Below are 71777 nucleotides of genomic sequence, written 5' to 3'. Positions count from 1 at the left end.
TGTGGGATCTTCTCAGAGCAGGGCTTGAACCCGTGTCCCCTGCATTAGCAGGCAGATTCTCAACCACTGTGCCACCAGGAAAGCCCATGACACTTTTTTTTTTTTGGCTGAAGAAAATTAGCATGTATCAGAATACAATGCTTAGGTAAAATTCATGAGGACCGGACGTGTCATCTTTGGACTCAATGAACTATGGCAAATTGGGAGCTAATTTAGTTTGAAAATCATTTTTATCAAGATCCAACAAAACTAGAAAAATCTTACCCAGTGTTATGTTAAAAGTTAATACAAACATCTGCTTTACATTTGTGAATAGTGGCTTGCTGGGCGCTATTGTCATTAGTGGATTGAGTGTCATTATTTTACTAGTCCTATGATGTTGCTGAGACTAAAAGACACAAGCCCCCTTCTTTCATTTTCTCGTGGGAAATGCCAAGTACAAGAACTGGCCATATCTTAAGAGAATTGCGCCCAACTAGTCCCATTGCAAGGGAAATAGTGAAGGTAGTATATGCCCGGGGAACCCACGGAAAAGTCCTTTTAGGGGCTCCTAAGCAATTTGCCCTCTGTGACTCTCTCCTTCATCAGGGAAAACCTTGGCTTGATACAGTGTTGCTAAAGTTCCAAGAATATGATGTTGCCAGGCCTGGGCTGTACCACTCCCCAAAGATGATTAACAGAATTTTTTTTTTTTTTTTTTTTTTTTTTTTTTTTGCGGTACGCAGGCCTCTCTCTGTTGTGGCCTCTCCCGTTGCAGAGCACAGGCTCCGGATGCACAGGCTCAGCGGCCATGGCTCACGGGCCCAGCAGCTCCATGGCATGTGGGATCTTCCTGGACCGGGGCATGAACCCATGTCCCCTGCATCGGCAGGCGGACTCTCAACCACTGCGCCACCAGGGAAGCCCCAATTAACAGAATTTTTAACAAAGGAAGGTGTCCAAAGTATTCGAGGTTCTGCAAAACTTTTTTTTTTTAAATTCTAAAGAACTTAGATTTATTTCTTGAAGTATAGTTGATTTACAATGTTGTGTTAATTTCTACTGTACAGCAAAGTGATTCCGTTATTTATATATATGTATATATATACATACACACACATTCATTTTTTATGCATATATTCCTTTCCATTATGGTATACCTCTATAAACCTTTTCCACCTAGTCATGCCCGTGTACTACTTTGTAAGTGTAAGTAAGCATGTCTTACTTACTACCTCTATTAGAAAATAGAGTGGGCGCTCCTCCCAATGTTCCAGATGAGAGGGAAAGTTCTAAGTGGATGTCCTCACTGTCATTAACCCCAGCTATTTATTTATTTTTAATTTTTTTTGCAGTACGCGGGCCTCTCGCTGTTGTGGCCTCTCCCGTTGCGGAGCACAGGCTCCGGACGCACAGGCTCAGCGGCCATGGCTCACGGGCCCAGCCGCTCCGCGGCATGTGGGATCCTCCCAGACCGGGGCATGAACCCGTGTCCCCTGCATCGGCAGACAGACTCTCAACCACTGTGCCACCAGGGAAGCCCCCACAGCTATTTATTTTTAAGGGTCAGGGACTCACCCAGAAAGGCAGGGACCAATTCATAGCCTCTAAGCTTGACCACGGATGACATCTTTTTGCTGGTTCTACTCCTGAGACGGAAGGAGCCTTCAGTATTTAGACTTTTAAGACAGAAAGAACCTAGCAGAGGGCTGAGAACTTGGTGTGTGTGGCAGAATATTGCATAGCAAATGAAAGGGATCTATGAAGAAAAATGAAATTGGGTTCTAACCTTAGACCATATACTAAGGTAGACTCCATATGGAAAGAAGTCCTAGGTGTAAATGATAAAAGCTATAGAGTTAGCAGAAAACAATATAGGGGAATATCTTTGTGACTTCGAGATGAGAAAGAATTTCTTAAACAAATCCCCAAGAGCTTAAGCCATAAGGCAAAAAAATTGATGGAATTGGGGACCTCAAAATGAAAGGTTTCGGTTCAACAAAGAACACCAGAAATAAAACTCACAGATCACGAATTAGAAGAAAATGTTTACAATATTAACATTAATATCTTAACTATTTTAGAAAGTCCTGCAAATCAACAAGGAGGCTGGGGACCTCTGTCACACTATCCGTCGCTGGTGTGAAGCATCATCTCAAACCAGGAGAATTTTCTCCTTTCTGATCTTGCTAAACACAAGCCTTTTGCTTAAAAACCCATCCCAACCTTCAGCAAGCTCACTGGTGAGTTCATAACTGCAGCGGGCTCGGAGGGACGTCACATAAAGAGTAAAATAAACCCTGCTGTGTTGCGGAAGCACAGGCTGGTCCCACATTCTGATGAGGTGGGACGTGGAGGAGGACAGCCTGGGGAATTCCCTGGGAACGGCAGTCACTGGGGAAGACTGCGTGGGGAGAAAGGATTTCAGTCGAAAGCCTGTGCAATGTCCTGGAAGGGAAAAAATGTAGGACATGGAGAGAAGGCAAGGGATGGGATTCTAAATTATGAGAGGGTAAAGATCAGAGCCAGACTGGCTTTCAAACCCGTGTCAAGGAATTTGGACTTTATCCTGAGAGCAGTGTGGTGCCGCTGAAGGATTTTAAGCAGGGAGAGATTTATTTGTATCTCAGAATGTTGACTCTGGCGAACGTGAAACGCAATGATCTTTAAAGTGCAGCAGAAGCAGCCTATGAGGTGTGTAAAACAGTCTGCTGAAGAGTGGGAAGAAAATATGAGATCTCCTTTTTCTAAAAAAGGAAACTGTTAAGCTTCCCTAAATACATACAGGTTTAATACATACAGGTTTCAGCATATAATTGTATGCATAATTTAGAAATAAATACAGTTAATCCTTGAACAACTCAGGGTTAGAAGTGCCCACCCTCTGCTCAGTCAGAAATCTCTGGATAACTTCACAGTCGCTATTCTGCATCCAGGGGTTCCACCATAGATCAGGTAGGTAGTACGTATTTGTTGAAAAGATTCCGCATATAACTGGACCCTTACAGTTCAAACCTATTTGTTCCAGGGTCAACTGTATACATCAGGGATACATGCTCAAAACATTTTCACTGGGCTTCCCTGGTGGCGCAGTGGTTGAGAGTCCGCCTGCCGATGCAGGGGACGTGGGTTCAGGCCCCGGTCCGGGAAGATCCCACATGCCGCGGAGCAGCTGGGCCCGTGAGCCATGGCCGCTGAGCCTGTGCGTCCGGAGCCTGTGCTCTGCAACGGGAGAGGCCACGACAGTTGAGAGGCCCACGTACTGCATAAAAAAAAAAAAAATTTTTTTTTCACTGATAGGGATGTACCATCAAATACATTTAGAGGCCACGGATACAGAAGATGACCTGGAAGGATCCACAGGATGCTGCTCCTTTTCAGTTCCTAGTAGACTTGATCTACCTTTGGGAAGAGGGGCTGTAACCAGGGCCTTGTTCACAGCTGAGGCCCGCACCAGGAGCCACCAGGCCCCAGGAGTGAGGGACGAAGTGAAAGGGTTTCACCGCTGCCATCCCAGCAGTGGTCCCAGCAGAGAACTTTCCAGGGAATGGAGGAACCCCGCTGATCCAAGATAGAAAGGACAGACACAGGCAGTCCTCATGGGACCCATGGAAGGAAGCTAGCAGGGCCATTTGGCTGACACCCCCAAGGTTGAGGGAGGCTCAAATTTTGGTTGCTGTTCAATGACAACTTTGTGAGAGGAACAGGATAAGGCTTCTTCACAAACGTAGAGTTTGACCTTGAAGTATATTTTTTTCTAAGAGGCACACTGCTAACCTTTACAGAGGCTGTTGTCATGGTTACTCATGGGTGGCCATTCAGTGCAATAGTGAAGAGCTTTTGGTCGCCAGGCTGTACTGCAGGGAGAGAGAGGGTTTTTTCATGTTAAAAACACTCCCTCACATTTGATAGCCTATCTCCAAGAGAGCACTTTGAGATATGAAAAGACTGATTTACTTGTCTCTGCTACTGTAGATTGTGATAGCATTGCTTGATGAGGTCCCTTTGAAAACACATATTTTTCTCATTTGAGCCTGCTTTGTATTAGGTTTTCACTTACTATTTACTTTTCTCTTAGCTTTAAATTGAGGGTTTGGAAAATAGGATATTGCACTCAAGTTCTGTTTATTGGTGGCTTCCCTTTTTAAAAAATCTGCTCTGTGTACGATTTTCAGCCTATTTAAGCTTTATAATCCTTATCACTTGCCACCTAATAATTAATTGTGGTCAATCACACACTAGTTTTTTCAAATGTCAGCCTTATTCAGAGTATAATTTAAGTATAATTTAAGTAAGTATAATTTAAGTAAAATGTAACCAATGAATGCAAGGATTTAGTTATTGCAGGTTTATAATTTTTCAATTTGTTCATAATATAAAGTCATTATGCAATGACTTTATTGTTATCCCAGGGTTCATTATTAGATCCTATGGAAACCCATGACCATTAGTACTAGCTAAATGTGAAGGTAGAAGGATAGTTTTGAGAGAGGGGGACCTCAAAAAAACCTGTATGCTACCTGGTTTCATTGAGGTTCCTTAGAAGTTGTTTAGACTAGCATGTGACAGTCATGCTAGAGGAAAAACAGAGGGAAAATCCACTATTTAGGAGGTTAAATCAGCAGAATTCTGTTGTATTACATTTGGAAGATAAAGATAAGTGACAGGTTGGGCGTGACACCTAGGTTCTTGCTTGTATACCTGCCTGGTGGTTCCAATCACAAAGCTAAGAAACTGTGGAAAAGAACAAGCTTTCAGTGGGAAGATAAACTCAGTCTTGAACATGTTGAACTTGAGAAACTTTCGAGATATTCAAGTGGAGAAGTAAAGTAGGCAAGATCTAGAGTTGAGAAGAGAAGCTTGAAGACGTCAATTTGGGAGTCATTAGCATAGATAGTGATTGAAGATTTGGCAGAGCTGAGATTTACCCAGAAGAGTAGAGAAGGAGAACAGCGCTTAGGACAAAGCCTTAGGGAGTCCTGATATTTAATGACCAAAAGATGAAAGTGTTAAAAGAAATAGCTGTTATTTTAAATGCTGTTCAAAATGAGGTAAAATGAGCATGGAATGATATCAAGGGCACTGCAGACCCTGACATAAGCTACTTGGATGTGATGGCAGCAGGTCTATACACATCTGTCTAGACATCTAGCTATAAAGGCAAGAAGAGAAACACGGTGGTTGTTGGAAAGGGTGCAAATCAATTGGAAAGAGAGCAAATCAAAGCAGAGATTTTTGGTTTGGTTTTGCTTTAAGATGGCAGAGCATGTCATGGAAAGACTCCAGTTGACAGCAAGAGGCTGAACCAACAGAAGCGCAAAGGGATCCTTGCAAAAGTGATAGGGATGGAGGTCTCCAGGTCAGGAAGAAAGAACACCTCCTAACGGAGAGCAGGAGAGGCTAGATATGGGGACAGGTAATTAATTCACAGCATGTCAAGAGAGTTCTTGGCTGATGACTTCAATTGACTCTAAGAAGCTGAAGAAGGAAGGTGAAAAGATTAGAGGCTGGAGGAAAGTGGGAAAGTTTCAAAACAGTCACTGAATAGACAGGGAAGATGAGTAAAGCAGAGAAACGTATTAGGACGTCCAGGCAGCACTGAGAGTCCATTTGAATTCAGTGATGATTAATTTATAAACGCCCCTTTTCACAGCCCTTGTGAAAAGACTGCCAGAAACTCATTAAATAAGTTAATATCAGGAATTCCCTGGCAGTCCAGTGGTTAGGACTCCGCGCTTCCATTGCAGGGGGCACGGGTTCAATCCTTGGTCGGGGAACTAAGATCCTGCATGCCACTTGGTATGGCCAAAAAAAAAAAAAACGAAGTTAGTATCTTTCTTGATGAGTACTCTTAATAAGGGCACCATACTGTTTTCTTCCACACATATTCTATTGTCTATATTTGTCTTTTGTCTTTTTTTTTTTTTTTTTTTTTTGCGGTACGCGGGCCTCTCACTGTTGTGGCCTCTCCCGTTGCGGAGCCTGTGCTCCAGATGCGCAGGCCCAGCGGCCATGGCTCACAGGCCCAGCTGCTCCGCGGCATGTGGGATCCTCCCGGACCGGGGCATGAACCCACGTTCCCTGCATCGGCAGGCGGACCCTCAACCACTGCGCCACCAGGGAAGCCCAGAATTCATTTTTAGCAGGTGGATGAGGCTTCACAGATAAAACCATAGCAGAAAAACAGCAAGATGGGCCGCGAGAGGAATTAGCTAAAAGTGTGCAGAATTCAATAATTCATGAGGGATAACAAAAGTCATTAAGATGCAATTAAGGATATAGTATGGAAAACCAAACCCAGAAAATTAAATAAACCTAAGAATTTGACTGTTTGAAAGCAAAGAAGCTATGTGGCCTTGAAAAGGACCTTATGAGACATGCAGTAAGGGGCAGCATGAGAGTGACCGAAGGCTGCTAGGGCGAGAAAGGCAATGAAATCCACAAGAAGGGGAGATGGTGAACAATGAAGGCAAACATTCTGGGAGGGGTATGAATACAAAAAGAAACAAGGCAGGACGTACAGAGAATATCTGAAGTGTACCAACACTTATTGTATCACTTGGTCTCTCACTATTAGGAAGTTCCTGGGGTCCTGGGCAGAGAAACAGTGAGGGATCTTCTACCCAGGGTTTCCATTCTAACCTTCACTGTTGAAGTCTAGGCAACATCCCAACACAAGCTGGCCATTTTCATGTTGAGCACTGCTCCCACCTCTGTGTCCTCTGCTGGGAGATGACCCTTCCCTTCTCATGTGCACATCTTCCTCCTTTTGGGTATGTTCAAGAAAAGTCTAAGTAAGAGATCAGCGTCTAGGTCAGGAGGTTCCCCGGCCACCCACTTGGTTGCCCCTGACAGCAGCCTGCTGTTCTCAGCTCTACTATCTCCCCACCGCTTGCCCAGATTTCATCCATCGACAGGCCCTCTCTCATCTCAGCCACAAGTTCTACCTCTGAAATGTCTTTCCAATCCCTACGCCTCTCCCTCAAACCCACTGTTTCTGCCTTGGACCGCCATCGCTTCTCACACAAATTACAACCGCCCTCTCCAGATAGGCTTCCCTGCCCAGGTTTTGTCCATTTTCACCCTCTCTCTTTTCTAGTTCAGTTTCTTCGTGGCCAGAGAATTTCCCCAAATGCAAATCCAATCATGCTAGTTTACTGCTAAGTCATGCAGTGTCTCCCTATTGCCCGAAGGATAAAGCCCCACATCCCAAAGCCTTGGTCACTCGGCCCTCCGCAAACATCTGCTGAGCCTCCCACAAGCATCTAAAATTCCAGCCCAGGTAAGTTCATTTGAATCATATTTTAGATTCCACATATAACTGCTATCATATGGTATTTGTTTTTCTCTTCCTGACTTACTTCGCTTACTATGATGATCTCTAGATCCATTCATGGAGCTGCAAATGACATTATTTCACTCACTTTGCTGTGCACCAGAAATTAACACTTTTTTTTTTTTTTTTTTGCGGTATGCGGGCCTCTCACTGTTGTGGCCTCTCCCGTTGCGGAGCACAGGCTCCAGACGCGCAAGCTCAGCGGCCATGGCTCACGGGCCCAGCCGCTCCGCGGCATGTGGGATCTTCCCGGACCGGGGCACGAACCCGTGTCCCCTGCATCGGCAGGCGGACTCTCAACCACTGCGCCACCAGGGAAGCCCAACACATTTTAAATCAACTATACTTCAATAAGAAAAGTTAAAATTAAAAATTTAAAAATTTAAAAAATCAAAAAAATCAAAGGCCATCCTAACTGAACTTCTCTCCGTTGACTTCATCCTGCTTCTCCTTCCCCTGATTTCCTCTGCTGTCTTCTCCCCTTCCTGCCCCATTCACTGCACTAACTCCTAATTCCAGTCTCTATTCAGGTACTGTTTACCCCAGAAAGACTTCCTGAACCTAATCATTTCTTCTAGACTCAAAATTTTTCTTTTTTTAAAACACTGATGCCAAGAAACCCTTGTCATATGTTATTATAACTATTGTCTTGAAAGCTCTCTGTCCGGATCACATCTATTTTGCTCAATGCTATATTCCTAAGCAAAGTAGTTGGGCTTTAAGACGCTTCCAAAATATTCAACTGAATGAAGAAATGATCAAATGAATTCCCAAGGCAGTCCACAACTTTTTGGAACTTAGAAACTAGATTGAGTCAATGTTCCAGGTTTGATCAGATTTGGGGAAAAGTCTGACAAGTCATTGAATGATATTAATCAAAATTCCAATGTATTCATTTCAATAAGAAATATTACTCACAAGTAGGTCCAGAGTTCATGTAGTTCTTATTTTCTCTGTGGATTTGAGAAACCAAATCACAGAAGAGTTTTTGATTAACATAGATTCAGAGAAAGGGAAGTTATGATTCAAATGTTTATAACATAAGGCTTTAATTGCCTGAATCCCTCACTTTTATAACTGAAAGGTACACCTGCCAGGTAAAGACTCTGCAACTTTTTTTTTTCTGAATTTTATTTTATTTATTTTTTATACAGCAGGTTCTTATTAGTTATCTATTTTATACATATTAGTATATATATGTCAGTCCCAATCTCCCAATTCATCCCACCACCACCACCCCCCGCCACTTTCCCCACTTGGTGTCCATATGTTTGTTCTCTACATCTGTGTCTCTATTTCTGCCCTGCAAACCAGTTCATCTGTACCATTTTTCTAGGTTCCACATACATGCGTTAATATACGATATTTGTTTTTGTGTTTCTGACTTACTTCACTCTGTATGACAGTCTCTAGATGCATCCACGTCTCTACAAATGACCCAGTTTTGTTCCTTTTTATTGCTAAGTAATATTCCATTGTATATATGTACCACATCTTCTTTATCCATTCATCTGTCGATGGGCATTTAGGTTGCTTCCATGACCTGGCTATTGTAATTAGTGCTGCAATGAACATTGGGGTGCATGTGTCTTTTTGAATTATGGTTTTCTTTGGGTATATGCCCAGGAGTGGGATTGCTGGGTCATACAGTAGTTCTATTTTTAGTTTTTTTAAGGAATCTCCATACTGTTCTCCATAGTGGCTGTATCAATTTACATTCCCACCAACAGTTCAAGAGGGTTCTCTTTTCTCCACACCCTCTCCAGCATTTGTTGTTTGCAGATTTTCTGATGATGCCCAATCTAACTGGTGTGAGGTGATACCTCATTGTAGTTTTGATTTGCATTTCTCTAATAATTAGTGATGTTGAGCACTTTTTCATGTGCTTCTTGGCCATCGGTTATGTCTTCTTTGGAGAAATGTCTATTTAGGTCTTCTGCCCATTTTTGGATTGGGTTGTTTGTTTCTTTAATACTGAGCTGCATGAGCTGTTTATATACTTTGGAGATTAATCCTTTGTCTGTTGATTCGTTTGCAAATATTTTCTCCCATTCTGAGGGTTGTCTTTTCATCTTGTTTGTAGTTTCCTTTGCTTTGCAAAAGGTTTTAAGTTTCATTAGGTCCCATTTGTTTATTTTTGTTTTTATTTCCATTACTCTAGGAGGTGGATCAAAAAGATCTTGCTGTGATTTATATCAAAGAGTGTTCTTCCTATGTTTTCCTCTAATAGTTTTATAGCATCCAGTCTTACATTTAGGTCTCTAATCCATTTTGAGTTTATTTTTGTGTATGGTGTTAGGGAGTGTTCTAATTTCATTCTTTTACATGTAGCTGTCCAGTTTTCCCAGCACCACTTATTGAAGAGACTGTCTTTTCTCCATTGTATATCCTTGCCTCCTTTGTCATAGATTAGTTGACCATAGGTGTGTGGGTTTATCTCTGGGCTTTCTATCCTGTTCCATTTATCTATATTTATGTTTTTGTGCCATACCATATTGTCTTGATGACTGTAGCTTTGTAGTATAGTCTGAAGTCAGGGAGTCTGATTCCTCCAATTCTGTTTTTTTCCCTCAAGACTGCTTTGGCTATTCGGGGTCTTTTTTGTCTCCATACAAATTTTAAGATATTTTGTTCTAGTTCTGTAAAACATGCCACTGGTAATTTGATAGGGATTGCATTGAATCTGTAGATTGTTTTGGGTAGTATAGTCATTTTCAATATTGATTCTTCCAATCCAAGAACATGGTATATCTCTCCATCTGTTGGTGTCATCTTTGATTTCTTTCATCAGTGTCTTAACAGTTTTCTGCATACAGGTCTTTTACCTCCTTAGATAGGTTTATTCCTAGGTATTCTGTTCTTTTTGTTGCAATGGTGAATGGGATTGTTTCCTTAATTTCTTTTTCTGATCTTTCATTGTTAATGTATAGGAATGCAAGAGATTTCTGGGCATTAATTTTGTATCCTGCAACTTTACCAAATTCATTGATTAGATCTAGTAGTTTTCTGGTGGCATCTTTAGGATTCTCTATGTATAGTATCTTGTCATCTGTAGAGAGTAACAGTTTTACTTCTTCTTTTCCAATTTGTATTCCTTCTATTTCTTTTTCTTCTCTGATTGCCGTGGCTAGGACTTTCAAAACTATGTTGAATAAGAGTGGTGAGAGTGGACATCCTTGTCTTGTTCCTGATCTTAGAGGAAATGCTTTCAGTTTTTCACTATTGAGAATGATGTTTGCTGTGGGTTTGTCATATATGGCTGTTATTATGTTGAGGTAGGTTCCCTCTATGCCCACTTTCTGGAGAGTTTTTTTAATCATAAATGGGTGTTGAATTTTGTCAAATCTTTTTCTGCATCTATTGAGATGATCATATGGTTTTTATTCTTCAATTTGTTAATATGGTTTATCACATTGATTGGTTTGCCTATATTGAAGAATCCTTGCATCCCTGGGATAAATCCCACTTGATCATGGTGTATGATCCTTTGAATGTGTTGTTGGATTCTGTTTGCTAGTATTTTGTTGAGGATTTTTGCATCTATATTCATCAGTGATATTGGTCTGTAATTTCCTTTTTTTTGTAGTATCTTTGTCTGGTTTTGGTATCAGGGTGATGGTGGCCTCATAGAATGAGTTTGGGAGTGTTCCTTCCTCTGCAATTTTTTGGAAGAGTTTGAGAAGGATGGGTGTTAGCTCTTCTCTAAATGTTTGATAGAATTCACCTGTGAAGCCATCTGGTCCTGGACTTTTCTTTGTTGGAAGATTTTTAATCAGTTTCAAGTTCATTACTTGTGATTGGTCTGTTCATATTTTCTATTGCTTCCTGGTTCAGTCTTGGAAGGTTATACCTTTCTAAGAATTTGTCCATTTCTTCCAGGTTGTCCATTTTATTGGCATAGAGTTGCTTGTAGTAGTCTCTTAGGATGCTTTGTATTTCTGCGGTGTCCATTGTAACTTCTCCTTTTTCATTTCTAATTTTATTGATTTGAGTCCTCTCCCTCTTTTCCTTGATGAGTCTGGCTAAAGGTTTATCAATTTTGCTTATCTTCTCAAAGAACCAGCTTTTAGTTTTATTGATCTTTGTTATTGTTTTCTTTGCTTCTATTTCATTTATTTCTGCTCTGATCTTTATGATTTCTTTCCTTCTACTAACTTTGGGTTTTGTTTGTTCTTCTTTCTCTAGTTCCTTTAAGTGTAAGGTTAGATTATTTATTTGAGATTTTTCTTGTTTCTTGAAGTAGTCTTGTATTGCTATAAAATTCCCTCTTAGAATGGCTTTTGCTGCATCTCATAGGTTTTGGATCATCGTGTTTTTGTTGTAATTTGTCTCTACGTATTTTTCAATTTCCTCTTTGATTCCTTCAGTGATCTCTTAGTCACTTAGTAATGTATGGTTTAGCCTCCATGTGTTTGTGTTTTTTACGTTTTTTTCCCTGTAATTGATTTCTAATCTCATAGCGTTGTGGTTGGAAAAGATGCTTGATATGATTTCAATTTTCTTAAATTTACCAAGGTTTGATTTGTGACCTAAGATGTGATGTATCCTGGAGAACGTTCCGTGTGCACTTGAGAAGAAAGTGTAATCTGCTGTTTTTGAATGGAATGTCCTATAAATATCAATTAAATCTATCTGGTCTATTGTGTCATTTAAAGCTTTTGTTTCCTTATTAATTTTCTGTTCGGATGATCTGTCCATTGGTGGAAGTGAGGTGTTAAAGTCCCCCCACTATTATTGTGTTACTGTCGATTTCCTCTTTTATAGTTGTTAGCAGTTGCCTTATGTATTGAAGTGCTCCTATGTTGGGTGCATATATATTTATAATGGTTATATCTTCTTGGATTGATTCCTTAATCATTATGTAGTGTCCATCCTTGTCTGTTGTAACATTCTTTATTTTAAATTCTATTTTACCTGATATGAGTATTGCTACTCCAGTTTTCTTTTGATTTCCATTTGCATGGAATATCTTTTTCTATCCCCTCACTTTCAGTCCATATGTGTCCCTAGGTCTGAAGTGGGTCTCTTGTAGACAGCATATATATGGATCTTGTTTTTGTGTCCATTCTGCAAGCCGTCTTTTGGTTGGAGAATTTAATCCATTCACGTTTAAACCCCCATATTACAATGACATGTTGTTCAGATAAGCAAACATCTTCTATGTATTACTAGGGTCTTTAACGAGCCTGAGAGTAATCAAAGAGATTTGCCTATCTCTCTTCGGATCCCTTGGAAATTTTGATATTTCCCTCATTTCTAAGTCCTTGGTGGTAACCTGCTCCAGGTAACATTTTCCACTTGGGTATTCCGAGATTGTACCAGTGATCGCTGGAGCTACAGTCTGCATTAGGTAATTTACTGGGTCACTGACTTGTTTGAGGGCTTCTTGGCAATGATATTTGAAAAGAGAAAAATGTTGAGTCTAGGAGACAAGACAAGCATTAGAATAGCTTTTGAGGGCTAAAGCAGCACGGTGGCTGAGGCTGAAGAGAAGACAGGCTGGTGGCAAAGTACCAACTCTTTGGAGCTAGAGGATGGTTATTTCAAAATAAAAAGCCTGGGGTTGGGGGAGATAAATTAGGATTGGGGGATTAACACATACACACTACTCTATATAAAACAGATAACCAACAAGGACCTACTGTATAGCACAGAGAACTTTATTCAATATTTTGTAATAACCTGGAAGGGAAAAGAATCTGAAAAAATATATACATATGTATGTATAACTGAATCACTTTGCTATATACCTGAAATTAACACAACATTGTGTATGAACTATACTTCAATTTAAAAAATAATAAAATAAGATTAAGAGCCTACGCTTTGTAAAATGCATAGGTAAATACCTGGTTATTGGCATTTCCTATCATTATTTCTTCTTATTCTCCCTTAATGTGTGCCAGTTCTTGTCAACCCTGAGTGGTCTTTCAATGGTACTTATGACTAACAATAACTAATTTTTCTATTTAAGTGTTCACTGTATATTCTCCCACTAAAATGACAGCTCCATTAGGGAAAGAATCTAGGAGTCTGCCTTACTCACCTCTGCTGTTCAGGACCTGGAGGAGAATCCAGCACAGCAAAGATGCTGAATTAACTATGATCAAGTGAATGAATGAATGAATGAATATTCAGGGGAGCCAGAGAAAGATCGTTTTGGTGAAGCTTGGGGGAGAGTCTGCAAGTGGAATGGCGGCACTTCCTTTTGGCCCAGATTGGGAGGTGGTAGAGGCAGCAATGCAATTCAGAGAGTCCCCTAGGAAAGTGAAGCCCCCAGAAGGAAAGAGAAGACAGGGTACAGAAACAATTCAGCCCAGATTGAAGATCATCTCCCAGGATCCCCTGAGCTGAAGCCTGTGCTTTGTGTTAACATAGAGGGGGCTCCCTTACAAGTGACACTGGGGCCAAACATAGTGTAGGATGGACACCTTACCCACACCTGGCAGCAAACACCACAGGAGCGTTCTGTATTTGAAAAACTTTTTACTTATTTACGGTAACAAAATGTTACATAAATAATTTACTTTTTAATCCACAAATAAACTAAAATAGAACAAAGGGAAAGAAAATTGGAAAAAGTGATAAAGTAGGTAATGGCTTTGCTAACTTGACCTCTTGAAACTCAGTTTTGAATCACTTTTTCACCCTATTTTCATCTTGAGAAAAGAAAACCAAATAACCCATGAAGTCCTCTTCATGACCGCCTCTTCATATTGCTGTATCAGAAGATTCTACAGATTAAATCACTTAAATTCCCTGTCAAAGTAATGTACAGAATTATCTTGGCACATTGTCTTGTGTCTTGACAAGAAAGGCCATATATTTTTGAAATTTCTAATGAAGACCCTGCCTTAGCTGTTCAGTGTCCCAGGACCAGCTTCTCTCACAGTTTGACAGTGGAAAGAAGTTCAGATCCAAAGAAATCGTGATTTTTTTCAAAGTCAAATAACAAAAGACACATAAATCAGCATCTTTCCCTGCCTGCCATGGAGCTCAGAGCTAAATATTGGGTTCAATTAAAGTTACCTTTAGCGTAGTCCCTGACTCAGGAATCCCTGCATTGATGTATTCAGACCACAAGCTTGCACGCCTGTAACTTTTATACTGTAAAATCATAGAAGTGTATGAACAATGAATTTTTTTTTCATGCCACTTGCTTTTGTCCCACAGTGAGCTCCAGGAAGATTCCAGTTCACAACTATTTTGTTTTCTTTAGTCTCTTACAGATATTCATATTCTCTTATGAATATCCATACTCATCCACTTATACAAGTCAGCATTCAGAAGAGGGTATGCTATATGATACTGTGCTTTATAATTATATTAAAAATAACCTATATAGCATATTTACATTTATAATGATACACGCTTTTTTAAGATATGAGGGACAATGGTAGTGGTTACAAAAAAAAATCTTGGTTGGATGTTATTCTCTTATCTTGTGCAAGATGTATATTCATATGGACAGTTACGTTATGTTCTGAAAGACAAAAGGTCACTTATCAGGAAAGTAACCCTTCAACAATCTGTAGACTAGGCTCTAGATATAATTATCTCCCTCCTTTACTACATGATTCTTATTAATCTATCCACATTAAAAAAAATTTTATGTAGCTTTGATTGCAAACTCTCACAATCTTCTTGAGTAGGCTGGCTTTTCAAAATGCATGAATTTAAAAACAAAATTAACCCTACATATACTATATATCAATTAAGCAAAAGTTTCTTCACAGACTTGAGTTGAAATCTTTGGGTGTTCAAGAAGTTTTTGTGGTGGAGAGTCCCATGGCTTACTGATCATTATAACAGTGATCTACTTCTGTACTTATTAAGTACCTACTGTTTCCACTAGGTCTGATTAGGCTCAGAGGTAGAGAGAAACATTAAAGTTATCGAATATAATTTCCTTTTTTTTGTAGGATTATAATCTGTAGTGGCTGAGGAGACGTAACCTGGAAAAAAACAATTTTGGAAGCAAAATAAATATTAATTATATAGTTTTGAAGTTTGGTTAGTTTTGGAAGGTTCTGTGGACTTCAAATTTGACCTTAAAGCGAGTGTAGGATTTAGGTGAAGGAAGGTAAGGAAAGAATTCTTGTTCAAGCAGAAGAAATGCATAAACCAAGTTTACATAAAATAAATCAGTAATGAGATATGGGTGTGTCCATGTCCAGAAGTGGGCAGGATGGAGAGAGGTCTCAGGTGCAGTTAGAAAGAGAAGGCAGACTCTCCTAATAAAACATTGGTTGGAGGGCTGCCTATGGGGCTGGGGAGTTGGGGGTTAATCTCTCAATCTGATATAGACTGGAGAGCCATTATAAACTCTTGATGAGAGCAGAGAGATAATGGAAACGGTGTTTCAGAAAGAATCCAGTTGTGAAGGTGAGAGGTTTCATAATTACAAGATACGAAGAGGATATAGTGGTTTTCATCAGCATCGAGAGCTCTCTGAGCTACAGAAAATCTCTAGCTTCCATAGAAACTGAAGGCTTAGGTACAACAGCAGAGAGGAGAAGAAAAAGTATTTAATGAGAATTTTGTATTCAAAAGAGCATACTTCACAAAAGACTAAAGTTTCTAGCAGAGTACTAGTGACAGAGTAGAAATTAACTATGGCTGTTATTACTGTTATCATCATTGTAAGATTATTTTGCATTATGTTTCCATACAGATAGAAAGTGAGGGAATCTGACATTTGTTGGGTGCCAGCTAGATTAGAATCGTATTTCTTTTGATCCTCACAATAACCCTGAGGTGTAGATATTAATATTCTTATTTTTTTAATAGTTGAAGATGTAAGCTCAGAATGGCTAAGAACCATACAGCCAGTAAATGGTAGAGAATAGATTAGGACCCAGGTCTGCCTAGCTCTGACAGCCATGCTTTTTCTACCCTGTCTCTGAATTGGGAATCAGAAGATCTGCCGGGAGATAGAAGAGCAGATGTATAATTGAAAACTGATTAATACCATACACATACCTAGAGAAAAGTGTCAGTGAGGGGGAGGATGTTCAACCATGGAGCAGAGAAAGGGCGTCTGAGAGGCAGAACTGGGAGTAGATTTAGCTCTTCATGAAAGATCGACGGCCCTGACTAATACACACAGTCCAGTGGTTTCCTTTAAACACTGTTGGTGCTCCACCTTTCCGAGACTGGGAAGCTATTTCCCTCAACCTTTTACATCTGCCCAGTGATTTCATCATTGCTTTGCCAGATACTTTGTTAACAAGTACATGCTCTTTGTACTGTAGAAAAACTGGCCAACCTTTTCCCCAAACTTCGTTGCTACTTGTGCTACCAACATTTTCTTAAAACACCAAGCCTGCCGGGGACAGCGTCCATTACGACAGACTAAGGTCTGCTGTGTTGGGACTTCCAAAATGTGTAAGTCCTGATCTCACCATCCAGAGGCACGTAGTCTGCTGGAGGAGTAAACACCCAACATATGGAACAATTAAGAAACAATATAGAAACATAATTAAGTGTTAATTGTTTGGGAAGGACTGCATATTTTCAGAAGGGGGATAAGGAACTCAGCCATATAATTGGTGCATAATTTATAACATGCTGTGCACACCACCAGTGAATTTAGCGCAGCAGCAAAATAACTTTTGATACAACAAAGAAGGCTTTGCCCCCCTATCATGGGAGGGGGGTTAGAGCCGTGGAAAAACAGACCTGTTCAACTGCTCCTAATGTGAAAGGGGTCTCTCTCGTGATGGTACATGAAAAGAAACAAAAATAGTTCTATAGATTGGGAGTTTGGGATTGACATATGCACACTGCTGTACTTAAAATAGATAACCAACAAGCACCTACTATATAGCACAGGGAACTCTGCTCAATATTTTATAATAACCTCAATGGGAAAAGAACTTGGAAAAAGAATAGATACATGTATATGTATAACAGTCACTTTGCTGTACACCTGAAACTAACACAACATTGTTAATCAACTATACTCCAATATAAAATAAAAATTAAAAAAAACAGAAATAGAAAAAGTACTGCCAAAATCCAGATTTCTGGAGTCCCTTCCACAGAGCATGGAGTGCCCAGGGATGGAAAGAACTGGAATTTTATTCATTTATTCATTTATTTATTTAACTTATTTACTTATTTCTAGGAGAGAAATTTGAGAAGAGTTCGGGGGTTCATCCAGGGTCCCAAGGTCCTCACTGCCTCCAAGAAGCTCTCATTGTCAAGGGCAGTAAGAAAACACCAGCCATAGTCTGAGTATCTGTGTTCTCATATACATGTTTTTCCCTTTGAACATCCCTTTCCCAGACCCCTATTGTCTCTGCCCCCAAACCTTCGTACGCTCCAAGTCTGGTGTGTAGCTCCGATAGGAACCAGCACAGCGCTCAGACTTTCTCTCCATCCCCACCCTCCCAAGGGGCCAGCTTGGCTCTTCCTGTGGGTTGCAGGGCAGGTCAGGAGACTGGGTTCCAATTCCCGAAGTTGTCTGCAACAAATCCAACCTCTCGGAAATCCCCCCATTGGGTTATCCAGAGGTTTATTCTGAGAAGCTCAACCTCTACCAGAGCGAATTGTCCTTACCTTTTTCCTTCACACCATACCTTCCCCCAGGGAGTTTAACTGCCTCGGACAAACCGACCTCGTGCAGCACAGAGAACACAGGGGCCGTTGCTTAAATATGTTAACTACATGTGTGGGACTATTAGGCCTTGGGCAACAAGAAACAGAAAAATTAGATGTGATTTCATAGGCATAAAGTGTCTATATTCAAATGCCTTAAAAGACCATTGGAAAGACCTTCTTTTATCAAGACTCTCTGTCATGTCCATCCCACATTACTGTAAACAAGAGCAATTAAGAATTTATGAGACGTTGTGTCGAGTCAAAAATGTAGACACAGGGACTTCCCTGTGGCACAGTCGTTAAGAATCGGCCTGCCAATGCAGGGGGTACGGGTTCAAGCCCTGGTCCGGGAAGATCCCACATGCCGCGGAGCAACTAAGCCCGTGCGCCACAACTACTGAGCCTGCACTCTAGAGCCTGCAAGTCACAACTGTTGAGCCTGCGTGCCACAACTACTGAAGCCTGCACGCCACAACTACTGAAGCCTGCGTTCCTAGAGCCCGTGCTCCGCAACCAGAGAAGCCACCGCAATGAGCAGCCTGCGCACCGCAACGAAGAGTAGCTCCCGCTCGTCGCAACTAGAGAAAGCCCACGCCCAGCAACGAAGACCCAATGCAGCCCAAAAAGAAAAAAAATGTAAACACAAAATCTCTGAGACCAAGAAGGGCAGATTCTCATGGTAACCCGGGTCCGGGTTCAACACTTGCAATTAAAGTACTGAAAGGTTCTAGAAGGTTTACAGTGAAGAGTCCAAGACTGAGTTCAGCCCAGCAGGCTCTGCAAGGAAATAACACTGGGATCCCGCTGACATCAGTGGGCTTAGATTTAAGGATCTGTTAGGACTAAAGACTTGTTGCTGCTGAAGGAAAAAATTTGACTCAATTTTTATTCTTCTCTTAAATAAACACTTTTCCCCCCATTTATTTACTTCTGATATTACGATGACTCAATGGGCATTTGCAAACAGAATTCTTTTTCTCTTGTAGCACAATAACTAGAATCTTCTCTAAAAATCTTTCTTCCAAAAAGAAAAAAAAAAAGACTTGCATTTGAAGGAAGCATTAATATTCTCCATCCATGTTGGCTCCTGAGGGTGGGAACTTGTATCATATTCAGATTTAACCCGTGTGGATTGGCGTGTGCAGGCCTATAAGTCCCCAGCAAGTTCCAGGTGCGGAGGTCTTTAGCTGCTCAGCAAATCCACCAAGTTCAAGGGTGTGAAATGCTGATGAGGACTAGGGGCTTAGCTCTGAAATCAAGCCTTCAGCCTGTCTTCAAGTTGAAATTTCACAGGCGATGCTGATTGAAACATCTCTTCCAATAGAAAGGTTGAAAGATGCTTTTTCACTTTGTGAAATGAATAGACATAAGCATTCATGGAATGTCCAAGCTGAGAGGGGTTAAGGAGATCATCCATGTTCCCACATTTGACAGAGGATAGGCGTGAAACTCACCAGAGCCCCAGGATCTGCCCAAGTCTGGGCAGAACCAAGGGCATCCATCACCGACCTCAGTCCGAGAGCCCCCAGCTCTACGTCCGGGACCACGAACACATTCAACCATCTGCAAAATATTTGCCCATTTGGAGAAAAAAATATTTAAAATTTGCATATGAAATTGCAGTAAGTGTAAAGAAATAGATGTATTTTTTCCGACCGTTTCAAGCTGTCATTTTACAAAACTTAGTTCTGTATGAGTAGACAGCACGTAAACACATACAAGATTCAAAATATATAAATGGATGTAGAGTAAAAATACCCCTCCCTCCCACTCCTGACCTCCAGGCCTTTGGTTCTCTTCCCCAGAGTCAAGCATGAGTTTCCTGTGTATCCTTTTAGACAAAACACTAATGGCAACCTTTTAAAAGTATTTAAGGGGGCTTCCCTGGTGGCGCAGTGGCAGAGAGTCTGCCTGCTAATGCAGGGGACACGGGTTCGAGCCCTGTGGTCTGGGAGGATCCCACATGCCGTGGAGCGGCTAGGCCCGTGAGCCACAGCTACTGAGCCTGCGCGTCTGGAGCCTGTGCTCCGCAACGGGAGAGGTCGCTATAGTGAGAGGCCCGCGCACCGCGATGAAGAGTGGCCCCCACTTGCCACAACTGGAGAAAGCCCTCGCACAGAAACGAAGAGCCAACGCAGCAAAAATAAATAAATAAAATTAAAAAAAAATAAAAAAAAATAAAATAAATAAAAGTATTTAAAATGCATTTTTGTGACTTTTTCCTTGTGATCCGAAATGCCTGCATGGATACTCTGGCCAAATAATACATAGCTGTTGCCAGGTAATTTCTCATGAAGGCTAAAGAGTGACAACCGAGAAGATTTGAAAGTTAAAGGGGGAAGATTGTTGCCTAAGTGCTGCATTCTCTCCATATTTTGTCTCTAACATCTATATTTTCCTCCTAGAGTTCCTGTGTCCGTCAACAAATGAACACACAGGATGAACAGCTCACAACAAGGCTGTTCAGAGTTTGTGGCTCTCAGTGACCACCTGCCTAGGTTTAGAATATTCAACAGAAAGCCAGTTCTTTATTTCTGAGAGACAAAACTTCACAACCTGGCCTTTCCAGATAATTCGTCATTATCTGTGATCTAAAATCAAGGTCCACAAAGAATTCAAGGCAGAAATCAAGGACAATCCCTATTGCATCTCCTTTTGAAATTTCTCTAATATTTGCACACCTGAGCATGTCCCCCCCTACCCCCAATCCCAGACCCACTGCTCCAGGTCAAGCCCTCTTTCTTTGCTGGGATTATTAATGTTGACTCCCTTTTGTTATCCCTGCATAATCCAGTCACTGGAGCTGAATCCTGAGAGCCAGCAGGAACTGGCTGCAAAGCAAAGTCAGAGGCTAACTCGGGCCACACATCATAAAGAGTTTAGATTTCACGGTACTGACACTGATGATGAGATGCAGAATTTGAAGCAGAGGATACACACACACACATATGCACACACATATGGCATATATTTAAATCATTCAAGCTGCCACGTGAAGAATGGCTGTAGGGCAGCAAGAAGCTTTCCGGTAGTTTAGCTGGAGGGGGTCTTGGGGAAGAACAGAGGACTGGATCGTTGTGGGTGAGAGGTAGAGTTATTTTCAGAGATGTGTGCGATCATACTGGTTGTAGACTGAGAATTGTCCAGCAGCGATAAAGTGATGAGGCAGGGATGAGAGCAGCCTCCTGGAAGAAGCAAGTCATTAATAACACAAGCAAGGGGATAGGACACAGGTGGAGAGGTTGGCTTAGGATAAGAGCAAACAGGAAGCAGGACAGAGGGTGTAGCTGAAGGCACAGGCGGTGGGGGGTTTGGGGGATGGGGCAATGAGGACCCCATCCCTGATTACTTCCCTACAGTTGTGTGTGTGTGTCCATCCCTTCTGTTAGGTTATAAGCTGTGAAAAGACACTTTTCTCGGTCACCCCTCTCCCTGCTCCCCCTCAGAACTAACGTGATGCGAACACAGAGAAGACTCACAGGGTGAGGGGTTATTTGATTGAAGGGTGACATTTTGGCAGAAGGATTATCTTAAGTTAAAGGCATTTGAGATTTTATTTTTTTCTCTTTGGGCCGCACCGATCAGCTTGCGGGATCTTAGCTCCCCGACCAGGGATCGAACCCTCGCCCTCGGCAGTGAAAGCACCAAGTCCTAACCACTGGACTTGGTTAACAATATGCCTTAAGTTAAAGGCATATGAAAAACAGCAGGTGTAAGAAGGTTGCTCCAACCTTTCTCTCCCTGAAATCAGGAGATGAAGCTCCCACGTGAAAGATGACCAACTACCCCAGGAGGAAAAGAACATTCTAATCGCCAGAGATGGGACTCAAGGCCAAGGGGAATCTGTACAGACAAAGCTTGTTAAACTAACCCTTATCTTCCTAGTCAGTTCTCCACGATGGGCTGCCCTTGCCCAAGTCCCTTTGTCTTGTCATGTTTGCACAGTTTTACTACTCTTGGTCCAACTTTTCATATAAGTATTTGGTTCTAAGTACTTCTGTGGGTCTTCATTTTCCTATGGGGGCTCCCACACACATGTGAAAATCTGTCTGCTTTTCTCCTGTTAATGTTTTATGTCAACTTAATTCTCAGGCCCAACTGGAGACCCTAATAGGGTAGAGGTAACGTTTTGCCTCCTGTACATCACTTCTTCTAGCAATGTTCCACCTAGCAGCCCTATCTGGAAACAACTCCAGCTCACACACCGAAAAATCTCCTGGAAAAAAAACAGTGTGGAGGGAAAAAAAACACAAACTGGCCCTACTCTAGCCTGGAGCTGCACTTAGAATGGCCAAGCTTTCCCCCCCACCCCGCCCCGATTTTGTTTGTTTGTTTGTTTGCTTTTTTGGTTTTGTTTTGTTTCTTTGTTTTTTGGCCACGCCGCACCCTGACCAGAGATGGAACCTGTGCCTCCTGCCGTGGAAGCGTTGGGTCCTAACCACTGAACCACCAGGGAAGTCCCAGCCAAGCATTTATTAACTGGAAATAAATACAGTGAGAGACCTGAAATGTCAGCGGCAGCATGAGGGTTGAGACATAATTAAACCAAGCGGTGGGTACAAAGAAATTGGGAGCACGACTGCCCTCCCTGCTGAAGCCAAGCTGCTTGGTTGAAGCCCCCCGTCTCTCTGCTCCATTATACACTATAACAATACATGACTTGTCTACATACTACATGAATTGTCTCTAAGAAGAATATGCTAGACTAATCAGCTCTGTCCGACTGCTGATAGCCTGCTCTTCCCAGAGTTCTGTTCAGTGTCTAGTGGTTGCAGCCTGTTTGGAGCACAGCCTGAGGAGGAAACACAAATCATGAGCCTCCTCTGGAATTCTCCTCCTTACGGGCCCCCTCCTCTGGGGTGGGCGTGTGACTGACACCAAAGCAGAAACTCATCTGCCTACAGGGAGGACACTTCAGAGAGTTGTCCAGCTAGCTCCCACGAGGATTAAGACATCTGGTTTTCTCCAGCTGAGTAATTGCTAGGTTTCCTCATTAGACAGGTTCCTTTAAGCAGGGCTTTTTCAGCATGGTACCATAGCAAAGGAGTCCCGGTTTCTGGTTAGGCTTAGGGTCGGCGTCTGGGCATCTCATACAGAATCATCTGGAAGGATTTCTCCAGGCCCAGCCAGTGAGAATGTCAGGTGTCCCAAAGCAGACTCCTCACCCGGGATGGAAAGAGCCAGGCTCTGACCGGGCTGAAGGGGATGGTCCACTCATCTCAAGTGTCTTTCACAGGCTTTCAGAAATCAGGAGGTTTCTGAGCTAGGAAGCTGAAATAAAGTAACGCAAACAGTAGGCTGGAAAGCAGAATGGAGGTTGTTCTAGAGCAATCTCTGTAATAAAGCAAAACAACTCTCTCTTCCAAAGGTTTGAAACCTCTTGCAACATTTCCAAAAGTAACAAATTTATTAATCACATTTTTATAGAACAAAGAGCATCATACAACTCACAACCATGTATCAGTCCTTATTATTCCTGCCTCGATTGAGAGAGGCCCTTTGGCTCCACAGAATGAATATATTTCCACAGTTAAGGGTCTTGGAATCCTATTAGTGGTGTGTGTGCAAGACTAGGCTGTTTCTGTGGTCCAGTGTGGAGAAGATCTCACAGATCTTCAGATACACGAAGTCTGCAGCACGACTTGACTATGCTGGGAAAGGCAATTGCTGTCTTTTGGAAAGCATCCCTGCTTTTTGGTTTTGTTTTATAAACTCTTCTCCCCCAACTTTTTATTACACACCATTGTACACATAGGAAAAATGCTAAAGAATAGTATAGGAAAAATGCTAAAGAATAGTATAATGAATACTTTCTCATTCTCTAACTGGATCTAGGAATTGCCCATAGTTATATGTATGTGTATACTATTTTTGTTGTTTTTGAACCATTTGAAAATAAGTTGCAAACATTATGAAATTTCATACCTAAGTACTTCAGCATGCATCTCCCAAGAGTAAGGACAGTCTCCTACGTAATCGTGATCACAACTAAGAAAATTAACAATAATTTTGTGATATCTAATATCTAGTTGTGGTCAAATTTCCCTGAGAGTGTCTTCTGTAGCTTTTTTTTTTTCAAGCTAGGATCCAATCAAGGTTCACACATTGCATTTGTGTAGGTCTCTATTACCCAGAATGACTCTCCACCCCCTTGTTTTCTAAAACATTAACTTTTTGAAATGTCCGTGCCAGTTATCTCACATTCTGGAATTTTCTGATTGTTTTCTTATGTTGTAATTGAACTTGTTCTACCCCCTCTAGATGTTAGATCTAGATACATTTGATTTGATTTACATTCAACACGTTGACAAAAGTCTTCATAGGTGTTGGGTATTTCAGATGACATCGTGTCACAAGGTACATAACAGGGAACTGTCTCTTTGTCAGTCATGATGTGTTTGGTTAAAGTGCTGACAGCCAACTCTTTCCACTGACTTGGTACATTTCCTTTTTTTTTTTTTTTTTTTTTGGTCCATGCCATGTGGGATGCAGGATATTATCTCCCCGACCAGGGATCGAACCCGTGCCCCTTTCAGTGGAAGCACAGAGTCCTGACCACTGGGCTGCCAGGGAAGTCCTGGTACGTTTCCTTTTGAAGTGAGTCAATAATGTGTGGGGTTTTACTTTGGCACCATGTAAATATCCTCTTCTTATGAGGATCCTCTTGATTGAGTGGATAAACATTCCAAACCCTTTCCACTTGACTTATTTAGTGATCCCCAAGTTGTGGGCCTCTATGTCTATATTTCAGCAAAGACCATGTGGTGACCTCAAAATTCCATCTTGAGAACTTTACATTCCTGGGGAACTGAGAATCCAAGAAGCAGAACTGTTATTATTGGATGGAGGCAGTGAGTTGATGACTCCAAATTTAGGAAGAAGACAAAGGTAGGAGGGATACAATAAATACAGCACTGCTGTAAAGTTGAGGAGCAGGTTAGAATGACCATTTACAGATCCACATCAAGTCAGTTCTTTAGATTGAGGGTCCTCAAGTGTGGGTCTGATACAACTGACAGCAGTTTTGAGATAAAGGAGTTAGAGGCATCCTTCCTATTCCTGGGTGGGCAGAAGAGATGTTAAATTAGCTTACTATATCAATCCCTGTGCTGCTATAGGCCTCTTCTGGGAACTCCAGGCTTGTGTGGAAGGGCCACTTAAGTGGATGGGCCTCTTTAAATCACTCTCTTTTATCCCCTGTATTGTTTCAGCTTTTTTGGACTCCTTGGGACAGGAAAACTGAACAAAAGACAACTAGAAAATGAGCTGAAATAGAAAATGGAAAATTTTCAATAAGTATTGAATGAAGGCAAAAGCAGACAGCTTAGAGAAATGACAACACTCAATCCTGACAAAAGTCAAGGAGACTATGGAGTATTCTGGAAGGAAGCAGAAAAGATGCCAACTCATTTAGAATTCCTTACCACTACCACCAAGTCTTTAGAGCACTCTTAACAAGGGCTGAATAATGACTAAGCCTTGCACATCCCACTCTTTGCAATCTGTTGATGATGAGCCTATGTTTGACCTGGGATCTAATCTAGAAGCGTGGATCTCTGCTTCCCCAACTCGACGTAGCCTGAGAATTTCCAAGTACTTCACTCCATACTAAGAAAGTGGGGAAAACCAGCTTTGGAGCCCAGCAAACAGAAAGGTAAGTTCTCTTTGTAGAACTTTTTAACCAAGTCTGTGATGAGCTGACCAACAATAACTTGTTTTGATCTTGTGCAAAATTATCTGCATAGAATAACAATCAGAAAGCCGGACGCCTGTCTGTGAAGAATGTCTAAGTTCCATTAGAACTGTAGTAGCGGGCTTCCCTGGTGGCGCAGTGGTTGAGAGTCTGCCTGCCGATGCAGGGGACGTGGGCTCGTGCCCCAGTCCGGGAGGATCCCACATGCCGTGGAGTGGCTGGGCTCGTGAGCCATGGCCGCTGAGCCTGCGTGTCTGGAGCCTGTGCTCCACAACGGGAGAGGCCACAACAGTGAGAGGCCCGCGTACCACACACACACACACACGCACAAAATAGAACTGCAGTAGCAAAGGGGTTTGATCTTCAGCACTACCGCTAACCAACTGATGAGGGCTCCTTCAAACTGATTGGGAAGACTTTTGCAGGTCACTGTAGCTCAGCAGTAAAGAACCCATGAAACACTTAACTCTGTCTGGCATGGGAAAGTAACTGAAGCACTTTTGCCAGATATTTTGTTTCTATACCTCCCTTTCCCCAAAACATACAAGACTGGTGGCAGTACCTTCCTGGAACATAGCATTTTGTACATTTCTTCTAACCTACCGTGACCGTGCACATTTGCTCTTTGATCTTCTGCTTCTTTATGTGGAGAACAATACTCTGGAAAAGAAAGCATTTGTACACTGACAGAGGCCACCCCTGGGAAAGGGCTTCCCTGATCACAGTAATACAGTTGTGATGTCTGCATAGCAGAGGATGGTTTCCTACATCTTGACACAGGAAATCAAAAGCCCTAAGCTGACCCTTCAACTTTCCTAGTGGACAAGCAGCAAGCCTGGTGTGTGTGGCTTGATCATTACAGAATCTGACAAATTTTGTTTCTGAGGTCATAGTTGGTTCAAGTAAAATTTCAGAGAGCCCCGCCTTCCTTTATTCAGACCAGACTTCCAGTAGGCAATTCGTATTTTGTGATACTGACTGTCCATTTAATGCCTCCATAACAGGGGTTTGTGTTATAGAAATACGCTTTATTAAAATTGATTTCTCATTTCCTCTACTCAACATAAAATTTTACTTCTTGCTTTGGAACCAAATGCATTCCTGTGTTTTTCTCCAAAACATGTTTTCTCCCCAAACTTGAACTAAATGTATCAGCCTTTAAATTTAGAGAAAGAAGGCATGAACTAAATGCTCCCATCATGCCCTGACAAGCAGATTCCCCAACCAGAATCACTCAGCATTACTTAGTGATATGTACAAACACCTGGGCCACTCAGCATCTTCATCCTAATAGGCCTACTGAGAAGGAATGATATGTTTAAAAACCAAAGACACTGGACTAGATTAACAAAAGTTTCATGGCATTCATTCAAAAAATATTTATCAACGAGTTTCACGTGTTAGCACTGTTCTAGCACTGAAAATATAGCTGTGAAAAATCCGACATAGTTCCTGCTCCCAAGGAGCTACATTCTAGTGGTAGGAGACAAACAACCAACCATATGTTATGAAGAAACATTAAATGTAATAGGAGGATAACACGTCATTGGAACAATTTCTCTTTTCATTGGTGTTTTTTCCTATTCTGAATCGTCTTTCTTTACGATCTCAAATTTCCACAGATGCAAGTTTCGCTTGGATTAATGTCACATTAGCAGAACTAACAATATAACAATAGTAAAATTCTCTGACAAGGTGAAGTCCTGATAACCATCCTTTAGTTAGAGTTTCACAGATTGTGGTCTTCCTCCTAACCTAAATGGCGTTGGGTAAGAGTTTTGATGGATCAGAGGAACATTGGACATTGCAGAGTATAAAACAGGTATCTGTGGAGTAGTTGGGTGGCAGAGGGAGCCAGTGAAATGGACATCTGAGAGCGTAACCTTGCGGCAGAGGGTAGAGGATGTGCAAAGACCTGAGGCCGGAGAGTGATGAATGTGCTCAGGACACAGCAGTGGCTGATGTGGCTGTAACAGAATGAGCAGAAGAAGAATTGCCAGGAGAAGTTGGAACTCAAGCCAGATTAAGTGGGGCCTTTGAGGCTCTCTTTAGGACTTGGATTTTACTATAAGATGGGAAGCCACTGAAAGAATGACTTGCTAAATCTCTTTAGCTGCTCTGTGGAAAAGAAACATAAGGCAACAGTGGAAACAGGAAGATGGGTTAGGAGGCTGTTACAATGGTCCTGGACGCCATGACTGACACTGGTCTGTCTGGAGGAGGCAAGGACCAGGGAGCAGCAAGCTGCCCACTACATTTTGAAGGTCAAACTGTGAATTTACAGGGACTTCCCTGGTGGTCCAGTGGTTAAGACTCTGCACTTCTCAGGGGACACGGGTTCGAGCTCTGGTCAGGGAAGATCCCACATGCCATGGAGCAACTAAGCCCGTGCGCCACAACTACTGAACCTGCGCTCTAGAGCCCACGTGCTACAACTACTGAAGCCTGCGTGCCACAGCTACTGAGCCTGTGCTCTAGAGCCCGTGCTCCGCAACAAGAGAGGCCACCGCCATGAGAAGCCCGTGCACCACAACAAACAGTAGCCCCTGCTCGCCGCAACTAGAGAAAGCCCACGCGCAGCAACGAAGACCCAACGCAGCCAAAAATAAACAAATAAATAATTAAAAAAAAAAAAAAAAAGAAACTCCAGGACAGTCACACACACACACACACACACACACACACACACACACACACATAAGACTCTGCACCTCCACTGCAGGGGGTGTGAGTTCAATCCCTTGTTGGGGAACTAAGACCCTGCGTGTCATGTGGCCAAAAAAAAAATCCTGAGAATTTACTAATTTGTTTTGGAGTAGAAGAGAACAAAAGGAAAAGGAATCAACTCGGCCTCAGCAGCTAGAAGACGGAATTGCCCTTTACCGTGAGGAGGAAGACTAGGAAAGGGTAAGTTGGTGGCTGGGAGGGCGTATGAAAATCAGGAGCTAACACGTCAAGGTCTGAGATGTCCATTAGACAAACAGCAGAGAATGTTGAGAAAGCAGGCAGATGTGGAAGGCTGGATATGAGGGTTGGGTTGCTGAGTACATCTGGGAGTCATCAGAGTATAAAGGGTGTTTAAAGCCACCGTACAGGACAAGATTCCCTAGGGAGCGAGTGTAGATGGAAAAGACCTCTGAAGCCTTTGCCTAGGACACTCTGGTATTTGAAGGACTTTGCCTAGGACACTCTGATATTTGAAGGACAGGAACCGGGGACCTATCCAACAAAGCAGGATGAAACGGAACAGTCTGTGAGGTTGGAGGAGATTCCAGAGCAAGTATACTTTGTACCCTGGTGGCCAAGAGGAAAAAAAAAACAGTGTTTTAAGAAAAAGTGATTGTGTTAAACGCTGGCAGGAAACGATAATGACAGAGAACTGACTTGAATTTGGTAACGTGAAGGCAGTTTCGTTGGAACGCTGGAGACAAAGCCATTAGGGAAAGAATGGAAGGAAAGGGAGACGAACATAGACAACACTTTTGAGGAGTTTCTCCATAACGGTGAGCAAAGAAGACGGGACACCTAGTTGGCAGGGAGTGTGGGCTGCTTATTGTCACTGTTTTTGTGGTGGTTGTTTTCAGGATTGGAAGTATAACAACATTACATGGCGATCAAAACGTCCAGCGGAAGGGGGAGCATGGATAACTGAGCCATGGCCGCTGAGCCTGCGCGTCCGGAGCCTGTGCTCCGCAACGGGAGAGGCCACAACAGTGAGAGGCCTGCGTACCACACACACACACACACACACAAATTTGAGGCAACCAAATGGTTACTCTCCAATCTCGCACGGTGCCCAAGACTATAACAAAAAGTTACAGTAAAAAGTGGGTTATTTCTCATTGTTTTAGAATATATGGCACCCCAGCAGCTATAAAACTGGAGGTCATGCATCAGAGGAAGATGGCGGTAGGTGGAGAATTTTGCCTTTTTTTCTGTTGTTGTAAAATGAACACGACTGTGAAAGGGGAGAAGGAAAATTTCCCTTTGCACATTATCCTCTCCTGGACTTGATACTTTATTCCCTTCAGAATAAACATTAAACTAGTCTCAAACTAGCTTTATCAAACACATTTATAGGGACTAACTGGGAGCCAGTTGCCTCTCAGTATGTGGACATCAGCACATCCAGTATGGCTGTAACTTAATCTTCTGGTTCCAGGAGTAATTTAGTTATCTTACCCTGCATGGCTATTGATCTTCCTGAAGACCCCAGCTAATGACGAGGTGAAACAGACTAAAAGATTTCCCTCTCTCTCACTGATCTGTGCTAGATGTGGTACATTTGGAACTTTGTCAGTGACACTGTCTGGAGTTGTGGCTCTCAGGCAATCGGCGACCCCTTTCTCTAGAGGCCATGTGCCTCATGCACAATCCAGGGTTTTGTTCTATCTACGGAAGATATTTCCCTACCCTCTCATAGACATTGTTTGACCATGACATTGGTCAAGCAATTCTGCCTTTTCAGTAAATGCGTTTTACAGAAACAAATTATATTACTTTGAGATAACAATGAAAATCTCCAAGGAAAACAGTTTAGTTGATCTTTACAGGTTCTAGAAGCACCATGACGTTACTTCTAATAAACTTTAGAGCCCACAGGGAGCAGAGGTCAGCTCTCCCAGCTACCTGACCCATATGGTAACGATAAAATGTGGCTTCAGTTCAGACCCTCACTATTACTTGCCCTTTGTAGTCCATGTTTTCCCAGAAACGGGTACAAGATTATTAACAGTGGTCTCTTCTAGGGTTTCTCTGATCAAAATACGAAGGTTACCATCCCTGTGTACCTTAGAAATCTAGGCCAATTCTACCAAACAAGAAACTGAACAAGTTAAATTATTTTCGAGGTTGAGCTAATAGGCTACATAACCCAGTTATATTTGACAGACAATTCGTATGTGGACAGTATTGTTATTGGTTGCATCAGATTCATTAAGGAAGGCTTAAAACACGTACACTTCCTCAACCCAATTGAGTATTACTGTCTAACAAACAGAAAGAAGGTGTAAGTCCCTATACCTGACACATACCTCCTAAACAATGGTATGAATGGTATCAATACTGAGGATATGGGAAGGGGAGGAGCTGGGGTGTAACTCCCTCTACAGTGCGATTACCCAGAATATTTGAATATGATCCATCTTCTCCTAGTATGGTTTAGGGCAATATTCCCCCCAAATGTGAAAGGCCTCCTACTGCCTTGGGATATGAGTGGGTATTATAGGGGAAGTAGGTATTAGGAGTTTGAATAGGCATTATAGTGGCACGATTTCTCAGAACCTGTAATATGTACCTTCTGAATCTCTAAGAGGTGGGGTATAACATGCAAAGTACCCCAGCTTTCTTGGGCAGATTAGCACTCTGGGATCCATGGAACACTTTGGGAAACTCTGGTTTGGAGCATAATCCCACCCCAAGATGGAGGATGTTACCTAGTTACCACAGGAATGCTCTTCTAGTTCTATGTGGTACGCTTTTGCAAATTACTTTTTCAGGCTACTTAAATTATCTTTGAATTGTCTTATTAATGTCAAGAGTCAGGACGAGGTAGGTCTGAAATGGGAAAATATGTCAAGGAAATAAATGACACTCAGTTTATGCCTGCGGATTATTTACAAATGATTGTGTACAGTAATATCCTCTTTTAGTGCATAGCATTTGCATCCTTGCCCCCTCGGAAGGACAGAACTCAGTGGAGCATCACAAGTAAAACAAAGATTCAAGGATCTGGTAAAAACAAATAAACCAAAAAACCCAGCAAATCGTCTACCGTAACCCTACATGTAAAGTAGTAAAAAATCTACCTTTAGCTACTATTTTGCAACTCACTGGATTAACAAACGACTTGCTAAGGTACGGCAAACTCTCTCACACATAAAGTACTTCTTCACAAAAGTACTTTCCCACAATCCTAAATGTACTCTTGTTAGCTCAAAAGGAGCAACGTCTTGTTTCAGATCTTCAAATGATGTGAAAGTGACATTTTAAAAAAAAGTTTTAGGGCTTCCCTGGTGGCGCAGTGGTTGAGAGTCCGCCTGCCAATGCAGGGGACACGGGTTCGTGCCCCGGTTCAGGAAGATCCCACATGCCGCGGAGCGGCTGGGCCCGTGAGCCATGGCCGCTGAGCCTGCGCGTCCGGAGCCTGTGTTCCGCAGCAGGAGAGGCCACAGCAGTGAGAGGCCCGTGTACCGCAAAAAAAAAAAAAATTAAAAAAAGTTTTAAAATCTCTCAGTTCCAGATCATTAAGAATTTAATCTACTACTGGAAAGAGAAATCTAATTAATTTAAGATGAATTTTAATAAAGACTTAAATAGAAAGAAAATAATTTAGATTCTTCTGTCTTTTTTCCTTCTCTTAACCAGCCATTGGAAGTGTCTGCTTTTCATGGTGCAATTAGAAAAGCTCCACTAAATTACACCTTAAATTTAGTCAGAATTATCCTGAAGCAACACTAAACTGATGTAGATGTAGAAAATATTCAATGCAATACTTAAGCACCATAAATTCAGGGCCGAACCTACTACAAACTTTTTGTGGTCAAAACTGAGTAACTTTTCAATCACTATTTTGCTACAGTTTGTAGTCATTTAATCTGTGAGAATTTGCCTTTTTCAAATTGATAGGAAATATAAATTTATAAAAGCCAAAAGGCAAACGTGCTCTAAAGACCACAGAAGAAACTTTCTGCCATTTGGAGCATGTTATGTCTCAAAAGGCACAAAAGTACAATAAAAGTCTGTCTAAAGGCTTGGGATTCTTATCTGCTACCATGTTACATCCTTGGTAAGTAAAACAGCAAGTTATCCTCTGGGTACCAAAACCATTACTTCCCACTGAGGCCACAATCCCACGTTACTCATCCAGAACCTGAGCCCCTGGGGAGAAAACTAGCCAGTTGGTCCAGCAGCATTGTTTATATGTGGGTAGTTTCTAAGATTAGTGTCCTATATAAATAAGTTAAGGGTGGTCAAATAATTAGATCTTGCTGTTCAAAGCAAGTATATAGCAAAACACTGCTATCTGAAGACAACTGAGAACAGCAAAGAAAACAAATTCACATATTTGAAAAAAACAAATCCATACATTGATGCCCAGGCACTAGATCCTCTCTTCGAATCTATTTATTTTTAAGCTAGACACAAATTTGACCAAATGCTTTTCTAACACACAATAAACTGAAAGAGGGATACAAGCTACCAGGCAGAGTCAAAGGATGAAAGCATCAAATCTTTATGTCCTACCATATGCCAGAAAGGATTGAAGGACATACTTGAGAAGGCAAGACATTTTTTTATCCAATACAATTCACATGTGAAAGACTACCTCAGTGCTTATAGGTACACGGCTACCCAATATACCAAAATATACTGCTACACCAAACATCTCATTCCTTCCGTGTTTATGGCAGGCATGGACATAGTGGTGTTATCCAATTCATAAGGAAAATGGAATTTTTTTAAATAACGGAGACTGCTAAATCAAGAATCCACTAGCAAGTGGGTGACTGAGGAAATTATCTGGAAAATTCTAGGGATTTCTTTGGGTCTACAGGTCCAGCAGTGACTGTGGACAAGGCTGCCCAGAAATCTCTCTCAACTTCCAAAGAGCGACATTGGAGGGGCTGGTTTTTTATCCTGAGGTTAGAAAACAGACGAAAATAAAACTGTGGAGTCAGGATCACATCAGTTACTCTTAATAATAATACAGATAAGGCTGGTCAATACCTCATGGGGTTTACAGAGACCTTTAGCAAGAGGCACGTTGCATCTGCATGTAGCTAGATAAAGGCCTTTTTTTTTTTTTTTTTTTTTTTTTTTTTTTTTTTTGCGGTACGCGGGCCTCTCACTGTTGTGGCCTCTCCCGTTGCGGAGCACAGGCTCCGGACGTGCAGGCCCAGTGGCCATGGCTCACGGGCCTAGCCGCTCTGCGGCATGTGGGATCTTCCCGGACTGGGGCACGAACCCGTGTCTCCTGCATCGGCAGGCAGACTCTCAACCACTGCGCCACCAGGGAAGCCCAATAAAGGCCTTTAAATTAAGACATGTTAATATTTCTGTTTTCTACTGATAGACAAGACTGAAACTGCAGTGGTTAATCTTCGGTTGATTTAGGTGTTTCCCAGAGTAGAACGGTAAAGAAGTGCTCAAAATCCTCTTTAAATCCTTTCAGTTACATCATGCATAAAGACTCAATTCGGTGCTTATTATGTTTTTTACCCTTACCTAATATTATGTACTAATCACACCTTTTCAAAAAGAGGTGATTTTGGCTTCTGCTTTCACAGGCAATACTACAGAGGTGGAATTTAATAACACTGCCTTGTTTTCATTATATTTTAGTCTTTTTAAAAAAATAAATTTAAAAAAATATAAAATAAAAATAAATTATTTATTTTATTTATTTATTTTTGGCTACGTTGGGTCTTCGTTGCTGCGTGCGAGCTTTCTCTTGTTGCGGCGAGCGGGGGCTACTCTTCATTGCGGTGTGCGGGCTTCTCATTGCGGTGGCTTCTCTTGTTGCAGAGCACGAGCTCTAGGCAAGCAGGCTTCAGTAGTTGTGGCACACGGGCTCAGTAGTTATGGCTCGCGGGCTCTAGAGCACAGGCTCAGTAGTTGTGGCACACGGGCTTAGTTGTTCCGTGGCATGTGGGATCTTCTCTGACCAGGGCTCGAACCCGTGTCCCCTGCATCGGCAGGTGGATTCTTAACAACTGCGCCACCAGGGAAGCCCTACAGTCTTTTACTTACAGAGACTGATACTAATTTTCCGTTTACCAAAGTGATATGCTCCCTTTTAAAAATAAACTGACATCACAAAGTTAGTCACTTTTTAAAGAAAAGTATTGAGTAAATAAGACTTTTAACTATAAAATTAGAATGGTTTACGGAAATGGCAAAAACCCATCAGGCTCATTCTAGCGTCTGGAGTTTAGAAAATGCTGCTTAAAAGTCTAGTTACCACATACACGAATTAAAAGCTGTTATTTTAGGGACTTCCCTGGCGGTCCAGTGGTTAGGACTCTGTGCTTCCACTGCAGAGGGCATGGGTTCCATCTGTGGTCGGGGAAGTAAGATTCTGCACGTGGCGCAGCCAAAAAAAAAAAAAAATCTGTTCTTTTATAAACTAGTTAGTGAACTAACCAGTTAGTGAACTTTGTGTCCAGAACTGTTTCCTATGAGTAATGTTAAGGGGCATGAATACTAACCACCTTTTCAGAATAACCATATCTGAAATCACTCGTTTTACAGCTGAACAAACTGCAGGCCAAGGACAGGTGACCTGACTGTGATACCGGAGGAGCCCACAGCTGCAATCCTGGTCCAGAGCCCTGCCTTCACATTTAGGTTGTGATAAAGGAGATTTGGTTTCTCTCATTGATATAGAGTTTAGGCAACATAGTAATTTCAAGATAACTTGTATTTTACTTAAAATAGATTTTGAGTGACATCAAACCAGGACTTGATTCAAGGGCTGAAGAGCTGTCGAGCTTATTAATACCAACTGCTCCTGGAACACGGGCTCCTTTTATTTCAGGTGGGGGAGATGAGAACCGATTCCCTCAGAGGAAGCCACCTGCTGTATATAAAAAGGATGGGGCCATTTTCTGGCTTACTGTGCAGAGATTTTGAAATTTTAAGTTATTTTGTACACTTTCTTCACACCTGCATCCAGGCAACAGAATGAGTCCATTTGAAGTTACGACCAAAGACTCCAGCTGCCCCTCAGCTCTGACTGGCACTCCGGGCCCATTCACTTGCCCCATCTCCCCAGTGAGAGTTTACACACACCTCCCGCCAACAGCTGCAGACTTCCAACCCTTTTTCCGTCTCGGGGCTTCACTGGCAACGCGGAAGCTTTGGAGGAGAACGATCCCATTTTCCCAGTACAAAACCTAGCAAGCTATCTGCCTTTACATCCATTCACTCCAGAACCTACTCACCACTAAGTTACAGACTTTTGTTCCGGTCACTGCTTTAGCCTCAGTACGTAAAATAGTGCCTTGTATATAAGAGGTACAACAACAATAAGTACTTGAATAGATGAGCAAACACACTGCCCTCCCTTCTGACACGGGGACTGGCACCGTCCCTGGGCCTGTTGGAGGCTAACCTCGCCCCAGCTCTCGCTCTTTCTTGCCTGCCCGCCGCCACGATAATCCGCTCCGCCCCACAGCTGTCATCCGGCCCCTTCCAATGGAACAGTCCAATCGGCACGTAATATGTTTTTCTCCTTCCAAGTTAGAATCCCCCCTGAGCTCCCCTGCCCCTCAACTGCATCCCACTTCTATTCCCTTTATGTGAGAACCGGAGCCGCCCAGTTGCTGGCTCCGCTTCAGTCCCCTTCTGCTCCCAATCCGCCCTGCAGCCTGTTAAACTTAACAACAATCTTCCCTGCCGAACCATTAATTCACAGTCCTCGTCTTACTTGACCAGCACTTGAGATCACTCCCTTCTTGAAACACTTTCTTCACTTTTGTTTCTGGTGTGTCACATTTTTCCGGTTTATCTCACTGAGAGATCTGGGAGTCTCCTTCGGCTGGCCCCTTTCAAATGTTGGGGTACCACAAGGCCCATGCCTCCCTCTCCTGGAACTAGGTGCTTGCTACTCAAAATGTGGTCCCTGAACCAGCAGCGCTGGCATCACTGAGGAACTTGTTAGGAAGGTAGCGTCTCGGACCCCATGCCAGACCTACTGAATCAGGATCTGCATTTTTGGAAACTTAGGTGACTCACATGCTTATTAAAATTTGAGAAGCACAGATCTAGTGACGTGAGTGATTTCAGTCACATGACTTTAAACTCCCTTCACAGGCTAACTCCCAAATATTTATCTCCTGTCTCTTCCCCTAACTTCAGCCCCCCAACTCCACGCTGGCGTCCCACTAGAAATCTATCAGGTTCCTCGAACCTAAGTGCAAAACAGAAATCTTGATCCTCAAGCCCAAAACCCGTCATCCTTGTCACCCCTTTGCTTTCCAATCTCTGGACCAAAGTCCTGCTGATGGCTGTACCTTTAAACACAGGCACAGTCCTACCACCTACCACCACCTCCGCTGCTCCCATCCTAGTCTAAGCCAGCAATATTTTTGGTACAAAGACTTCTGACAGTCTCCTATACCTCCCTAGCTTCACCAAGGCTCCCTATGATAAGTTTGCACAAATTTTCCATCATGGCTTCCAAGAAGGCCCTCCCACATTACATCAAATGCTCTAGTCAAACTGACAAGACTGTTCTGTTCCTCCCTCCTCTAAATCTTTGCCTGCCTCACTTCACTGTTTCTTTCTGGTCTCAGCTCAAGGATCCCTTCCTTAGAGAGACCTTCTTTAACCACGTTAAGTAGAAGACTCACCTCCCTTTCTACTCATTTCCCCTCTCCTTACTCCGCTCTCCTTATCCTTTTGGGATTTAACACCATTACCTGGAGATAGATAGATAGATAGATATATACATAACTCTGCCCCTAGAATGTCTGGTCCATGAGCAGGGACTGTTTCTTCTTTTTAAACCATCGCTACTTAGAACGGTGCCTAGCACACAAGAAGCACTCAAGTACCGAGTCTTCAAGTATTGTTGGTGGAACTTTTGGGGACAGGGGACAAGCTCTCATGTACGTATCCACACTTACATAGGCTTCAGTCACACAAACCTGGATGTAGAGAATCCACTAGTGGTTTTCAATAAGTTCAAAATTTCATAATATGGCAGTGGTTCTGTAACTTTTCTGTACATTACAATCACCTAGGAATCTTTTAAAAATTCTAATATTAAAAGTACATTCCAAATGAATTAGGTCACAACTGCTGGGTGGGACACAAGTGTATTTTTTGAAGCTCCTGAGGTAATTCCAACGTGAGACAAGTTTGGGAACCACTGGTATATAGTTTGAGTTGGTAAGCACGGTATGAAATAGTATATGAAATCTATTATACTTAAAAAAAAGAGGGCTTCCCTGGTGGCGCAGTGGTTGAGAATCTGCCTGTCAATGCAGGGGACACGGGTTCGAGCCCTGGTCTGGGAAGATCCCACATGCCGCGGACCAACTAGGCCTGTGAGCCACAACTACTGAGCCTGCGTGTCTGGAGCCTGTGCTCCGCAACAAGAGAGGCCGCAACAGTGAGAGGCCCGCGCACCACGATGAAGAGTAGCCCCCGCTCGCTGCAACTGGAGAAAGCCCTCACACAGAAACGAAGACCCAACACACCCAAAAATAAATAAATAAATAAATAAATAAATTTATAAAAAAAAAAAACAGAAAACAAACCATTCTCAAAGAGAACACATCTTCCAGGACTTTCCATGCTTGTTTTCCTGTCAAGCCTAATCCAAATTTTGGGACTTCTATTTGTAAGTTCATTTTTTCCCCATATGCTGATGCAAATTTATGTATGAAAGTGTTGACCTGTATGTGAGTCACATCTGGAAGCGTTGGGGGGCTTTGCACATACTGATATTTTTAATGGTGTCAGGTGAACAGCTCTTTCCTCGTAACAAGGATATAATCACTAAGACAAAATGCTATATTCTCAAGAGAGAAAAGGATTTCTTCACAACTCAGTATTTCTTGCTCAATATAATCAACTCCAGTCATCAGTCAAAATATCCTTAGGACAGAAGTTAATAAAATACTGTGCATTTACCCGTCTCTAAGCTCACCTTTAAACTGTCTTCACACCACAGAATGAAGGACAAAATTAATGAAAGAGAAAAACAAGTCCTTTGATTATTAAAATCCTCACTACAGTGCAAATACTGTAGATTTCAAAAGAAACTTGGAGATATTTAAGCCAACTGCATACTACAGCTGGGTAGCCTGACACCCGGATGACGTGAAATGATATGCCTAAAAGTCACACAGGAGAGCTAGAAGAGAAAAACACATTTTTTTTTTTTCCAAACAAGCAAACAGGATTTTTCACATGTTAACCAAAAAGAATCAAGATCATCAGATTAGGAAGAAATGAGGAATAAAAAGTATGTTACACATAGATTTTAAGGACTAGTCAATCCACTGCCCCCCACCCCTGAAAAACCAAAAAATTCTCCAAATACATGGACATGTATCCATCAAGATGCTTACCCTTAAAATATCAGAATCTTGGAAAATTCAATTTTAGAATCTTGGAAAATTCAGTTTACAAATACATTATTAATTGCATTGTTATAATGAAATTAGTTCCTTAAACGTGAAGACACCAAACAGCACCAATACCAGAAAGTTAAGAAAGTAAATACACTATTACTTAAAATAATATATAATTTCTGATTGGGACAGAAATGACCTATAGCCACTAGCAAAACTATTTAAACTACTGTCTGACATAAAGGCAATATTTAAAGACTAGTATATGCCCTTTTCCCGCTGACAGGCCTGTGGCTAGGCATCCCAGCCATGGGTCAACATGAAAAATATTATTAAATGTCTTTTTAAAATTGCTCAACCTTGAACCATAATACTGCATAACCCAAATTTTGCCAGTATAAGCCAATGGCAGCATTTTTGGTATCCTAACTGTTCCTACCTGTCCCAATTAAAACAAAACAACTCCCTTATTAAGCACTAGACTGAATGCAGCTATGAAGCAGCAGCAAGGTATTTATAAATGGGCTACTGACAGTGTATCAAAATGCTACTATGGAAAATAGAGCAGCAAATACTCTAATAAGAGCACATTATTCCACATGGAATCCCAAATTATTCTTATCTCTAGTTCCTTAAATTCTTGGAAGACTAGAGATGACCAAGTGTATGTATAAATGGGGCCAGGAGGAGAGAAGCTCTGAATGGTATAGTGTTCATATTTTAAATTATCCAAGATAATCTGAATGCTTACAGAGAACTCCAACTATATCTAAATTTTTTTAAGCACGTAGACTAAAATGCTAGCAAAACTTTGGTGTTTACCCCAAAATTAGCATTGCATTTTCAGTGAAAAGGAAATAGGCATGGTTTGTGAAGTTATTATCATGTTCACACCACCCTTCCCTACTCCCTGCTCCTTTCATCAGGTGATCTGAAGATCACCCGGCTTAAAATATTTGGTAATTCAGTGCAGAAGATTAAGGTCACAGACAAAGTACAACTTTTAATACACCATTAATACTAATGATTAAAAATTATTGCATAGTCTTATGCATTTACCCTAAAACATTTTCTGAAAGTAAATTCTGAAAGAATTATATAAAAGACAAATAACCCTTTAAAATGCAGATGGCCTTTACTACCTCGATCTTCTCTCCTTCTTTGTCTTTTCAGTACTTTTGTCCATCGTTTTCTCATTATCTCCCCTGCACTTTGGGCAATACCATTTCCCCTTTGGTTTATAGGTAAGTGAAACACATGAAAAGTGAAACCATTCAATTGGACACTGTTCGTTGTCGCATCCGATCATTTCCCCATAAGACACTTGGTTACATAAACAATATGTAGGTTCATTGGGATCTATTGCAAACTCAACAGGTGAAGCTTCCCTTTCCTGCTTGGCCTTGGAACGTTTCTTTTTCTTGGCTGACTTGGATTTCTTTTCTTTAGGTGGCTGATCATCACAGTCTTCAATCCCATTCGTCATGTGACACAGATCACGGCTTTCACTGGTTCGCTGTCGGCGGGGTCTTCTCGAAGATCGTTCTGGTTGACTGGAATCCATCTTTGCTTTATCTGAGGCTCGCTCACTTTCAGCAGGATCTTGAAAACACTGTGAATGCAGCTCCATTTGCCTTGCCCGATTTTCCACCAATTCGAGCATCTGTGTGACAATCTGAATTTTTTCATCTCCCAATTCTTGACTATTGATTAATGCTCTCTGGAGATGCTGCTGGAGGCGTTTTTTCTGGTTTGAATCATCTTCTTTCTTATATTTTTCATAGACATCATCAATTTCCTTTAATGTTTCTAAAAAAGGAAAAGAAAATATATGGTAGCACATTTTTCAAGTTAGTTATTTTTCACAGAATTGGTACAGTTAGAATGAACTCAAACCATAAAACCACACTCCTCCATACGTAAGAATACATGAAAAACATTTCATTTCCCTTACAAAGACCACAAATTATCCAACATGAAAGTACATTTAGAGATAAACTAATAAAAAGAATGAACACAAAACTCTCTTAATACTCATTAATCTATATTAGAAAGGATAAGAGATGTGTGGCTAATTATTAATCAAAGTCTTTACTTGGGCAGGAACACTCTGTGCCACTTTAGAGTTCACCCAGTGCCATATCACCTATACTTCAGGTAAACCTCAAAACTACCCTGTATATAAAATTTCCATGCTGGACTCCAGCCGTAAAACTTAAAAAGGTTCCAGGACTACGCTAGATTACTGTCCAACTGTGTTTACAGGATTTACGGTTCAATCGATGACTTGCTACAGAACTCTAGAGAGACGCTATACCTTGACTTTCATATCATCCCCTGGACATTCTTAACAAAGCAGACACAAGTAACTCTTAGCTTCCCATCATATTAGCCTGAATGGCTCTTTTATTTCAACACATGGGAGAGTCTGAAAATCAAACTATTTCCGGAGCAGGTTTAGGTTCAGGTTCTGGCATCAACTGACTAAGCTACTAACAAAATTATAGTAAAGTCAGCATTGGATCACTGTGCTTTTGTAGATAACTCAGCCGTTGGTTCTCAGCTTTGTGAACTGCTGATTTAGATATTGTATAGCATGAGGACCCACTTACATCAATTAAAAATGGCCGAGTCATTAGAAGGTATACAAATATCTGAAAATATAGTTCCAGATGTCACCAAGATTTACATAGATGTCTTATTCAAATCTGTTCTGTTTCTCATCCTTATGAGATACAATGCTATCTGAAAGAGTTCTGTCTTAGTAAAGGTGGAGAAACAAAAATTAACTGGAATTTATCACACCCGATGCCATATCATTGTTCTATCTTCTAATATCACTGCTCTAACGACAACAGAAATGTTAGACGACCAAATACATACACTGGGGGTGTCTGTGAGTAAGGTAACATAGAGCAAGTATTCAACACAACTTGTGAATTCCCGCCTCCCTGGAGAGTGTAGGTACTCACACTTGACGGACAACTATTTAACCCGGGATTCATGACAATGTGCTCCCACACAGTTGAGGGTACTCATACCTGCAGAGCATATTTTTAAACATCGTTCACATCTAGCCCATTTCCCCAGCTAGGTATGTAAGTGGATTTCTTAAGAACCCAATTTTCCTCCAGGAAAAATAAGGAAATTATATATTTTCCCCTCAAACATACAAAATGTGAGGTTTAAAAAATAAAAGCAGGGGGCTTCCCTGGTGGCGCAGTGGTTGAGAGTCCACTTGCTGATGCAGGGGACACGGGGTCGCGCCCTGGTCTGGGAAGATCCCACATGTCACGGAGCAACTAGGCCCGTGAGCCCCAACTACTGAGCCTGCGCGTCCGGAGCCTGTGCTCCGCAGCAAGAGAGGCCGCGATAGTGAGTGGCCCTCGCTTGACACAACTAGAGAAAGCCCTCGCACAGAAACGAAGACCCAACACAGCCATAAATAAATAAATTAAATAATAATAATAAAATAAATAAATAAAAGCAAAACCCATTCCAAACATTCTGTATCGAATAATCAGGAATTAGAAGCTAAATATATTATTTCATAGCAACACATTGATATTATACATGAAGTAAAAATTCACATTTTTAAGACACCTTAATTACCCGGTGAAATAACACTTACTGAGCCTCTTCCATGTGGCTTTCTCAGTAATCCCCACGGCAATCCCATGAGGAAGCCACCACTTTTATATGTGAAGAAAATTAAGCTCAACAGGTATCAACCCCAGACTTTGAACTCTGCCATTATCTGTCAGGCTGGCCCTGCTCTTCAAGCACTTTCTACTCAGCTGCATGGAAGGCACTTAAAATTAAGTAAAAAATTTTAGTTCAAAGGTTATTTACCTTTGAACTATGAACGAGAAATACTGGAATGAGAATACTGGAACAAAACTTGAGGTTCTCTAATAACCATACCCCATAATAAATACTTCATTCAATTGTGAAATTGTTTTTTTCATTTCTCTATGTTTTTAAGGCTACTTTTGTGTGTGTGTGTGTGTGTGTGTGTGTGTGTTCGCGGGCCTCTCACTGTTGTGGCCTCTCCCGTTGCGGAGCACAGGCTCCGGACATGCAGGCTCAGCGGCCATGGCTCATGGGCCCAGCTGCTCCGCGGCATGTGGGATCTTCCTGGACCGGGGCACGAACCCGTGTCCCCTGCATCGGCAGGCGGACTCTCAACCACTGCGCCACCAGGGAAGCCCTTTAAGGCTACTTTTGAGGTTCTTCAGTAACTTCTGAAAGTGTCTCAAATAAGTAGGAGAGAAATTTCTTTGACCAGCTATATAATTTTTTTTTTTTTTTTTTTTTTTTTTTTTTTTGCTGTACGCGGGCCTCTCACTGCTGTGGCCTCTCCCGTTGCGGAGCACAGGCTCCGGACACACAGGCTCCGCGGCCATGGCTCGCGGGCCCAGCCGCTCCGCGGCATGTGGGATCTTCCGGGATCGGGGCACGAACCCGTGTCCCCTGCATCGGCAGGCGGACTCTCAACCACTGCGCCACCAGGGAAGCCCCAGCTATATAATTTATATCATCGAATTTTGCTGTAGGTGTTAAATCTAAAAACAGGAAATAGTTAAGAACTAGCAAAGAAACAAAAAAACATGAAAAACCAAGAACACACAAGTATATAAAGCTAATAGAAAACTGAAAGTTGAGCTTAGTAAGCATGTGCAGAGTAAAAACTAGATCACTGTTTTTGTATTACTCTTCAGAAGAACTACAATTTTAATGGGGCTAAAATTTTTTTAAATCTCTCGATCTTTCAAGGCCTAATACTGTTTCTCATGTTACCAAAGCTGCTTCTGTCAACTCTAGATGGTCAAGATGTCAGATTTCCCTGGAACAAATTGCCCCTCCCCAATTCAAACGAAAAAAAAAATAGCTTAACTTTCGTGAAGGCAAACATGTCTTTAAAGAAATGTAAAAGCCTGCAAGCTTTACAAACTTCAGAGTTATGATTATTTGAAAAAACTAAAAATGTTCAACATACAATTCTTAAGCACACATGTACAATATATAACATTTTTAGGTTACAATTCAGGTATGTGCTCCATGTCTATAGAAAATACCTTTGGAGAGCTTTTATTTAAAAAAAAAAAAAAGATTTAAATAATTTAAAAACGAGCATGTGCACCTGCAGAAGCCAGGCTGTGGAGTCAAACATTCCCCACTTAATTGGACAAGTTACTTAAACTCCTTGTAAATTTTAATTTGTCTGCAAAATGAATTTTTACTGCATTGAGTTGTGAAGATTAAATGAGATAATGTTCTGGACGTGATGCAGCAACTGACACACAGTAAGTAATCGTATTAGTTCGCTTCCCTCCAACAGAGATCAGTCCTGACAGTCATATGGGTTCAAAAGGCAGAAATAAATTATAGGTGAGAAAACACAGAGACACTTAAATGTTCTATCAGGCTACAGTTCCGAAAATATCACCCCAGAAATGCGTTCCTTAGACACTAAATCATAAAACTAGCGACGTGTCGAAAAACAGAGAATGGGTCCAAGAAGTTATCTTTTTAATGTCCGTATGGCTGATTCCACATTATGTCCAAGGTCTGTTCCTTGATTCAGGGTTATTAAACCAAACGGCTCCCCATTTAAACTCCTCCCCTTGTAGTTACAGGCGAAAGGGCCAATGGTAAATAGTAAATAATACTCAGAAAAGCTGATTCCAGGGAATCAACCCTAGCTCCTTGGGTCTGACCACAAAGGGTGGCTTTTGCCTCTGCACTTAAACTTGGCGATGTAGGGACCCAGGGGTTAAGAGACGCCAGGCGGTTGCCCAGTCAACTAACCCACATCCTCCAGGGGCCCGGAAGTGACGCAAGGCCCGGAACCTACGCGGTGCAGGGGCCAGCGATGATCAGAGTAGCTGACTGTGTCTTTGTCGTGATTGAGTGATTGGGAAAAAGTCGAAAAATCAAACAAACATGTCCCAAATCCCAACACTGACTCCGCTCAGGACGAACTAATGTCCCGCACGGTCCCCTCCCGAACAGCCAGTGTCGCCCAAGCCTTCCTGCAACCAGCCATTTTCCAGACGGGCGGGAGCGCGCGCGTCCGCGCCCCGCCCATGTCCTACGTCACGACCGCAGGACCCGCCCCCAGCGCGGGCGGGGGGCCCACCCCGCCACACACACCCCTCTCCCTTCCCCCGCGGGGACCCCTAGCCTTTTAACCATTTGGCTGAAAGAGCTGGGAACGGCTGTGGCCCGGAACTTTCCCTGGGGTGGGAGAGGGAAAGCCTCCTCTATTCCCAAGCCGGGAGCCGGAGAGCCGAGGGAGGGACCTCCCCGGAGGCCGCCTTCGCAGCCCTCTCGCGCCCCCTCCCCCCTGCACGTTCCAATGCATCTGCTCTCGGGGGGTGGGGGCCCGAGGGGGGTTGGGGAAAGCCAGGCCCCGGAGGCCAGCGGGAGTCCGGCCGCGGCCGGCCGCTCACTCCCCACAGCCCCCGCCCGGCTGCACGCTCCCCGGCCGGGGCAGGAGGGTCTGCGGCACCGGGCAGGCGAGGGCCGGAACAAATGCTTGCTGCTTAAAATGGCTGATTCCTCAGCCGCTGGGTCTGCAGCGGGGGCTGACGAGCGGCCACCACCCTCACCCTTGAGACCCCCGAGAAGTCCTCGCCGACCGCAGCGGGGGAAGGGAGGGCCGCGAACCCGGTCTCCAGTCCCGTTCCCCCGTCCCACACACCAGACCCCCTCTGTGCAGTCGGGGAGACTGTCACAGGAGAAATGGAAAGTGGCACTTCCCCGGGCAGGCTCCGAGCGACCGTGCCCGGCGGCCAGCGGACCCGAGTGGGGGAGGACCTTACCGGCAGCCCCGCGGCCCCTACCTTGATATTTGTTGTCCAGCTCTCGCAGCACGGACACGTTCCTCTGCATGTCGTGGGGCAGCGACTCCACGCACTCGAGGTAGTCCTGCACATAGCAGGTGAGGAGCCGGCTCCGCTCCCCGGTCAGGAGCGCGGCCGACGAGTAGAGTTGCTGTTGCTGCTGCCCTAACATCCTGCCGCCGCTGCTGCTCCTCGCCGCCGCCGCCGCCGCCGCCTCCTCATCCAGCAGCCACACATGCAACAGCCACGGCCGCCGCGGCTCCTCTGCTCGGCAGCCTGGCGCCGCGGGGACACCGGCAGCCGCTCGAGAGGGTACAGCCGAGTCCCCCGATCTCTACTCCCCGCAAAAGAAGCCCTCACTCCCCGCCCCCGCGGTAACAAGCCCAGGGGCGGGGCGAGATCGGGGCTCCCTCCTTTTCCCCCTCCCTCCCCAGGACTAGAGCAGCGGGGATCCCCCCAGTGGAGCTGGCGCCGGGGTCCCGGGCGTTGACACTTCCTGTCCCCCTCGGAGTCACCAGATGCTACCAATGCCGTCTCGTACCTCAGATCCCCATGACAAGCCTCTCGCTGGCCCCTTTCCTCCCAATCACCCTCGGTGCCTGTCAGAGAGTCTCTCACAGGACCGCCCCCGCCCCTCCGGTTGCGGCCGCCTCTGCGCCTGCGCAGGACTCCCTCCTTATAAGGCCGGGGGCCCGCCCCTACCGCCCAGCCGAAGGGTTCGCATTCTCCCGCCTTCCCTCCGCCACCCGGGCGATTGGTCTGTCAACTCTTGGCCCGCGGGGAGGGTGCGGAGGGCGGCCAAACGGTAGGTTGCGCCCCGCCCCCCCTTAAAGGGGAAGCACTGTCGGGTCCGCCTCTTCGCTCAACGTCTGAATGGGACTTGAGAGGGCAGGTGGCTGACCCCTTCCTTCCGTCCTTCCCACAGGGAGGGGGAAGCTTGGCCCAGCTCCCTCGGCCCGGTGTTACCGACTTTTTCCCCATCAGATGGATGTAGCGCGGCCCCTCGCGAGCCTTAAAAGGAGCAGCAGGCGGCCACCTTACGCAGCGACCCGGAGGGAGTCCTGCGGGGACTACGCGGCGGGCGTGAGGCGAGCGTGGCTTCGGGCATGCGCGGCGGCTGTGTGCCCGCCGGGCCGGCACCGCCCTCTGGCTGTGTCTTCCTCCCGCCGCGGCCTTCGGGCTCCCGGAGCACCGGGGCTGGTCGCCGAGGTAGGCGGTGCCCTCGCGGCCCCCTGCGTTTCTTTCTCCCTTAGTCCGTCCGCTTTTTGAATCTCCCTCCTGGTTTCTGCGAGCTCCCGCCCTTCCGCAGACGCGGGGGTCTTCCGCCGCACCAGGACGTGCAGGTTTTGTCCACCCTAGGGCTCCTGAGGAATCGCGTTTAGTTTAGGCTCACTCAGCCCCATACCTGTTTGTCCGACAGACAACCTTTAAAAAAAAAAAAAAAAAAAGTTCCCCCCCACCCCGGGAATCAGAACGTTTAAACATTAAACGTAGGCAAGGGCTTCCTGGCGGCGTGAGGGGCACCACCACCTTAACATCTACGTAAGACTGAAAACCACTGGGGGCCGGGGTCCAGGGGTGATGGAGACGCCAGGACAGACCGAATCAGGAATCAGGCCCACGTCCTCATCTACGTGACCGGCCGACAGGGTTTAATTCCTATCTGGGGTTAAATGAAATGCCAAGCAGAGGAGTTGATTTTAATTCCAGATGGACTCAGTGTATATAACAGCGTGTATTTTTCAAAGAAATGGGTGTAAAGAGAACGAATACGCGGAGAATTTTAACGGAATGCCTATGTAAACAAGCACTATTGTGAGTAGTACATTTGAGTTAAAAAGAAAACGTGAGGGGGCGATAAATTGGGATTTCTCCTTATATCCAGTTGGTCTGCAGCGGTGGGGCACCTGTATGGTGACCTATTTAGGGCACTTTTGAAACAGCTGTTAATAGTTCGTAACCACTGACAGGGAAAGAGAAATCTAGACCTTGATCTAGAGGATATTTTAAATTTCAAACCGAAACAAACCACTCTTGGAAATTTGAGTCTTGGGAACAAGATAATATTGCTCAGGACTCAGAGATTGTCTTGTATTATTATCCTGTGACACTTGGAGGTTTTGACCACTTGAATATTAAGTCAACCCAGGCAGTCCAGTGTCTTGTATTTCTGAGAACCGTCTAGGGATTTTCTTGTTGTCATTCTTTAAATCAGATGAAGCAGCCAGGTCTTGTCAAAAAAGTCACTGTTAAGAATTGAATTTTAATCACCTTTTACTTAAACCCTACTATTTTTGTTTAGTCATAGATTTAAATCAGCTAGTTTTTATTGAAGGCCCAAAACAATGCAAGATGCCTTATTATTTATTGATTCAGATTAGACACAGGACGCACATATGGATTTTATTCAGCCTGAGAAGTGGTCTGCAGGCAGATATAACACATGGTTAGAAACTAGAAGTGAGAAAACGCAATGATTCATAATACCTCGAGCACTCCTTCCAGGAACCATGAGCAGGATGAGGAAGGAAGGATGAGTATGGAAATGAAGACCTTTTAGAGCATTATTTTGACCTTTCATAATTCTGTTGAACCGGCTGAAAGGAAGCAAAAAGTCTAAATAATGATTTTGCAGCTTGTGTTGATCTAAACCTATAAAGAACACTCTCATATGGTAATCTATGTGTGTATGTGAATTGTCAGACATGTGCTTTTTTTGCTATGTTAATTTATAAAAGTTAATCAAAGACTTACTCCTGCGGTACTTGTGAAAGCAGATTGTGTGAGGAGAGTAAAAAAAACCAATCACTGTACTCCCCAGACTCAGCCCTTTGACTTTGGTTATTTATCATGTCCTTTTCTTTTTAGTAATCACTTAACTGGAAATTTGGGACCTTTTGAAATTGGGTTCCTGTACCCTGCTAAATGCAATATTTAAAAGTCCCCAATTCTCCACAATATAGAAGTTAATTGGTGATATTTAATTATGAATAAAGCAAAAGGTCATCTTATTTGCTCTTAAGTATATTTTCTGAAGTAACCTTAAAAAAGATAAGTAACTGACACCCCCAAATTAGTAGAACTATCTGAGATTAACTTTAATTTCTAAATCAGTTACTGTGACACATCCCTGGTAGAAATGTTTAAGAGATCTCTGGTAGGCCCTTATTTATACTGTAAGGGGAGAGGGGACCACTTCAAACTCTGATGGAAAACAAACTAGCAAGTAGTTCTGAAGGTTTCCTAAAGATACCTCCTGAGAAGATTCAGCTACTGCTTGAGTCAGGACAATTAAATTTGAAGTCCTTTTTTTCTTTTTAATATTTTTTAAAACTTTATTATGGAAAATTTCAAGCACACACAAAAGTAGAGGTAATAGTACAATAAATCCTAATATACCATTCACCCAGCTTGAACATTTATCAATATATGGCCCTTAATATCTCACTCCCTTATCCTTGCTGGATTATTATCATTTTCTCTGTACTTTAAATATGAACGGATAAGAGAGAACTTTTTAAAAACATCCACAATACCATTATGCCATCCAAAAATTATCTTACTGTCATTTAATATCCAGACAATTGAAATTTCCCTATTGTCTCATTAATATTATTTTACACTTGGTTTGTTCAACAGGATCTAAACAAATTCCACACTGCATTTGGTTAGTGAGGTCTTTTCTAAACTAGTAAAAGGCAGTTAATTCCCTATTTAATTCAGGGAAGCAGATAGCAATGTTTTTTCTAAGGAAGATATTTGGATTGTTAAAAAGCACTGTTCAAAATGTAGGGAAATTCAAGAAAATCACTTTAAACAAAATCCTCATATTGAAAGGTCACCAATTGATAGTCCACTGTAGAAATGTAATTATACCTAATGCAAATAAATAAATCCTTTAAAAATCTAGGCATTTGCTTTAGAGTGTAATTTGTTCTAGAGAGTCCAAGTGAAGCATTTTAAATTGTACTGAAAAAACCTGAAACTTTAAATCAATTCATTAGTACAATAGGCGACAACAGTAACCACAAATACGAACAGTCTACAGCTCCACTGAGGTCAGTTTTAAAGCATTTTTGATTGCTTTATTGCATAAGTAGTACACCTTAATTGTAGAAAAAATAAAGCAAAAAAGAAGACATATAAAATCACTAAAAACTGGAACTAAGTCTTCTTGGTATCTAAGTATATTCCCAAGATGATTCCATTTTAGTTTTTTGTTTTAAGGAAACACTTTGTCTAGGACTAAAGGACAAAGTTAAGAAAATACCAGATTCTCGAGATGGAATATTGCTAATATGAGTACTGTTAGCCTGTACATTTAGTTTATGAGGTAGGCAGCGCAGATGGGTGTATACAGTCAATCATCCTATGGGTTATAGTACTGTGCAGCAATTAGAATGACCACTAACAGCAAAAGAGGATCCTAAACCTTTTAATGAAGGTACTGTGAATGACTGGGTCTATAGTCATAGAATTTTCAGTATGATAAAATGTCATTCCCATAACCAAGAAGAAGAGCAAACACGTATTATCCACTTTGGTTATCCCAGAGAGAAAAATAACACGTATGGTATACTTTGCATATTGCTGACCAGAAAAACATTCATTTTTCCCTGGATGGTTACCATAGTTACATGAGCCGTTTATAACATCAAGAGGAGGAAGTAGGTCACAGTATTAAAGGAGTTTGAATTATGCAATTATGTTTCCTAAAAGCAGGGGAAAGGGTTTAAAATTTAGGGAAGAGAGATTTATACTCATGTTCAAAATTGAAATTCTAGTTTAATTTTGCTGGTGAAACAATAAATCTGTCTAAAATTAAATGGTTGATATTGTAGGTGTAAATAGTTTAACCTGTACAAATAATGTAATAGCTTGATCCCTAAGTGTGATAAAAGAGATGCCAGCACATTCTGTCCTTGTGGATACCCCTTTATTTTAGTGAGCTACCTTACCTTAAAATGTTTTTGTAGATAATCAATAAACCCAACAATAGCCTAGAATCTTGGAGTAGCCAAAACATGTAAACTGAAGCTTTGACCTCTTACCTTTGCAAGTTTGAGATTAAAGCTTGGTACAAGGCCTGTCATATGCTACTCTTAATTTGTGGTAGAGATTTTCCTATTAATTTCATCAAAGGGACAGAGAAGGGTGGTAAAGAGGGAAGGTGTTGAAAGCCATGTTAGCATAGACTTCATCCTCTTTAAATTATGTGTGGTTTTGTTTTTTTTACTAAGAACCTCAAAAAGATAATTTTATTCAAGAACTGTGTCTGTTGTATCAGAGCCCTGCACAGTGCTGAATAAAGAGAGGCTGGTTGAAGGAAAAGCAAAGAAGGGGCTTCCCTGATGGCGCGGTGGTTAAGAATCCGCCTGCCAATGCAGGGGACACGGGTTCAAGCCCTGGTCTGGGAAGATCCCACATGCCGCGGAGCAACTAAGCCCGTGCGCCACAACTACTGAGCCTGCGCTCTAGCGCCCATGAGCCACAGCTACTGAGCCTGCACGCCACAACTACTGAAGCCCGCGCACCTAGAGCGCGTGCTCCACAACAAGAGAAGCCACTGCAATGAGAAGCCCGCGCAGCACAACGAAGAGTAGCCCCCACTGACTGCAACTAGAGAAAGCCCATGCGCAGCAACGAAGACCCACCGCAGCCTAAATAAATAAATAAATTCATTTAAAAAAAAGAAAAGCAAAGAAAAAGCTTCATCTCAAGGTTGCACAATTTCAGGTGGTCATTTTTAATCTTCTGATCACTATAGACTCATAGACTTTGTATAGCTAAAACTAATCTTAGTTCAGTGATTTCCCTCAAAGGAAGAGAGCAGGCAACAGGCAGCCTCACTGAGTAGCTGGATGAGCCACTGCTGCTGATGTTAATTCATCATAACCATCATGTCTGTAGGGAAGGATGGGGAAGAGGTTGAGAATCCCTATTATAACTCACCTCTAGACCAGTTTTTTCTTTTACAGGTGATAATATGGGGACCCAGAGAAGTTAAATAACTTGCCCAGGGTCACACAGCAATTCAGGAAGTAAGTGTACACTTAAAAATTTTAAAGTAAAACAAATATTAGTTAATCTTAGCTGATAATCATTGGAAAGGAGAAAAGTACCCATAGAAAAAACAATTAAAAACTTGGGATATTATAAAATTACTTTTTCTGAGAAGTCTTGCAGCAAATTTGACAAAATTACCTCAAAGGAAAATTAGAATTTTCTGAACAATAATTTCCAAAATAATCATAAAATCAAAAGTACTAGAAATCATGTATCCTTTAGACATTTATTTTCAAGGGCAAATGCCTTATGCCTTCAGCTCTAGTTAAAATAAGAATGGCCTTTTAAAAATAAAACTCAAGCTACTGTTGAGGAGCTTTTTGCTGAATCTTTTGTTCCTTGTAATGATTCTAATTGGTTACTTAATGAGGCTTTATTGGAGCTATTGTTACATTAATTGTTCTTGGCAAGGTTAATTTAATCCAGCACTTTGGTGAATATTGATTTAGCTTCTGAGGGTAAATTTTAAAAAATTATTTATCTAATTTATTTCCATATATTGGAGTTCTCTGACTCTTTTATCTATGGAAACCAGTATATCTTGCTTTATTCAATATATCTTTCTGGGAAATTGTGTTAAAACCTTATTTTGCTACAAGTAATTTTATAAATTTATTTATTTTATTTATTTATTTTTGGCTGCATTGGGTCTTCGTTGCTGCGCACAGGCCTTCTCTAGTTGTGGCGAGCGGGGGCTACTCTTCGTTGCGGTGTGCGGGCTTCTCGTTGCGGTGGCTTCTCTTGTTGCGGAGCTTGGGCTCTAGGCGCGCGGGCTTCAGTAGCTGTGGCTCGTGGACTTCAGAGCGCAGGCTCAGTAGGTGTGGTGCACGGGCTTAATTGCTCCGCAGCATGTGGGATCTTCCCAGACCAGGCCTCAAACCCGTGACCCCTGCATTGGGAGGCAGATTCTTGACCACCGTGCCACCAGCGAAGCCCCTACAAGTAATTTGAAATGTGCTGGTTCTATAAAATAAAAGACCCACATTTTAGAAATATTTAACAAATAATTTATCTCATTTTCTTTTGTTTTCTAGACTGCCCTCAATTGTTTTCTGCTTGAGAAAACATAGGTTGTGTTCTTCATTATCTATCTGCAGCCACGGTGTGGCATCTTTTGCTTGTTCTAACTGTGGTATACATTCCAGATCCTTTAGCGTAATATCCTTTGGTCACAGAAATGACATCTTCAGGGAGACGACTTTGAAGAAATGCCTGAAAGTGACGGTAGAAATATTTTCTTCTGTTACCTGCTGAAAGTAAGTACTAGAATTAGAGAGATTAAAAAAAAAAAGATATAAAAGATATGGGGAACAATTTCTGTGGAAAGTATTAGAGGCTAAAAAGCTTACTGTTATGGGAAAATAGAAGAAACAGAAAGGAATGATTACTTCAGCCATTAACGGTGGTGGTACAACAGGAGAATTAAAGTTTAGGGACCATGATATTTAAATTATATCTACAGAAACTATGTTACTCCTCTATGCATAACAAAAAATACAGTTCTAATACAGGGTTGGACTAATAGCCTATCTAACGTAATCTTTGAAAAGTGGCATGTTGATTCAAAAATAACTGCAAAAGAGCCTGGTGACTTCCTTACATGATGTTATTTTTATTTTTTTAAATTTATTTTATTGACATATAGTTCATTTACAATGTTGTGTTGATTTCTGCTGTACAACACAGGGACTCAGCTATACATATATATACATTCTTTTTCATATTCTTTTCCATTATGGTTTATAACAGGATATTGAATATAGTTCCTTGATGTTAGCTTCAGAATATGCCTAACTTTTACTCTTCAGGTAAAATATCTCTGGAAGAATAGTCCAGTGTTATCTATGGTAGTAGTTGCCTCTGATTTAGTGCCTGGGGATCTGGAGTTGGAGGGAGACTTAGTTTTCACAAATATCATTTTGCACATTTGATTTTTTGGATACACGTATTGCTTTAACAAAATTTAAACTTTGGTTTATCTTTAATATAAAAGAAGCAAGAAGCTTTCTGTACATTCTGCAATAACAAAATGCATATGAATACTACCCACTGGGAAAGGAGCACATGAGTAAATACGCTCAGTATTTAGATTTAGTTCACTTTTTTGAGAATTTTTCTGCTACTACTGCTAGTAATGTCTATACTTTACATACTAGCATTCTAATTGCAAATATATTGTGACACAAAAATAAAATTAATAAATACCATATTGTTAAGCTTGAAGCTTTTGAAGACGTCACACTTTAGAAACTGATCTAGGCAGTTTTGGCTCAGAAATACATTTTTTTGTGAAGTTTTGTAGCAGTTTAGGAGAAGTTATGTGTAGCTTTTTTCTCATTCAGTATAGCCCTCAACTTGTTAAGAGCTTTCTAAATTTTTGTGTAATCTTACTTGAATACATTAGGTTAAGATGGAATACCTCTTATCATTTTTATGAGTTAAATGTTTTAAAAATTCACATTCAGGCTAATGTTCTGTGTTCATGCCATCTATAACTTGTACCTACAACCTCAGAAGGGAACTGTGAACTGTGTCTACCCCAGAAGGAGTCCTTCCCTGATGTCTCTTACTGAGCTGTGGTCTTCTCTATAGGATTGAAATTTAGCAGAAGTATCTAATGAAGAGGAGTCTGAACACAGCAGTTGAGAAAGGAAAAAGATTGGGAGAAGAACCCAGATGTCATAAGGCAAAGGGAGGATGAGGTACAGGAAGCAGCTATTATTATTTCTGTTGCGTGGCTCAAAGAACTCCAAGAAATTGATTCCATTCCACTGGGCATAGTTTTCAATTTGGGATAGGCATTTATTTTTTAATAAAATTGATATTAGTGGAAACACACAGGAAACAGACAGGAAAACAATTGAACATAGTGACCTGAGTGGTTGCAATACCTCATGTAAGGCATCCTTTTCAGAAATTATTCTTCGGTGTGTGGTGGGTTGCTTTCTAGGTAAGAATGGGAGTGACAGCTCTGCTGTAATGAATAATGGCCTGGGTGGGGAGAGGGAAGGAGAAGCCAGGAGGGAGTAACAGGGAAATGAGGTTATGTGGAAGGAAGGAGATAGATTCAGGAAATTTCCAGGAGGCAATATCAGCTGGGTTTTGTGACTGTTTTTAGGGGACGGGGCCATAAGGAGGTGGTGGCAATGTTGTGCAGAATGGAAGATCCAGGAAGCAGAGCTGGTGTGTTGGGAAAGATCCAGATTTAAATCATACACGGTTTATAACCCTGTAGGTTTTTTTTTAGGCCTCCTCTTCCAAACAGCATAAACTATTGCTTCCTAGATGTATATAGCCTGCTTGTCTGTAAAGAGCAGCCAGCCATAGAAACTGGAGGCTGGGAATGTGTTGGGAAGGGTAGAGAGACTAGAGGAAATGATTTAGATGTGCAGTGGTCTTAAAAATATTTTCCCGCAAGCCAGGACTTAGCTAGCTTTGTATCACTTCTATTAGTAAGACGGGAGTCGGTAATAGGGGATAGCAAGGATGAACAGACCCTTGGGAGGAAGAGTTAATGCAGCAGGTCTGGTTGCTTATTCCTTGCATGTCTCCAAGGAAACCATGAGTGACCCAGCCAACCCGGGGAATTTGGCCTGTGGAATGTTCTTTATGTTAGTGATGATTTTGTTGTGTACACCTGGAGAAATGGAACACGCCATACTGGCTTGTCAGGTTGCTTTGCACAACACGTACACCTGGTTTCATTGTTGGAGTCCTGAGTCTCAGTTGCCATAGCTGATTGTATAGCAGAATGTGTGGACGTTAATAGCTCCCCATAAAAGCCTTGGACCCTGAGACTCAAATGGGCTTCCTCAGGTAGAGCTATTCCATGCATGCCTGTAGTTTTGCTGCTAGACAGAGAGAGAGAATTCCTTGCAGCTTCAGGCCAAGAACATTGGAAGCCTGTGCTGACCTCTCTGGACTTCCCCAATGCATCTTTTTCCCGTTGCTTTTGCTCTCTCTCCTTTGCTGTAATAAGTCCTAGCCATGTTTGTAACCTGCTATTGAGGCTTGTGAGTGATTCTGGGATCACCAAAGGAAACGACCATATATAAAGTTCTGGAGAAATTTAAAACCCAATTTGTCTATTCAAGACTTGATAGGATTCACTGAAAAAAAGAATAATCAACATATGCAAGTATGTGCTATGTATGGATTTAAACCGAATCAAATCTTTGGTCCATGTCCAGGAGACATTTATAGTCTCTGTAGGGATATAGAACACATATATAGAGTGTTAGGAAAATGCCTACAGGCATAAGTATAAATAAAATCAAATTAGCAATAAATGTAGAAGCAAGGCAGAAAAAGAGAGTAAAATTTGTAGGAGTCAATCATGGTTTATGGAAGATGGTGCATATTTAAGAGGAAATATGGGACCATGTTGTCAAATAATAGCTTTTGCTTTTTTCCTTCATATGTACTTTCACAGTATGTAAAAAAAAAAAAGAAATGAAAAACATTTTTTTCTGGATTTTATCTGATGAGTGCTGGGTCCAACAGAACTTTGACCGAATTATTTGTGTGGAATCAAAATTTGCACTGAATCAAAATGTAAGTATTCTATGTAACCATATTTTTTGAGCCCTACAGTTATTAATTGTGGCTATGAGTTAACATTCTCTTATATTATCATTCCAAAGACTCCACCCAACTCCTGTTATAATAATAAATCATATCTGGTATTTCTTCAACTATTTAGTTAAACGGCTTACAGCCAAAGATTAAGAATGAACTTTGAAAGTTCTGCTTCTGGTACTAGCCAGATAGGTCCTATCAAATCACCCTCCCACAAATAACACCTATAAATTCTGGAAAAATTTTTTTAAATACCAAAAGGCACTGGAAAACAAGCAAAAGAAGGCAAATTCTGGAGGGAAGTCAATACTTGGAAGAACGAAATGGCACTTCAGGCATTTCCTATTTTTATGTCTTTAGCCTGCAGTGCCCAGTTTTGTAGGATGACTTAAACTTAGAAACTTGCAGATGTACTGGCTCAAAGAGCCAGAGGGTTGGAGACCAGGGCAACCACAGTGTGGTACAGGGCCTAGAATTAATATCATGTACTGCCTTGACATCTGGTAGAATCAGGACTGTTATGAACAGCCTAACACCAAGTTCCCTTCCCCATCTGCTCCCATGGTCCTAAGATCCCCTAGCCAAACAACCCTTCTTGTCTCGGGGACCAGGTACATTTCCTGCTTGTACCTGAGTGGCAGGTTTCATTTCCCCGCAAGCCTGTGGAATTATTCAAAGAAACCAATCCCATCCCCCCACAGGAACCAGGGACTACCTTGATACTACAAAATCTGCCTCCCTCAGTACCTGGTTGTTTACTGTGTTCTCTGGTGTAACCCTCATGTGTCCCTGAATGGTGTCTGGTGTCCTCCCCCAGGCTATGAGTATGCGTGACTAGTAAACTGCTATCAGTCTCACCTGACAAGTGCTGGGTGTCATGTATTAGGCCATTCCCATAACCCTAGGGTGGGAATCCTTGCCTCACCAAAGAGATGAAGAAGAGGCAATTAAAAGAACAAAAATGGAAAGTGGAGGAGAAATCCCAGAAAGAAGAGAGTCATAGAGAGGGACCCTTAAAGTCTGGGTGGAAACTGCCCAAATCTCAGGCTAATTCCTAAACCACACATGTGCAAGGTGGACTCCAGGCAGCCCAGATAAGGCCAAGAGCACTGCACTGAGTTAGAGTTTGAGTTCAGCCAAGTGAACACAATGCCAAAACAAAAACATTGCTGCTCTTTAGAGAAACATAACAGAACTGAGCATCTAGAGATACTCAGTACATCATTCACTATGTCCAGGATGATATCTAAAACTACTAGACATATGGAGAAGTAGGAAAATGTAACCCCCAAACCAATCAATGGTGACTAGCCCAGGATGAATCAGTTGTAATTCGAGACAAGGATTTTTTTTTTTTTTTTTTTTTTTTTTTTTTGCGGTACGCGGGCCTCTCACTGCTGTGGCCTCTCCCGTTGCGGAGCACAGGCTCCGGACGCACAGGCTCAGCGGCCATGGCTCACGGGCCCAGCCGCTCCGCGGCATGTGGGATCTTCCCGGACCGGGGCACGAACCCGTGTCCCCTGCATCGGCAGGCGGACTCCCAACCACAGCACCACCAGGGAAGCCTGGCAGTTTTGCTTTTGATACCTGTTAGCACCATTCCATTTTCTAGTAAATGTAAACTCCTTGGGTGTTTGGCACATAAAAGGACCAATACATGTTTGTTGAATAAGATGTTTATCTGCGTTTCCTGTGTTTTTGTTTATTCCCTGAAAAATCAATGCCCTAATGCTGCCTCCTGGTGGCAGAGTGTTGTGTACAATACAGAGGCTTTCTCAAGGGAGGTGGGAAAAGACTAGAGAGGTAGGCTGCTGTCAGACTCTCCTGAGATGGACTTTGCCGGAAAAAGCATAATCTTATGAGGCTGGCTCTCTCCTCTCCTGAGGAAGCAGCCCTTTTCATGAGTGTGACATCCACTGGTTTTGAGTTATATCACAAGTCATGTTTTTGGCTGATATTTCACCGAGTTTACTGATTGAATGATTTATTCTTTTTACAGGTTACATCAGATTTTAGAGCATGTACTGTGTTTGTGATTGCCATCTCTTAACTGTTGGAATGGAACAAAACATTGGAGATTATTTTAATGAGAAAAGCTTCTCCAGGAAGTCAGTGATGACCAAAAAATTAGGGGCATAATTTTTCTTTCTGGGGCATAATTGTTTGGGGTCTTGTTGGAGAAAAAGACTTTGAGAACGGGGAGAGGCTGTGTCCAGGACCTGGGTAACTGGGTGGCTTTAATGACCATCGTCTTACAGTGTGGGCCCTGGGAAGAACTTACTGGGGAATCCCAGTAGCTAATTTTTCACATTGTCACTCTACAGGACGTCTGTACCAGCACATCTTCCCCATTTTGTTGTTAAACATCCCTCTGGAGAATTATCCCTGAGGCACTAAGAACTTTACTGTACTTTCCCCACCGCCCCCCCACCCCAGCCTCTTGGTCTCAATTCCGATGTCAGTCAAGGTGCCCAGCACAGGACAACCTCTTTAGCTGGTTGGAGAGCTATTGCCCACTCCTGGAAACACAAGTAACTCACCTTTGTTCTGGTCCTACAGTTTTAAACCCTTAAGTGAGGGCTTGTGAATCATCTAACCTGACGAGGATATTTGAGGCCCCATCTGATAAGTGCACTTTGTACCATAAACTCAAGTAAAAGTAAAAATCAAATCAATCGACAAAATACAAAGATTTTCTACCACTAAATCGCTAAGGCAATTCCAAAGAATATGTTTCTGGAACAAAAGGCAATTCCAAAAGAGGTGCCCTAAAAATATTTTGAAAGTGGTAGAATAATGGAATAAAGATACTCTTTCCAAATAAAGATATTTTTCTTTGATGTACACAAAATTGGGATTTGTAACTTTGTTTTTTTTTCTTTAAACATAACTCTGATTTTAGAAGTATGCGTATTATCTGGAGCAGAACATCTGTCAGGTTCCTCATGAACACTTCCCTTTTACCCCTTTAGATACTTGCAGTGACATTTTAGATGTTTAAAGTCAATCAGTGTGATTTTTCAAATGCCTAGGATTATTTATTATATACTTATATGACTATGAAGAATGTAGAATTGAGTGCTTTAATAGTTATACATGCCTTTTGACTATGTCCAGCTATACTTGAGAGCTATAAATTTAAGATGTATTTTGCTCAGCAGTGAGAAGCTGACATTTAACATTTGCGAGGTCAGTCAGGCAGTAGGTAAGTGAAGTCAGCTACAGAGCACTTACTTTCCATCTATTTCCACACCCTCCAGCCTCTTTAGGGCAAAGTTGTATTCGTTCTGTCTACCATGATCCAAATGAAGCCTTGAAAAACTGTCAACTTGGCCATCTCAGCTTCTATGTTACTTCTGTTATTTGACCCTTAAGAGAAAGTCTCTTATTGAAGGATCCATGGAGTAAAAAGAGGTTCCCTTATTAGACTTTAGGGATTAAATGGTTGAGGAAGTACTTGTGATCAGCCATCATTTAAAATCAGTAACTCATCTTATAGCAATGTATCACGCTGCTCGGCAGAACTCATTTTTAAGCTGTAACACCTTCCACACACTGTCTTTCTCAGCAGTAAGGCAGTTAACACTTTGTGATTTATGAAGTTAGAAAGCCAACATTCTTAAGATAAATGTGGGTGGTGAATTCACACCTCTTTGTGGACTCCCGAAGGTATCTGTGTCCTGATCCCTAGAACCTGTGAATACATTACGTTACATGGCAAGGGAGAATTAACGTTGCAGACGGAGTTTAAAAAGTTGATCACATGACCATCTAACCAGATGATCTTAAAAACAGGGAGGCTATCTGTGTGAACCCAGTATAATCGCGAGGGTCCCTGTAAGTGGGAAAGGGAGGCAGAGAAGTCAGGGTCAGAAAAAGACGTGACAGCAGAAGCAGGGTCGGTGCAATGCGGCTTGAGGACTCAACCCACCCTCGCCGGCTTTGCAGATGGAGGAAGAGGACCTGAGCCAAGGAATGCAAGCGCTTCGAGAAGCTGGAAAAGACACGGGAAGCAGACTCTCCTTCAGAGCCTCCGGAGGGAAAGCAGAGCAGCCAGCACCTTGATGTGAGCCCGGGGGACCTCACTGGACTTCTAACTTACAGATTTGTATTGTGTAAGCCACCAGATCTGTGGTAATTTGTTACAGTGGCAACAGAAAATCAGTATGTTGTTATTGTCATTTTAGTTTGTCTGCTCTAGGCCAAGACTCAGTAGGGAAGCTTTGCTTTGATATAGGGCAGCATAAATTCCCTTACAATAAGAAAGGATAGAATTTTGAATTCTAAAAAGCCACCAAAGGGCTTCCTTGGTGGCACAGTGGTTGAGAATCTGCCTGCCAATGCAGGGGACACAGGTTCGAGCCCTGGTCTGGGAAGATCCCACGTGCCGTGGAGCAACTAGGCCTGTGAGCCACACCTACTGAGCCTGCGCGTCTGGAGCTTATGCTCCGCAACAAGAGAGGCCGCGATAGTGAGAGGCCCGCGCACCGCGATGAAGAGTGGACCCCGCTCGCCGCAACTAGAGAAAGCCCACGCACAGGAACGAAGACCCAACACAGGCAAAAAATAAATAAATTTAAAAATAGACACCTGACATTAAAAAATATATAATAAGAATAAAAATAAAAAGCCACCAAAGTCTACAAAAAATTCTTGAGCTGACCTTATATTATTTCTATCTTCCAATCCTTTCCCCTCTTGCTTTATATTGACAAAGATCAAAAAGGGGTCAGCAACTGTCTTTCACGATTCTCCCAGAACCATTATTACACTGAAATTTACAGGATGTCTGACGTATGAAGTACTATCGTCCATGGTTTCAGAAAGTAAAAAGCTTAAATCTTTACTCATTTGTTAGCTCACAACAGCAAAAGGTAACAACTGCGAAAAAAAAATAAATGAAGCAAAGAAAGAAATATCAAAGGGAAACTGAGCAAGAGCCACTGGGTTTACACAGAATGTTCAGAAGAAAACTTGGGGAAATTAAGGAAAGAACGCAAAGACGACCCTGTTTTATTCCATACTTGAGCCGACGTTTAGTCTTCATCTGCTTAGTTCCTGAATTTCTCCCACGGTTGTGAACAGAGGAAAAGAAATCTTTACCAGAACCCCAGCAGCCGTGCTTCACCTGCTATGATTTGATTTTAGGGTACTGTCTCGAAATAATTCCTCCCCTAGAAGAATGTGTCGGGCAGAGTAATGACTGACCAAGTATCAATAGTGCCCCGAGCTTTATCAAGTACCTTTAGCGTAGGTACCACCAATTAACAGTTTGTTAGAACTTTTTTTTTTTTTTTTTGCTGTACGCGGGCCTCTCACTGCTGTGGCCTCTCCCGTTGCGGAGCACAGGCTCCGGACACACAGGCTCCGCGGCCATGGCTCGCGGGCCCAGCCGCTCCGCGGCATGTGGGATCTTCCAGGATCGGGGCACGAACCCGCGTCCCCTGCATCGGCAGGCGGACTCCCAACCACTGCGCCACCAGGGAAGCCCCTGTTAGAACTTTTATGCTATCCATGCTTCATAAAAGCCACCAGTATTTAATTCAAATTACTTTTTTTAAGTAAGATTTTTCGAAGTTTACTCGTACAGCAATCTCAGGGATCCCCACAAGGGCCACCTTGTTCCGCAACCCCAAGGACATCAGTGCACTGAATGACATCCACGGTATCCCATGTGAATGCTGCCCCGTGCTGTGCAGCTCAGCAGCTTTGGATTCAAGGTCTCGATGCCTTCAGGATTTCTTGCTCAAGCCCTCTTCGTTTCAATCTCTCGGACCCTCCTAAGGAAGGATGCCTTCTTTGATTACAGTCAGGGGATAGATGAGGAGGCTCATTACACGGGAACTGTCATCACTCCCACCGCTGCAATACGGACACACGCCAAGTTCATGCTGTCGAGGTCAGGACCCACTTGCCTGGAATGCCCGCTTCCCTGCTTTACCCTCCGCAGAATCTGCTAGGGCTGGAATGGTGCATTTTTCTTTCCTTGCTATCCCTGCGTGGACTTCCCTAAAGTCACATTATCCTTCTCTCCTTCCCTATATGAGCCATAACGGCAGAATGACTGCCAGAGAATGTGAATTTCAAGGTAAAGGAATGAGTATTTTCAGAATAGTATTCTTATTTACCTTTATCATATTTCTCTTGTTAATCGCATTCAATATTTTGAAATGAAAAACGAGGACAGAGGTGCACATACTTTATCCCATATTGGTTTCCAAATTGCAGGTTATTGGGCATGTGTGTAACTCCCTCGTTAAGTAATCCATGACAGTCCACACAGGTATGACAAACTAGAGATGCCTCTGTGGACCTCTATGAGTTTTTATTTCATGAGAACCATTTTTTTTTTCCTCAGCTAGTGTAGAAAAGTATTTAATAATATACAAATGGTGAAGAGTAATGAGACAGGATTCATTAGGTTTATAATTTGTTTCAACCATTGGTTACATCATTGATTATACCACTGCCTCTGCAGATTGTCCCTTTAAAATTCTACAAATAATGTCTAGAAAATATTTTCCAACGATTTTTTCAGATACATTTGAGCAACTTCCCTTAAAGTTTACTTCTTTACAAACTTCCTAATTTAAATTGTTAAATAAAATGTCTCAAATTTTCCTCCAAGTGTGATTACACTATTTTCTAGTACATAAACAAATACCATGGGCCAGCATGTCTCATTGGCATCCACATTCAGTGCCCTAAATTAGAACCAAGTCATTGTTTAGTCTTCTAGAACGCTGGATTTGAGTCCCTACGTCAACATTTACTTGTCCTGTGATTTGAGGGAAACAAGTCAAAATGGTCATGTTTTCTCATCTGTGAAATAGGATCAACAATACCAACCCACCTAAGGGTAAGGAGGCTTAAGTAAGACGTACATAAAGCATCAGTATATTGTAGGCACCCAATAAATGAGCTACCCACATGGTGAGTTCTTGTACTGCTATTTTGTTCTTTGACCTAGGTAATCATCATGTGGGCATTTAATAATTACTGGACTTTATATATGGACTTCTGCAATGATAGTTCACAAAAAGTAAGAAATGGTAGCTATTTTTGGTGTTATCTAAATGTTAATTTGCGTGATGGTCCCTTAAGCCCGACCTGAGTCCCTACTAATTGCAAATTCTAATATGGCATATTACTTTAAAACAGATGAATTCCATTTAGTAAATTGGTAACTTTCTGCCTTACATCACTCTAATACCAGTTGCAGAAGGAAGCTGGCATCTACACCAGGCCTCACAGTTGCTAAACCCCCTTCTGTCCAGTCACAGGTGCCAAGGAATTGAGAAAGGAAGGTAGAGGAATTCATCGATGTGGTGTGGCTGCCCTCTTTTTTCTTTGGGCTTCATTTTTCTTTGAAGAAACATGACTAAAAGAAAGTTTGAAAACCACTGACCACATATTCAGAGTTCGGGTTTTATCATTTCCATGTCTGAGCCCTGGTAAACTGACCAACATGAAAACAGTCATAAGGAAAACACTAGGTGATGATCCTTTTGTGCCTTTGTCTTTACACTCCTTTTCAAGTTTTATGTGCATTATGTATAACAATTCCACTTCCTATCATGGTACAGTTCTATAACTCCACACACTTACTGTTTATGCTGTTAGTTTGGTTGTTCCTAATGACTTCCAAGGAGGATTCTGATTCTACTCATGAGAGTTTCAAGATCACAAAAAGTATTTGCTTGCTTTGTGTTAAGGACTGGCACATGAAATCTCTAGCTTTTACTAAAAAGAATATCCTGTATCTACACTTCCTGTTTAGTATTACCTTCCCCCCGCTTCCAAGTTAGTCAATTTTGTTTGGGTCCTTGTCCACTAACTACACTACTTTCCTTGCTGTATAAACCACAAAGGAACAGATAAAGAGAGCTTTAAAAATTAGGATTTTTAGATAATGATCTTCCTGCAGTAGTCTTTCTAAAGAACAGAAAAGTGGATAGAGTAAAGCTGGTAATAAGGAAGAAAAGGAAAAAGTAATGTTCTAGCTGGATAGCAACTAAGCTACACTCACTGAAATTTCTATTAATTTTTTTTGCAGAGAGGGAGTAGGAACATTAATGGCTTGACAACCCTCAATTTATGTTTTTGTTTAAACGGTAGAAAGCTACAAAGAATTTCTTTAATCATCAACCACACAAGTTATTTTTTTTTAAGTCGTGCTTAAACAGATACCCATAGATTTGCCAGTGTCTAGGCAGTGAGTCGATATAGGGCTTCAGCGCCATTTTTTAAGACAAAGCCTACAAATTCCCCTTCAACTAGTAACAACACAAATTTAAGACTGACCTGGTTCCCAGTGGCTGCTTGCTTTGGTTACCTCCTCACTGACATCGCTCACGAATCCGAAGAGGAAGGAGAAATCCGTACCAAGAAAAGCTGTCCTTGGCAGGGAAAACGACGGCCCCTTTTTACCTAATTTCAAATGGAGCATGCTTTTGATAACACATACCAAAAGCCTTGGAATTACACATATCCTCATGACAATTATCCCCGCCAATGGCAGCAGTGGCAGGCCCCAAAAATTCGGGTTGAAAACTCTTAACTACCATTCTTTAAAGTCAACTCTCTAACTTTATACCGTTAAAAAAAAAAAAAAAAAAAAACATTCTGGATTTTAGCACCAGCAAGAAAAATTAGTTTCACGTCATCATCTCACCTCATTGATTTAGAAGAAAAATGAGTATTTCCTCTCTCAATATCCTATTCAGTAAACTTGATTTCAAATCATTTTAACAAACTTCAACTGCACCCATATGGGATAATTCCCTAGACACGAATATTCGAGACGTGCAAATACGAAGGAGAAGCAGTACAAACATTCGATCTCCTTATGTGACTCAGTTCAAGGAAAGGAGCCTTTGGAATGATGTGGTCACTTAAAACTAGAAGGAAACCAGTCTGAGGGGTATTTTCAGAAATGTTATCACTTAGAGAAGTGAGAAAGGTAATAAGCAATAAAACATAGTAAGAGCTTGGACTCTGGAATCAGATATGGGCTTGAATTTGATCTTTGACCAAATTACTTTTTCAGTTTCTTCATCTGAAAAATGGACCGAATGACAATAGTTACTCATCAGGTTCTGAGAAAATGAGCATACATACATAAGCAGGTCCTCAACTGTGCTATGTACTTTGCATGTATTATCTTGTTTGATCCTCACAGCTGAGGCAGCTCTTCTATTTTACAGATAAAGTTAAAGGGTTAAACTTCCAGGTACATGCTCACTTAAAGAGGAAGAGCCAAGATTCTATCTCAAGATTCCAAAGCTTGTTTTCTTCTGCACTACACTATTTTGAAGAATTGTAAAATATGCATTTCTCTTAAAGCAAGGGTTCTTTAAATTCTGACTATACGCTTTTAATAGTTATAGAAAATGTTTATTAATTAGATGTTTTACATTAAGCAGCTTCCTGCAATTCTACCATATAAGAAGTTTACTGTAATTTAAAATATGTTCAGTAATTTTTATATTAACTTGAAATTTAGGAAATTTAGCCAACTCAGGAAATTACTAAACCACCTAATTAGATACATTACAGAAATTTATTCTTACTTTTCCTGCAATCGTTGTCCCACAAAATACACATTCCAAGGCTGAGGAAACTGAGGTAATTAAAACTGCTTTCACAACACTCATGTTATTTCTCCTCACAATATATTATATAAAGGCAACCCATTTACATAATATGGATTTTAAACTTTGGTATCCAATTTAACACGCTCAAAAATAAACTTTTTAAAGTTACCGAGTGAATTAAAAACAATTATTTCAATTCAAGTATATAAAGTATCCTCTATTATTTCTAGAATATAAAATAGAAATAACTTCATGACTTAAATTTTACTACTTATGTCCAATTTTCCTACTCCAATACAACTGCCACATGCAAGGCCATTTCCTGGTTTTTCTCAGTACGTTATCGCCATCACTGCTCAAAGTGCAGCAACTAGAAAGCCAGAAAAAGGCCACAAAGAATAGTACAGTCCGAATCACCTAAGACACAGAAGCAGGATTTCATTTCTTAACCAACAAATATAATTCAACTGAACAGGCTCATTAAAGAGCTGAGCTTGGCTTCTCTTATTCTGCCCAGTGCTCTGCTATGAGGTTTTGTAAACAAAAAACCCACCCAGTTCTAGATTTGCAAACTGTTAACTTGTCTACCCATAAAAAGCTGTGTATCAGCTATGAAAAATTACCTAGTTGCAACTTAAAACGACTAGTGACAGGTGACAGGAAGCCTATTTCGCAGGAATTGGTTCTGACTACGGGGAGAGGGGGATAAAAAAACCACAACTTCTTGAAAAGGTAAAATAGCTTAAAGAATTTAATATCTAAACAAATCAATCTGTTAATAGTAGTAGTCACAAAATATGCTTAATATAGAAACCCACATTTACGTCTTTAAGAAAAAGTGTAAATTGTACTTTACCTCAAAACATAAATTAACCCACTTAAAGACTCTGCAGAGGTCAAAATCATGGTGAATTTCAAACAACTTCAGAATAAAATAACCTTAAGTATTTAACACTGCTTTATATCTAAAAAATGCTTACAGCTTCTCATAAAAATAGTCTGAGGCAACTATTTTCTCTTTTATTCTTTAACAGACATGTTCAACATTATAGGCAACATTCTTAAAACCTTAAGTTTCACAGACTTTCAGACAATTACTATGGTCCCCTTTTCTCTGATGTGAAAGTTTATTCAGCTAGAAAAAAAAAAAAAAAGCATGGTAGACAACTTAAAACATTTTCACCAAATTCAAAGTAGTACAAAAATTTTAAGACTACAGAACTACACATCGTACCTAATGTGTCATTAAAAATAGAAGACAGTATTTTTTTTCAGCAAATAAAACAGCATACTGGTATGCTGTTAATTCATAAACCTTTTAATGTATACTGTCGTTCACAAATTATTTACAACTTCCACTGTGTGAAGAGAACTAGAATGTAAATTTTCTGCAAAACTGGAAAAAAGCAATACAAAATTTGTGAAAGCCTGTGTTTCATATTATACAAAAGTAAGCCAGTTTTTCTCTTCAAATACCAGATATTGTACACAGTGACATTTTGGACATATTACAGTAATTCTTGAGGATGTTTTAATGCTGGAGGCAAGTTTACAGGCCTTGACTCTTCATCGAGGAGTACTAAGTCTTCGATTTCACTGCCTCTGTATTTCCTTTTACATATTTTTACCACCACCTTTTTCTTGAGAAATAACTTCAAGGCTTCTCTTGATGCAACTGCTTTTGCGTTTTCTTTGCTTTTTCCACAGCCAGTGCCCAAATACACAGACTTACATCTCAGTTCACAAACAATACTTTCTTGAGAGCTCTTGTTTTGAGGCAGATCTGCCAGTTCCTTTAGCGGGACGAAAACCACATCCAGCGTTGCTTTCAGAGCCTCGACAGCTGCGTTTAGGAGCTCTCCGTGATTCACGCTGGGACTAAAGCCACCAACGGCCACCAACTTCCATGCCACCGTTTTGTACAGTCTATTGAAAAAAGGCTGCTTCTGTTTCACATCTTCATTGGTTAACTTGCAACAAGAGAATTTGACAGAACTCTCGCTCGCCTGCGCAGTACTCTTAGAAGGCAGCTGGGACGTGCCGGTCTGAGAGCTACTCTTAGAAGCCAGCTGGGACACACTTGCTACGGAACTGCTTTTGGAAACCAGAGAGCCGCTGGTCTGGGAGCTGTTCTTGGAAGCTAACAGTGATGCAGCTACCTGCGAAGTGCTTTTGGAAGTCAGCATCGTGTTTGCTGAGGTGGTGCTCTTGGGGGTTAGTAAAGATGTGCCTGATGAGGAACTGTTTTTAGGAACTGATGATGAAACACTTGCCTCTGAACTAGCTTTGGAAGTTAACCCACTTGAAGCTGTCTCTGAACTGGGTTTAGAAGACAACAGCGGCAACTCTACTTCTGAGCTTCCTGAGGAGCCCAACAAGGGCACCTCAGTCTCTGAGATGCTTTGAGAGGCTGAGACTGAAGAGCCTTCCAGAGCACTCTTTTTCGGGGATCCACTTTGTTGTCTGGAATCAGTGGACTGGGTCACGTGACTATTCACACTGGATTTCAACAACGAAGAAACAAACGACGCTGAACCATGTTTATCTGGAGCTTCTGGTTCAGAAGCTTTTCCACACCCTACCGCTGTTACCTGGGAGGGAATGCTGCTGCTGCTCTGGCTGGAAACAGAGCGCTCTCCATCACCTGCGGAGCTGCTCTGACTCAGGGCGCCAGAGCTCCGAGCTGAGTTCCCACTACTCTCTGATTTGGTGGTTGACCCCGAACACGCGGAACTGCTTTCCTGCTGAGCTGACGCACGCTCTGTTTTGGCAGGAATTTTCACGTGATCTTGCTCAGCTGCAGAACTGCTTTTTCCTTCTGTGGCTCGTTTTTTTGTTGGCTCTCCTAACCCTTCTGAAAAAAACGAAAACACGTATGTGACTCAGCCTACCTCATACATATCAGATGAAGATCTACAAGACAGATACACATATTAAAATACAGGCACAAGGTGAAAACATTTCAGGATTTGTAGATTCTTTAAAAAGTGTGGAATAACTTCATTAATTTCTTAAAACAGCGTTGAATAACATCAATAATCTTTTTATTTTAAAAATTTTTTGTTATTTTTTTGTTTGTTTTTTGGCCGCCCCGCAGGGCATGTGGGTCTTAGTTCCCTGACTAGGGCTCGAACCCGTGCCCCCTGCAGTGGAAGCGCAGTGTCTTCATCACTGGACCGCCAGGGAAGTGCCCTCGATAATTTCTAATATTAAAAAATCAACAGCATAGACAATATTTCACACTTCAAAATCTCACAGACGTCAAAGGAAACCATCAAATTCAAAGCCTAAAACACAGAGACACATAATTTAGGTTTAACATTCCAATTTGATTAATAACATTATATAAATTCTAACTTGTTAAAAACTTAGTAATAACGATAATTCCTAATAACATCAAATTTAAGTTCTAAACTCCTATGTATGTTCACATCTATGATCTGCTAACCATTGCTACTCGATATCCCTCTTTTCTTCACCTTGGCAACCAGTTCGTCTCTTGTTGTATGGATTGGAGCATCTGTCACTTTGATGCCTTCAGCCATACTAAGTATTTTATCCATAACTTTTTGAGGGTACCTGAAAAAAGGAAGGGAAAGACACTTTAGGAAGTGTTTTTGCTAAGCTGCCACCTCTGGGGTACGAAAACAGGCCACAGGAACTGCATTTCCTGGTTGTAATCAAGAAACGGAATCAACCGCCAGGAACTTTCTGTTTCCTGGAACGCCGTAAACAAACGCCCGGGGTCTGGGAGGCGGGGTCCCTTCTTACAAACCTAATTTAGATTCAGTGCCCCTCTCCCCCAAGAGCGTTGTGAGCTCATCGCCAACAACTCCACCGCCAGCTCCCCACCCAACGGGGGCACCTCCAGACTGTTAACCATGGCAGAGACGCCCTTCTCGCCCTTAGAGGGCAGCCTGTCCCGCGGATTCCCGCGCTTCCACCACTTGCCCTCCCCGCCGAAAGCTCCGGACAAAACCGCGAGAGCAGCTCAGGGACGCCGGCTCACTCACCGGCACCCGAGGAATACGTGGTTGGCCCAGGCCATGGAAAAGGAGATGAGCTGCTGCAGCTGCCGACTGCGGGTCCCGCTCTCGGCGTCGGCGGCCTCCTCCGGGTGAGCGGAGGCAGCGCCGCCGGCGGGGGCCAGGTCCCCGGCGTTGCGGAGCAGAAACTCGCGGCGGTGGCGCCAGTGTTTGTCGGTCTCGCCGTCGGAGCGCAGCGTCTCCACCCAGGCGGCCACCCGCGGGTTCTGGCTCAGGTACTCCGACACCTCCTGCGCCATGTTGGGCCTGCGGCTCGCGGAAGTCGCGATCGGACGCTGCGCCGAGGCTGGGGGTTGCGGGGCGAGCGGCCCTGTCACTGCGGCCTGCACCGGCGGCCCACCAGAGAACGCCCCTCGAGAAGCGAAAACACCAAACAACAGCGCCGGGAGCAGCTAAACCGCCCACTTCCGCCCGCCGCCGGCTCCTTCCCTTTTATAACCTCGCTGCCGCCGAGCGCCCGCGCGTCCTTCCGGCGCGAGCCGGTTCTCCCAGGACGCTTTGCGGCGCCCGAACCGCCGCGACGCTGGGGCCCCTGCGGCGGGGGTAGGGGAGGCGGGGCGAGAGGAGGGGGCGCGCGCCTGCCTTTCCGCCAGGGCGGGCCGCTAGTGGGTTTGCCCCGGGCGCCCTCGGCTTCGGCGTCGGCCCCAGCGTCCCGAGTGGGCTTTGTGACGCCACGCGCTCCGGTCGCCTCCCTCCCGCGCCGGGTCCGCTACTCCGGGAGGACAGCGGGCTGCGGGGCGGCCGGGTGGGGCAGGCCGAATCCTCGCGTGCCGCGCGCGTCCCCGCGGACTCGAGCCGCCTTCCGGCCGCGAGGTCTGGGCGCCTCGGCCTGAGGACGCTGGTTTCGAGCGGGGCCAAAGTAAACAAAGATCGCCTCCATTTTTTCTGATTATGCAGAAAATCGAATGTAGGCAAGCGAGGCATTCTGAGGCCGTCCGGTCTCTGGGCATTTAGGAATGTGCAGGTGTATATTAGCTTAAAAGTATTATACTAATAATAAAGGTAAATGATAACGTTTAATCCAGTTCGATGTTGCCTTGTGGAGCCCAGTCTTTGAAACTATTCCTGACCCCGCAGACTTGGGTTTGGTTTCCGCAGTTCATCCCGGGCAGTACTGCTTCCTTTAGGGTGGATTTTTGGTCAGTAACATAAACGCTGCGCCAGTACCTTCGGTCTCCGTCGTATTTCCTTAAATTAACAAACTGTAACCCCCTAGCTGGACGGATATCCAGGAGGCGGCTTGGAAAAGTGCGTTTGTTTCCGCGCCCCCAAACTTCCCCTCTTAGAGCTGTATTTTTCTTTGCATTTTTTCCATTTTAGAATGTCCACACTTAAGACATAGCTGCCGGCTTGCTTATTGTTATGTTTCCAATATTAGGTATTTGGGTATTTTATGATTAATAAAATTTAATAATAAGTTAAAATCAGTGATACTTACAATTTATCATTCTTGTCACTTATATAAGTGACAAGAATGATAAATTAGGAAATAAAAAAATTTTCCTCTCACTAAATGTGGATTCTAATTTTAAAATAAATCAGAATAATCAAACAAGGAAAAAAAAGGAATGGTCACTTAGATGGGATTAACAAAAAGCCAGGTAATTTATATACATGCTGGAACAAGCAAAATTCAGCTATTATGTGAAAATAGAGCCCATTTTCCTGTCGTGCCCAATGAAAGTGCATAAAAACAGAGGCACAGAGAAATTTTTTAAGCTTAGGATTTTGCTTCTAGTTTTTCTCTTCTTTCCTCTTTTTCCCCGAAACTTTAGAGGGGTGAAAAGAAGTGGAAACCTGGCACTTTATTTTTTTTTTAACATCTTTATTGGAGTATAATTGCTTTACAATGTTGTGTTAGTTTCTGCTGTATAACAGTGAATCAGCTATATTTATACAAATATCCCCATATCCCCTCCCTCTTGCGTCTCCCTCCTACCCTCCC

The 71777-nt window shown here is 42.3% G+C and overlaps 2 protein-coding genes and 1 long non-coding RNA gene across 4 annotated transcripts; 1 reads left to right on the top strand and 2 right to left on the bottom strand.

Moving 5' to 3' along the window:
- Positions 1–38010: 38010 nt before the first annotated feature.
- On the bottom strand, positions 38011–46134 carry ING2 (inhibitor of growth family member 2). Its single transcript, XM_060086086.1, has 2 exons — positions 45547–46134; positions 38011–40507 (listed from the first exon to the last, which is right to left on the bottom strand). The coding sequence occupies exons 1-2, from the start codon at positions 45716–45718 to the stop codon at positions 39837–39839; spliced, it is 843 nt and encodes a 280-aa protein (XP_059942069.1). The 5' UTR covers positions 45719–46134; the 3' UTR covers positions 38011–39836.
- Positions 46135–46421: 287 nt separating this feature from the next.
- LOC132481306 (uncharacterized) lies at positions 46422–59028 on the top strand. The gene is made up of 5 exons (XR_009530804.1): positions 46422–46755; positions 52758–52868; positions 54205–54314; positions 56045–56166; positions 58190–59028. It is a non-coding gene; the product is annotated as an uncharacterized LOC132481306 (long non-coding RNA).
- A 7764-nt stretch (positions 59029–66792) lies between these two features.
- Positions 66793–70196, bottom strand: CDKN2AIP (CDKN2A interacting protein). Of its 2 annotated transcripts, none has more exons than XM_060085929.1 (3): positions 69800–70196; positions 69235–69365; positions 66793–68640 (listed from the first exon to the last, which is right to left on the bottom strand). In XM_060085929.1, exons 1-3 carry the CDS (start codon positions 70069–70071, stop codon positions 67295–67297), a joined length of 1749 nt encoding a protein of 582 aa, XP_059941912.1. In that variant the 5' UTR covers positions 70072–70196; the 3' UTR covers positions 66793–67294. The 2 variants fall into 2 exon arrangements, with proteins under 2 accessions (XP_059941912.1, XP_059941913.1); XM_060085930.1 differs by having other exon boundaries at positions 68548–68640; positions 69266–69365.
- Between the last annotated feature and the right edge of the window lie 1581 nt (positions 70197–71777).

The sequence above is a fragment of the Mesoplodon densirostris genome, chromosome 20 (assembly GCF_025265405.1).
Source record: "Mesoplodon densirostris isolate mMesDen1 chromosome 20, mMesDen1 primary haplotype, whole genome shotgun sequence".
NCBI classification, from domain to species: Eukaryota; Metazoa; Chordata; class Mammalia; order Artiodactyla; family Ziphiidae; genus Mesoplodon; species Mesoplodon densirostris.
Note: the sequence above shows the minus strand (reverse complement) of the source record. Positions and strands in the feature narration are given on the sequence as shown.

Excerpts from the sequence above, each read along its gene's own strand:
- ING2 (XM_060086086.1), bottom strand. The coding sequence starts at position 45,718 with ATGTTAGGGCAGCAGCAACAGCAACTCTACTCGTCGGCCGCGCTCCTG. Across the intron at positions 40,508-45,546 it reads GCTGGACAACAAATATCAAG|AAACATTAAAGGAAATTGAT; the intron begins GTAGGGGCCGCG and ends TTCCTTTTTTAG.
- CDKN2AIP (XM_060085929.1), bottom strand. The coding sequence starts at position 70,071 with ATGGCGCAGGAGGTGTCGGAGTACCTGAGCCAGAACCCGCGGGTGGCC. Across the intron at positions 69,366-69,799 it reads CACGTATTCCTCGGGTGCCG|GTACCCTCAAAAAGTTATGG; the intron begins GTGAGTGAGCCG and ends TCCTTTTTTCAG. Across the intron at positions 68,641-69,234 it reads AGGGATATCGAGTAGCAATG|AAGGGTTAGGAGAGCCAACA; the intron begins GTTAGCAGATCA and ends CGTTTTTTTCAG.